The sequence below is a fragment of the Urocitellus parryii genome, chromosome 6, assembly GCF_045843805.1.
Source record: "Urocitellus parryii isolate mUroPar1 chromosome 6, mUroPar1.hap1, whole genome shotgun sequence".
Classification (NCBI taxonomy): Eukaryota; Metazoa; Chordata; class Mammalia; order Rodentia; family Sciuridae; genus Urocitellus; species Urocitellus parryii.
Window position 1 is genome coordinate 1191788 of NC_135536.1, and position 72089 is coordinate 1263876.

Genomic DNA, 72089 nt, shown 5'->3' on the forward strand with positions numbered 1-72089 from the left:
AAAAAGAAAATATCACCACAGACACTACAGAAAGAAAGAAGATAATTTGAAATTATTTTGAAAGCTTGTACTCCAATAAAATAGAAGATATCAAAGTCACTGACAAATTTCTAGAGACATATGATTTACCCAAATTGAATCAGGATGCTATACACACTTTAAACAGATCAATTTCAAGTGAAAACAAGATTTCACCAGAAGCCATCCAAGAAAAAAAATCCCAGAACCAGAAAGATACAGAACTGTGTTCTACAAGACCTTTAAAAAGTACTTATATTAATACTCTTCAAATTATTTCATAAATGAGAAAAAGAGGAGCACTTCCAAACTTATTCTATGAGGCCAATATCACCCTGATTCCAAAGCCAGACAAAGACACATCAAAGAAAGAAAATTTCAGACCAATATCTCTAATGAACATACATGCGAAAATTCTCAATAAAATTCTGGCAAATCAAATATAAAAGCATATCAAAAAGATAGTACACTACAACCAAGTGGGGTGCATCCCAGGAATGTAAGGATGGTTCAATATATGGAAATCAATAAATGTAATTAATCACATCAATAGACTTAAAGATAAGAATCATTTGATCATCTCAATAGATGCAGAAAAATCATTTGGCAAAATACAGCACCTCTTCATGTTCAAAACATTAGAAAAACTAGGGATAACAGGAACATTTCCTCACAAAAGCTATCTATGGTAACCCCAGGCCAACATCATTCTAAATGGAGAAAAACTGAAAGATTTCTCTCTAAAAACTGGAAAAAGAGAGGGATGCTCTCTTTCACCACTTCTATATACCATAGTTCTTGAAACACTGGCCAGAACAATTAGACAGAGAAAGGAAATTAAAGGAACATGGATAGGAAAAGAACTCAAAGTAGCACTCTTTACTTGGGATATGATTCTATACCTAGAAGACTCAAAAAATTCCAATAGAAAACTTTTAGAACTAGTGCTGGAATTCAGCAAAGTAGCAAAATATAGAATCAACATCCATAAGTCAAAGGCATTTTGGTGTATTAGTGCAAATCCTCTGAAAGAGAAACAAGGAAAACTAACACCATTTACAACAGACTCAAAAACTAAAAAAATAAAAACACTTGTGTATCAGCTGAATTAAAGAGGTGAAAGACCTCTACAACAGACACTACAGAATGCTAAAGAACGAAATTAAAGTAGATTTTAGAAAATGGAATGATCTCCCTTGTCCTTGGATAGGTAGAATTAATATTGTCAAAATGGCCATAATACCAAAGCGCTATACTGATTTGATAATGCAATTCCAATTAAAATCCCAATGACATTCCTCATAGAAATAGAAAAAGCAGTCCTGAAAATCATCTATAAAAATATAAGATCCAGAATAGCTAAAGCAATCCTTAGCAAGAAGAGTGAAGCAGGTGACAGCAGTACACCAGACCTTAAACCCTATTGCAGAGCAATAGTAACAAAAACAACATTGTTACCAAAATGGACCTGTAGATCAATGGTACAGAACAAAGGATACAGAGAATAACCCACATAATTAGAGTTATCTAATATTAGACAATTGTCTGAGACCAGCTCCAACAGGGGGTCTCAGAAGACGAACGAATGGTGAGGAGTCGGTGAAAGGAGGGTGGAGAAACAACACAGACACCAAAGTGAAGGTGTTGATCCCAATCTTTACTTGTGAAGTTGATCATATATAGTTTTCATTTTGGCAGGCTCACAGTATTTTGTGGTTACAAAACAGGAATCATTATTCAAAGAAACAAAATATTACGTAGCTACAATTAGAATAGAAGAATGTATCTTGGCTTATGCATAAGCAAGCATTTGTACTTTCAGTTCACGTTTTGCTTTGAGCTGTTTCTGCTTAGTTAACTTTTAATAATAGTTAGAAATGACCCAAACTATTGGCCTACACCTTGACTATTCTTTCTTGACTTACTGACTGGAACCAGTGCCATGGTTACAGCAAGTGGTTGACTTGTTATAAATTTTAATCAAACAAGAGTAAGAGCACAAACCATTGTGCACAGGAACAAGAACAAGTTGCCCAGTACTAAGCACTAATCTGTCTTCTTAACATTATTTTTTCTTCTCTAGATTTTAATTTAATTTCTCAAAAACTTCCTTGACAGGAATACAGGGAGTTTTTCATTAGACATTAACAATTTACACTTCACAGCTGAATCATTGCATTTAGAGCAAACAGATCTATTCTTTAGAAGTAGTTGCATTAATTGGGAAAGTCATGTTTTTTCCTTCATACTTAATGGTCATATGAGAAGTCACAACTATACTTATTAAAGGAATACAAAAACAAGTCATCCCATTCCCAGAAACATACTGTGCTTCTCCAGAGGATGGACACCTTGCACCATCCACCTCAGTAGGGCCTTGCCATTGCCTGAGTCAGGGGAGGGGTGCAACAGACAATGGCACAGAAACATACATTGGAGAAAAGATAGTATATTATACAAATGGTGTTGGGAAAACTGGAAAACACTATGCAACAAAATGAAATTAAACCCCTATCTCTCACTATTCACAAACTCCACTCAAAGTGTAACAAAGACCTAGGAATTAAACCAGAGACACTGCATCTAATAAAAGAAAAAGTAGGCCAAGTCTCCATCATGTCTGATTAGGCCACAACGTCCTTAATAAGACTCCTATAATGCAAGAATTAAAATCAAGAATCAATAAATGGGGTGGATTCAAACTAAAAATCTCCTTCCTACCAAAAGAAACAATCAGTGCAGGCAATAGAGAGCCTACATTTTGGGAGCAAATTTTTACCACACACACATCAGATAGATTGCTAATCTCTAGGATATATGAAGAACCAAAGATCTAAACACCAAAGAAACAAATAACCCAATCAATAAAGGGGCTCAGGAACTCAACAGAGATTTCTCAGGAGAGGACATACAATCAATCAACAAACATGAAAAAATGTTCCACATCTCTAACTAGTAGAGAAATGTAAATCAAAACTACTCTAAGATTTCATCTCACTCCAGTCAGAATGGCAGTTATCAAGAATACAAACAGCAATAAGTGTTGGGGAGCATGTGGGGAAAAGGCACACTCATACATTGCTGGTGGGACTGCAAATTGGTGCAGCCAATATGGAAAGCAGTATGGAGATTTCTTGGAAATCTGGGAATGGAACCACCATTTGACACAGCTATCAATCTCCTCGGACTATACCCAAAGGATTTAAAAATGGCATACTACAGAGATACAGCCCCATCATTGTTTATAGTAGCACAATTCACAAGAGCTAAATGGTGGAATCAATCTAGATACCCTTCAATATGTGAATGGAAAAAGAAAATATAATATATATACTCAATAGAATATTATTCAGCAATAAAAAAGAATAGAATCATAGCATTTGCAGGTAAATAGATGGAGTTGGAGAATACAATGTTACATGAAGTTAGCCTATCCAAAAATACCAAAAGCTGAATGTTTTCAGTGATATAATGATGCTGATTTATAATTGCATTGGGGATAGTGGAGCATGGGAGGGACTCTAGATAGGGCAAATAGATGGGAGGGGAAGTGAGGCATACGGAGGTAGAAAAGGCAGTGGTATGAGATGGACATCATTATCCTAAGTACATGCATAAAGACATGAATGGTGTGACTGTACTTTGTGTTCAACCAGAAATATGATAAACTTGTGTTATCTATCAGTAATATAAATTGTCATGCATATTGCTGTCATATATAGCAAATTAGAAGAAAAAATAAATAAAAGGTTTTCAATTGTCAAATCTCTGAATTTAATTCATATAACTAAGTCCAAATATTGTACTCATAGAAGCAGGCATATGCAGGGTGCAATGACACACACCTGTATCTTATTGGCTCAGGAGGCTCAGGCAGGAGAATTGTAGATTCAAAGCCAGCCTCAGAAAAGGCAAGGCACTAAGAAACTCAAAAAGTTCCTAACTCTAAATAACATACAAAAGAGTGGGGGATGTGGCTCAGTGCTCAAGAACTCCCGAAACCCACCCCTAACAATAAAGCTGGCCTAAGCAATCAAATACAGGCTGTGGGCAAGTGAGGGCCATCATGTTAGGGAAAGTGGATGGTCCTGGGGGCCATTTGCAGAGCAAATGCTGGAATCACTCAGTCTGGAACTTAATTGCCCTCAAGACTGGAAAGACCTAGCCAGAGCGGCTCTTGAGCCCATGACACTTTTGAAGTGGAAGGCATTCTTCTATGATGATGTGAACAGCAGAAGGATCCTAAGCACACCACAAATGTTAACCTCCCAGCTGAATGCTTGCAGGGAGAGGGAATCTACAGTTTCCCTGGGGTACAGGCCACAGGCCCATCAAAGTATTTCAATCAGTTGTGGCTCTGTGATCTGAGAGCCTGGGGAAGTCACCAGCTGGGGCAGGTACTGTCTCTATACAGGGCTTAAGGTAGAGAGCCAGGGAGGACTTGCCAGTTTATTGAGAGAGTAAACAAGGTGTAGAAGGGAAGGAGTCTCATGAAGGACCTAGGGCAGCACTAGCCAAGGAGTTGATCTGGGATGGACTAAAGGAACACAGAGCAGGAGTGGCACCAGTATGCAATGGCACACTGGATGAGTTAATTTTGGCCACCCAGGATACAGGGACACAAGCAGCTCAAGCCTCTCTGCAGGCCTCAGCCATGGCAGTTACATGAAAGCAGGACTAAGGAGGCTTGCAGACAGCTAGTCAGAGACTGCAAAAAATGTGCACCTTTCTCCCCATTGGCCTTTACAACCTGCTGGTGTGAATCCCTGAGGGTTAACATATAGTGCATTATGGCAAATGGATGTCTCTCATTTATGCACCTTTGAAAATTTAAAATATATTTGTATAATCATTGATATCTATTCAGGCTGTGTAATGGCCACAGCCTCCACAGGAGAAACCAAAAAAAAGGGGGTCATCACCCATCTACTTCAATGTTTTGGAATCATAAACGTTCCCATTTCTATTAAAGCTGACAATGGGCCAGCCTGTACTAGCAAGGCATTTCATGCAGTTTGCAGTGATTGACATATACAGCACTTAACTGGGATCCCAACAACCCTTAGGCTCAAGGCAACATAGAAAGAACACACAAGGAATTAAAGATCATGCTACAAAACAGAGGGGGAACTATACCAAGTCCCTCATGATGCCTTGAAAAGAACCTTACTTGCTTCAAATTTTCTTTCAATTTCAAAATGTTCTACAACACAGCAGCCTATAAACATGGGCCCCCCTCATGAGGCCCTCCCTCTACCTATGGTCTCATGGAGGGATCCCATAACAAGTGCATGGGATGGTCTGGGGTCCCTCCTAACCACGGGTAGAGGGTTTGCATATGTTAACAGGAGCCTCACCCCAGCTGGTGCCTGCCAGAAAGTTAAGCCCTGGACCCCCAGAACCACCCACCAAGGAGATGAAGGAACTAACTCTGGAGGAAAATCCTCACAGGCAAAGACCTCAACAACAGAAACAGACCTCACGTAAAGTAACTGGGGTGACCTTAAAGGTCTTGTTGACCAAGCCACCAGATTGGCCCCTTTGCCTGGTGGCAACCACATCCCTGAGCCTATGATGGTGGTCCAACTGTGTGCAATGCTCCCTGCTAACACTGAAGCCCCGGTTAGGTAAATTGGGCCCTAACCACTAGACCAGCCCTTCTGGCTATTGCTAATTGGGACAGGATATACCCAAGCTCTTTTCGAATAATTCCAACCTTATTGATCCTAATTTATCCATCCAGGAGGTAACTGTACCCTACAATATCAGCATTTCTATACCCACTGTGCCTACTTGTTTCTCCATAGTAGATAATGAAATCTATAATCTAGACAGTCCCTCTGTTTTGCTCTTGCCAATGAAACTATTGTAGATAACTATAATAAGTCATATGTTGGGTTGTCTCTCACTGACCTTAGAGGTATAGTTAATACTGCCTATAGCCACAGACTCCCCCATGACAAATGCAAGAAATCCTTGTAACCAACATGACCAACAATGCTTTTTGGAAAGCACCCCTCAGATAATGATATCATCCCATGGAATAATGTGTCACTGTCATTCCTTACCTCCTTGATAAGAGGAATTTCTCTGGGGAAGAATAACACCTATGTGCCTAGGTGGGCGCAGCTTCCTGGAATATGACTGCTGTGCCCCAAAAACATGGGCCACTGCACTACCTGCTACACAGGACAAGCCATTACCAACCCCTTTGCAGGAAATCAGTATGGATGGTGGATATCACGCCGATATTGCTGGTGGCTAGGTCCACAAATGGGCAGTAGATGGCTGGATGAATGGGTGAATATTGAGTTCAGACCCTGACCATGGTTTTGCCCTTGTCCCTAATTATGCCCATACCCACTAGGCACAAGTTTATGTTACGCCACCCTTTGCCATGCTAATAATCAACGATACTGATGGCATAAACAGCACTCATACAGAGGTCCCTTGAGCAGTCACCACATCCTGCTGACTCACAAATTGTCTAACCCCTGATATGAAAGCTAAATGTATTTTTTACCCTTAAACTGCCCCCAGCAATCTGGCTTCCAGTGATCGTGTCCAGAGAGTGGAAGAGACCTTGGGACAGGGAGATGAAGAGTCTTGTGAATGACATCCTGCACCAGACAAGGTGTGCAATTAGCCTCATCATTGCTGGAATTATTGACCTGGTAGCCACCATCACCACCACAGCCACTGCCACTGCTTCATTCACTGAGAGTATCCAGACTTCTCATACTGTGAATAATGTGTCTACTGTTACATCAGAAGCCTGTGTAACTCAAAATGACTTAAGTGAAATGTCCGGAGATGCTATTTTAGTCATTAAGCAAGAAACAGACCTCCACCAGGAACAACTAGATATTCTGTTTATGTGCAAGGCTCACTGTGACCCTGAGTTTCATAGTATTTGTGTCACCCAATATGCTGTATCTTAAAATGTAACATTACATTTCTCCAGTTTTTCTCAGTATATTAAGGACACGTGGGAGGCTAACTGTGTTATGGCTATGCAAAACCTTACTAAGACCTTGTCAAAATCAGTGAGACTAAGGTGTCTATTTTGATCACCTCTTCTTTCTTCCAGGGGTTAATTGAACATTGGAAAAACCTGACCACCAAATAACTAATCCTTATAATGCTATTACCCTGGCCCTACTGTTTATAATAGTGATAATTTTTTCTTGTGTTTTGAAATGTTTATGTAACCATGTAAGAGCAACCAAATGAAAAACATCAATGCTGGCTGAAGTACTTGCAGAACAGTCAGAGGGGGGAGATGTGGGGACAGGTGCATGGAATACTATATACATGGCGTATGTTAAGGGTGTCTGAGTGGCAGGCCACTCCCCTTGTGCTAGGCATGTGGCAGCAGGCCGCTTACTCCATAGACACAGCCCGGGGCTTGAGACCATGTAGGCAGTCCCTGTGCTGGTTCCATGGCCCACTCCTTGATTGGTCACTGCAAGGACAGTTAGCAGAAACTGCATTGGTGGCTGCCTGTAATCTGCTAAGGTGCTGCCTGAGTATATATACACAGTAACTGCACAATAAAATCAGACCTTCTTCATTCTTGGTGTCCTGAGGTCTTAATTAGTGACTCTGCAGATGCACTCTCCTCTACCCCGGTCCATGGACCTCCTGGCTGGAGAAAGAAAGCCCACACAATCAGACACACAGCTGGCCATTCCAACTGTACTTCCATACTTTCAGTGAAACGTACATGTTCTGCAGCAGAGGACAGCACCCTGACACAGGGGTGCCAGGCACCGTGATGGATCCCAGTCTGTGCACACCCAGCTGTCCATCATCTGTCCCTCCTGGGTGTGGGGAGCCCCCCAGCTGTTCTGCCCCAGTCACTGTGAAGCACAGCCTGGCTGTGGGCCACAGGTGCCCTGTGAGCTGCAGAGCCCCAGGACAAGGCCCTCTCTGCACGTGGCCCTCACCGCCCACCCTCACCCTCGCCCTCCCTGAACCTTCCCATCCCCAGGGCCACAGTCCTCTCTCTTTCCAGGACCTGCTGCAGTAGCTTCCCCACATGAGGGATGGTGTGGTGATGGTCTCCCTCTGCCTGACCCATTTCACCTAGGTCCATGTGCTCCAGGGCCATGCCCAGGGCCAGCAGGGACAGGATGCCATTCTTGTTCGCTAACTTTATTCTTCCCCTGTGGACAGCATATTTTCCAAATCTCCTTTAAAGGACAACGTGGTGATCGTGAAATGGTCCTCAACACTCATGGAACTCTAGTTAAGGACAGGACTCATGAACTCCACTTCCTAACTGATGTGCACACTGGGCAGAGGTCCTGTCCCCAAGCCTCAGGCTGTCCCACACAATGTCTCTGCTGACCTCAGGCCACACTGCACCTGGTGGGCTCCCTGACTGCTGCTCTCCACACTGGCCTTGCAGCTGGCAGACCATCACTGCTGGGCCTTAAAGGTCATGCTCCCAGGCTCCACTAGCATGGCGTATGGGGACTGTAGACGCCAAACCTTACAAAGCTCTGCCTGAACTGAGGCCTACCCATGGCACCCCCTGGAAGGCAGGTGGAGATGATCCACCTCCACACTCTGGCACCTGTGTGCCTACTGAGTGAGATTCATGGGTGCTGCCAGGTTGGCTCCTTGTGACTACTCCAGCTCCCAAATGAGAATTGGCACAGACCAACCCTTGACCCAGTCCCAGGGCTGTGTCCACCTCTTTAGATGCTCACTATGACCACCTCAGGCCCCAACACCAATGAGGCTGAGTCCAGTCTGTGCTGCTCTGAGCAGCTCCTGAGGCTGAGGTTTCACAAGGAGAGAGCTGTGCTGCAGCAGGTTCTGGAGACCAGGGTGCAAACACCCAGGTGCTGCTCCTGACCAGGGCCCTGAGGCTGCAGCACCACATGGCAGGAGGCAGGAGGCGGAGAGAGGAGATGGGGCTGGACCCCTGAGTGGTGCTGGGGTCCCACTGGGGCTCAGGGTGCCAGGAAGGCTCTATCAGCCCTGGGGGAATCCAGGTGGCCAGGACCAGGGTGTCAGCTGTCCTCTACATCCTGGGACCATGTGGACATGTGAAGAGTGACAGGGCACCAGTACTGAGGGCATGTGGCTGTGCCTCCAGGAGGATTGCAAGACACTTAATCCAGACAGAGAGTCCCTGCTTCCCCCAGGTCTTCAGGACAAAGGAGGAGGATGGGAGGTCTAGATGACAGGTGATAGATTAGATAGATTGATAGATAGATACCACATAAATATTGAAATAGAATATATTAGTTCTGACCTTTGACACACCACCAAGCCCATGGGGATGGTGGCTGGTCCTTCTCCCAGGCCCCTTACAAGAGGTGGATACATGTGGCCCCCTGTGGACTCAGCCCATTACAGCTGAAAGTGAGGACAGAGCCTGGGTTTCTCTCTCCCCACACTAGGGCCCTGTGCCCACCACAGATGGCAGCAGCATGTGCACCTGAGGGCTCTGGGCCAACTGGATGCTCCTGACCTGAAGGAGGCCCTCACAGGGAGGCACAGCCTTCCCCCTGCAGGGAGCCTCTGAGGCCCTCAGCTGGACGCCTCCCTGGAGAGCAGGTGGCAGCAGAGGGGAGAAGACACACAGCACATTTCCATTGCAGGACGGTTCTGAGGACCTCACCTGGTGTGTGCACCTGGGAGCTAGAGGAGGGTCAGGGCAGCAGTCGTGTCCAGGGTGAGAGCAAAGACCAGGTAACCAGTCACTCTTGCCACACAGGAGCTGTTGGACACATGCTTCTGTGTAAATTTACATCTGCACCAGGGAGTTAGCACAGACACCTCCATCATATGATTATGTGTTTATATTAAATAAATTAAGATTATAAAAAATAAGATTGAATTAGAAGAAATTCTAACTTCTTTAATGCTCCTCTGTCCACCATGCTGCCCGTGACACTCCCATCTGTCCGCAGAGCTGCTCTACCTGGGCCTCCACCCAGAGCTGCTATATAGCAGGAGGACATGCAAATAGGGCCTCCCTCTGCTCATGAAAACCAGCCCACCTGACCCTGCAGCTCTGCACAGGAGCCCAGCCCTGGACTCCCATCTCAGCCCACTCAGTGATCAGGACTGACCACAGCTGCTCACCATGGAGAGTGTGTTCAGCTGGGTTTTCCTGGTGGCTGTTTTCAAAGGTCATGAATGGAGAACAGAGATCCTGAGTGTGTGAGTGGACAGGAGTGAGAGAGAGAGTGGGTGAGTGCCAGTGTCCTGACCAGGCTGCCTCTGTGTTTGCAGGTGTCCAATGTGAGGTGCAGCTGGTGGAGTCTGGGGGAGGCTTGGCGCAGCCTGGGGGTACCTGCGAGTCTCCCTTCAGCTTTTATATTGACCTTTAGTGACTACTGGATGCACTGGGTCACCAGCTCAGGAAGGGGCTGGAGAGGATCTCAAATGTTACTAGTAGTAGTGGTGGTAGCACCTATTACCCAGATACCATAAATGGCTGATTTACCATCTCCAGAGACAATGCCATTTGCTGTACCAACCTAGATGCCCTTCAATAGATGAATGGATTAAAAAAATGTGGCATCTATACACAATGGAGTATTATGCAGCACTAAGAAATGACAAAATAATAGAATTTGGAGGGAAATGGATGGCATTAGAGCAGATTATGCTAAGTGAAGCTAGCCAAGCCCTAAAAAACAAATGCCAAATGTCTTCTTTGATATAAAGAGAGCAACTAAGAACAGAACAGGAAGGAAGAGCATGAGGAAAAGACTAACAGTAAACAAAGACGAATGGGGGGAGAGAAAGGGAGAGAGAAGGGAAGGCATATGGAAATGGTAGGAGACCTTCAATGATACACAAAATTATAAGAGGTTATGAGGGGCAAGGGGGAGGGAAAATAAGGGAGAGAATTGAACAACAGCAGAGGAGGTAGAGAGGGAAGATGGGAGGGGAGGGGAGGGGAGGGGGGATAGTAGGGGATAGGAAAGGTAGCAGAATACAACAGTCAGTAATATGCCATTATGTAAAAAAGTGAGTATGTAACAGATGTGATTCTGCAATCTGTATTTGGGGTAAAAATGGGAGTTGAAAACCCAATTGAGTCAAATGTATGAAAGATGATATATCATGAGCTCTGTAATGTTTTGAACAATCAATATAAAGGAAAAAAAAAAGCAGGTGCAGAGAGAGTTTGAAGCTGGTTCTGTCCACACTGCTGGAGCTTTGTCTTCACCCATAGATCCCCAGTGGACCCTTTCCAGATAGAGATCCCTGGTCCTCTGCTCCACTTTTAAATTGGTACATAACCACTGCAACAGAGCAGAGATTCACCCTGTACAAGCTCAGGGTGAGGCCACACCTGCTCCTGTGAGTGACATCACAGTGAGCCACATGGTCTCCTGAGCCCTCTTCAGATTTGAGGACAACACCTGCTGGGACACACAATCAGTTGCAGAGTGACTTGCTCCTCTGGACTCAGAGTCAGACAATATGGACAGTGGGTTGGGACACAGCTGACTCTAGGACACACAGAGTTCACAGTCCAGGTACATCACCAGTGGCCACCAAGGGAGGGACTTATTCCATATCCTGTCCCTGAGGCCAACCTGTAATCAGAATTTCTTCTGTCATAAGGTCACAGAGACTCAGGAGGGCTCCACAGTCCAGCACAGGGCAGTGTGGCCCCATCACAAGTGTGCACAGGCAGAGCTCATGGAGCCTGGTCCCTCCAGAGAGAAGAGCCCTTTAGCAGAAAGAGCAAGAGGAGAAGGTCCCCAGAGGTATGGGGGCTCATGTGCCCTGTCCTGCCCTAAGCCCTGTGTTAAGACCTTCCTGCAGATCAGGAGGGACTTCTCATGACATTCCACTGTGACGTCCAGTCTGGGGACCATCCACAGACACAGAGAATCTGAGGGACCCTTTGAGTTCCCCCAGTGATGTGCACAGAGATGTGGGTGGGTGCAGCAGAAGTCAGCTGACCTGGGGGAGCAGGGGAGAGAGCTGAGTCAGTGTCAGGGCTCTGCAGGGAAAGCTCCACCTGGAAGCTTAACATTAGCCAGCACCAGAGGAAGAGGCACCCAGGGGCTTTCTCAGCACTGAGCTAAGAAATGGGACCAGAGGAGGTGGGCTAGGGGTGTGGGCTCAGCAGCATGTCCCAGGTCATAAATGCCCAGGTGATGAAGGCTCAATAAAATTAATCCAAACTAATTAGTGAATGTGGCATTGGCTGTCCTCCAATAATTGGTACAATCTTCCTGTGAAGCATCTGAACTTGGTCTTGTCTTTCCTGGGATTTGACATATGATGTGACCTGTGTCTGTCACTGCTCTGCTCAGGGTGCCTGCTGCTCCTAGTCTCAGCTGGGCAGGGTGCACACTTTTGGAAATGCATCTGCTCCTGCATGTCCTCCTGTGGCTGGGGAAATACATACAGGTGGCCTCATGAATAGTTGTATTCCTATGGGCTCAGAAACACCTGGTTGAGCAGGTATTATGTCTTTCATTCTCTCCTCTCTGTGTCACCCATAATATAAATAATTCTTTCCTAAATGGTGGCTGAAGAGTCCCACGGGCTCCTTGTTCTTTCCACCTGAGGAGTGCATTCACTGCACCTTGGTCAGGTGTTCCTGGAGCAGCTGGGCCTCCCAGTCCTGGGGGCTGCATGGTGCTGGGGCCACTCTGGCAGCCTGGACAGCTGAGAGGCTGCTGGCAGAGCAGCAGAGGTGCAGCTCATCTGTTCCCAAGGGCTGCCTGGGGTGGCCCTGCAGCAAGCCCAGGTCAGCAGTGCAGCAGGCCCCATGAGTGGAGAGGTGGCTGTCAGATTAGAGGACAGCACAGGGCAGGCAGCACCTGGGGACAAGGGTGAGATGCTCTCAGCACCCAGGGCTGGCTTTGCACCTTCACAGGGACTCTGTGCAGTGGCTGCTCAGGGCCTGCTCAGCTGCCCTGGGGACCATATTAGGGGTTACAGGTTCCTGCAATGCCATCTGGGGTCCTGGGAAAGGTGTGTGGTCCTTACAGCTGGCCCTGCTCTCAGCGTGCCCTGCCACTCAGGGAGGGCCCAGGGTTCTTCCCTCCTTTGTACAAGTGTGGACTTATGGCCAGCTGCGTCCTGTGTCTGCAGGTGGATGGACAGTTCCTCTCTGACCAGCACAAAGCTGGGTAGGGAGGCTGAAGGGAGCAGCCAGCCAGCTGCTTCCCAGGACCCTGGGTGGGGACCCTGCATGGCTCTGTGCAGTGGAGCCTGGTGTGGGGCCCAGGCTGGCTCTGCTCTGTCCCCACCACTGCTGGGGCCTATTTCCCAGAAGGTCCCAAACTGTGCTGAGGGCTGTGGGGCTCAGTGGCTCCAGTAGCACAGGTGCCCCCTGTCAGGGGTGAAGGATGATTGACAGCTGCATGTGTGGCAGGGCCTTGTCAGACACAGTGCTGCTGCTGGACAGCAAGAGCCTGGACATGCCTTGCCCCTACCTGCACATGAGCCTCTCACACAGTTGGTCATTTCCCTGGGATCTTTATGTCAATATGAAATGAGGTGATTAAATCCCCTGGAAACTGACCAGGTGGAAGGATTACCAGGACCAGGAATTTGCTGTCATGGTTCACATATGAGGTGGCCCACAAGCTCACATGTGAGACAAAGGAGAGAGGACTAGATTACCAGAGCTCAAACCTACAGTGGATTAATCCACTAACATGGATTGACTTGCAGCAACTGTAGGCAGGTGGGGGTGGCTGGAATACTTGGGTAACTGGGGTGTGCCTTTGAGGGACACTCTGAGTCCCTGTTGGATGGAGCTCACCTGCTTCCTGGTGGCCATGTCCTGAGCTGCTTTCCTCCTCCACGCCCTTCTGCCATGGTGTTCTCCCTCCCTGGCCAGAGCTAAGGACTTGTCACCATGCACTCCAACCTCCTAAGTCATGACCGAAGGGAAGCTTGTCCTCCTCTGTGTTCTCAGAAGTTTGGTCAAGTGACAAAACAACGTAAAATTTTGATATGATTTTAGGAGGGTTTTATGGCCACATCATATTTCCAGAAACTTTTCTGATTTCCACCAACACATTTTGTGAATGATGAGAAAAAAACTGAAGCCCTGGCACAGATGGGAGAGGTGAAGTGGGGAAGACTGTCACACCAAGGGCTCCATGATCCCCAGGTCAGAGATGGGATCATCTGAAGGTGTCTGCTGTTTGTTATGCCTAGAAAACCTACCAGGTTATGTGGTCTGCCTAGAAGAACAGCTTTCTAATCAGATGATTTGCTAGGACATGGAAACTTCACACAGTGGCTCACCTGGATTTGCAGGTGGTGAAGACATGGAGACCAGCAGGTCTTACCTGAGCCATCCCAGGACCAGGAGGTGGGGGCTGCAGGCTCAGTGTTTGCAGGGAGTTCATGGTCCACACCACAGGGAACAAGGAGAGGAAAATGTCTTATTTGTGGACTGTGCTCACTCAGTTAGGCAGGACATCAATTTCTGAACCTCATCAGGAGGTCAGCAACTACACCTGCCCTCTCAGTGACCCCACCTCACCACAGACAGTGTCCACTGTTCTCTCCAAATGCTGGGCTGGGGACAAGGCAGGTCTCACTGCAGGGATGCTGCACAGGGAAGGGACCTGGCCTCCTCCCTCACCCAGCCTGCCCTGCATGCTGTCCCCTCTGCTGTCAGCCTGGCTCTGCTGCTCTGGGGGACTCAGGGGCTCTCAGCCTCAGGCTGCAGCTGAGAGTTGCCTCTGCCCCCAGGACTCCCACCTGGCCCAGCACCTCCATCCTGTCCTCTCCTGGTGGAGACCAGAGGGCAGGACAGGTGAGGGGAAGAGCTCAGGGCAGATTCCCACCCACTGCTGTCCACAGGCATTGGCTGGACAGTCAGGAGGACAAGCAGGGCAGAGGGTGGGGAGGGCAGTGGGCACACAGCAGGAAGCCCCTGCCCTCCTGAGACCCTGCTACCTCCTCTCCTGCTCAGTCTGTATCCCCCAAATCTCACAGAGATGAAAGAGAAGAACTAGTCTTGAGAACAAAGGGGGCTCTTCTCCTGGATGTGGGGAACCCCATTCTCAGCCCTGGGCTCTCTTCAGTCATCACTGAGGGCTTCTCCTTCAGGGCTGGGAGGTGAACCTGGGCCTCTTGCATGCTGGGCACGTTCCTGCCACTCTGAGACCCTCCCAGGTGCAGGGAGGAAGCGCTTGGAGGAGGCAGGGCTGGGCTCAGGAGGGTGGGCTCCCCCTCTGACAGCCTTCCAGCTCCCCTGAAACCACCTGCTCTCCTCTCACAGGTAAAGCTCCACTTGGGCTCAAGACAGGGACACATCTCAGGAGCACAGAGGACCTGGGCAGCCTGACCTCAGCCTCTCCAGATATCAGAGGAGCCTCACCCACATGCAAATTCCTCCTCCTGCTCTGGGTTCAAATGCCCTCTGGGCTGTGGGAGCTCCCAGCTCTCTGCTCAGAGAGGACTGAGGTCTCTGGGAAGGCAGGTGTGGTCTAGAAGATGAGGCTGCTGGGTCTTGTCCTGTGCCTGGTCACAGCTCTCCAAGGTGAGTGTCCCCAATGTCAGACCTGGGTCCATAGGGAGGTTGTGACTGCAGGTGACTGACAGGGTGTGACTGTTCTTGTCCCCAGGTGTCCTGTGCCAGGTGCAGCTGCAGGAGTCAGGACCTGGCCTGGTGAATCCCTCACAGACCCTGTCCCTCACCTGTGCTGTCTCTGGTTACTCCATCACCAGTAATTACTACTGGAGCTGGATCCGTCAGCCACCAGGGAAGGGGCTGGAGTACATAGGGTACATAAGTTATGGTGGTAGCACTAACTACAACCCATCCCTCAAGAGCCGAGTGTCCATCTCGAGAGACACGTCCAAGAACCAGTTCTCCCTGCAGCTGAGCTCCCTGACCACTGAGGACACAGCCACCTATTACTGTGCCAGAGCCACAGTGAGGGGACCTCAGTGTGAGCCCAGACACAAACCTCCCTGCTGCTCACCCAGGGCCAGCAGGGGGCGCTCTGCACACAGGAGTCAGGTCAGCCCAGGAGCAGCTGCAGATGTGAGTTGGGGCAGGGTTCCTCCATCTGGAGGCCTGTCCATGTACCAGCTTCCCAGGGAACCTCTGTGGCCTTGGGGTCTCTACTTATCTCTGATGTGTCTGAAGATAATCATTCTGTTTTTGTCATGTTCTTTTTCTTTTGAAATAGTGCATCTTACCTATATTTATTATAGGTTTTCACTTTGACATAGTCACATACATTCATTGTCTATAAAACCTCTGTTGCTCTCACAGCTCCTCCTTTTAAATTTTCCTCCTACTCCCCATTATTTATCTGACCTTTCTTCCACGAGTTTCTAATTTTCATTAAATTTGCACTGTGTGTGTGTGTGTGTGTGTTTGTGTGAAACTCACAGTGGTTCACTCCACAGGTGCAGGACTCCCACGTGGGCAGAATTGACCAATAATATCTGCTCAGCTCACTCCTGGCCCCTCCCTTCTCCTGTCCCTCCTCCCTCTCCCTTAGTCACCTCCTGATCCCCACTGATCTATGCTCTTGGGGTTCCCCTTCCTTTATCTTCCTTATTTTTGGCAGCTCCCACAGAGGACAGCCAACACTCACCTGACTCCCTGAGCCTCTCTCATTCCCCTTCCCTAATGTCCTCCAGCTCCGTCCACTCACCATCATCTCACTCCTCCTATTGGCTGAGCAGAGCTGCAGTGTTGGTACTGTTGTAGTTAAAGCTTTGTCCCAGGGTTTCATAAACTGACTTCCAGACCACTCACATATAATCGAATCATGCCTTTATTGAAGCACACCGGTGGCGGCTGACCAGAACATAAAGCTGTTCCCCTGATCAGCCCCGAACAATTGCAAGGGCACTCCTTATAAGCCTGAAAACCGCAAAAGGGATGTTCAGGGGGTCTAGCCAATGCAAGCAAGCCAGGTTACAGAAGCGGGACAGTGCAGTCAAGCAGAAGGAAGCCTAACCAATCATCGTTAGCCCAGTGACCCCAGTTACAGAAACAATACCCCATTAGGTAGTTTCGTGTTCTTAAAGGTTTCTATAGCAAAAGGAAAAGAACATCTTGCTGCAGTCATGACTCTTCTACTTGGCATAGTTGTTTTACAGAATGAAGTTATCAAACAAAATGGAGTCACATTTGCTACTACTACCACAGTACATGACCCACATTTCCTTTATCCATCCACTAGTGAAGGGCACCTGGGCTGGTTGCATAACCTGGTCTTGGGAATTGCACTGTATAAGCCCTGCAGTGGCCATGTCCCTGCACTGTGCTGACTTGGGTCTTTGGGGTAAATACCAAGCAGAAGGAGAGCTGGGTCCCACTGTGGCTTCCTCCCTGTTGTTCTGAAGTGTTTCCACCCTGCTCTCCTCAGGGTGGTTCTCTTCTGCTGTCCCACCAACAAGGTGTGAGGGTCCTCTCCCCAGGTTTTCTCCAGCACCTGTCATTACTTGTATTCTTGATAAGTGTCATTCTGGTGAAGTGAGAAGGAACCTCATTGTCATTGTCATTGGCATTTCCCTAATTGTTAGTGATATGAGCTTTTATTCACATATTGGTTGTTCATTTGTTTTTCTTCTATTGAGAAGTGTCTGGTTAGTTCTTTATCATCTAATAAGTGGATCACTTGTTTGGGGAGGTGAAGGTTTTGGAGCTCTTTATTTATTCTGGGTACTACTCCCTGCCTAAGAAGTGGGGCAGAGGGTTTCCCCAATCTCTAGGCTCTCTCCCTGCACTTACTTGTCTCCTGTGCTGTGCAGAACCTTCTGCAGGCCCTGCCTTCCCACTGACATCCTTGATCTTTATCTTGTTGGTTTATTCTCTCATGTTCTGACTCTGCATGTTCAGATCATGCACCAACAGCCATGGGTAATTTCATCCTTCCTGACTTGGATGACATTCTCCAACATTCTTATTGGCTAAGCCCCTGGCTAGGTTCCAGCCCTTTGTGGAAGAGGAAGGCTGAGGGTCCTTCCATGCCCAGGTCCAGGCCTCAGGGAAGAGCACTCAGGATCTCCCACTGAAGTGGATTTGCTGTGTGTTTTTCACAAATGACCTTCACTGTGCTGTTCTTCCTCTGAGTAACTTGCTGGTGACTTTCATCATGGAAAGTGCTGGATTTCACCCAGTGGTATGCTCTAGGTTAGTTGAGATGCTCTTGTGACATTGGCCTCTGCTGTGCTGAGGAGGGATCCACAGTGGGCTGAACCTTTAGCTGTCCCTGCACCCCAGGCAGGTGGCCCCTGTCAAGGTGTGGCTCTCTCACTGTGCCCTGCCCTTCAGCTCCAGCCTGCCAGGACTTCTCTGCAGAGTTCCAGCCCCTAGTTCATCATGGCTGTTGGATTGCAGTTGGCCTCACTGTGGTCATCTGGGTTTTGGACCAGCCTGTGTCTGGCCTCCTAAGGTGGTTTCCCATCAGTTCTCTTCTCATGTGTTGTAGGACCATCCCGAGGTCCCCTGCCCTGGCTCTGCTTCTTCATTCATTGTTAGTCACCATCAGTCCATCCTGCCATGTCTCTGTGCCTGCTGCTTACTTCTCCCAGGTGCAGTCTTGGCAGACCTGGTTGAATCTGGGCCATCCCCCTGTCCTAAAGCCTCAACAATGCCCAACAGCAGCTGCCTTAGTCATTCACAAGAACTTTGGATTATGAGTAAAGGATTCTCATACAAGAGGGCAGCATTGCCAGCTGCTGTGCTGAGCAGGAATTAAAAGGCATTTCTAGTGAGTTCCAAGCATGGTCTTGGAGACACAGATATGCACAGACTATCAGAGTTACAGGAGCCACTCTGTCCTCTGCCAGGACTGTTTCCACAGTTCCCAGGACATGACAGGTGACAACATCACATCCTGGGCCATGGGTTCTGCTCTATTGAAGCGTCTCCCTAAGGAGCTTCTATATAGTAAGATTGTGGCTCACAGATTTTACCATAAACCACTGAAGGCAAAGACGAACCCATAGGATGTTAGACTAATGAAGGGCCTTAGAAAGTAAACTTCAGCCCCTTGTTGTACAGGTGAGGAAACCGACTTGAAAGGTATTTGCTCAGAGTTACTTGGTTTCAGGCAGAGCTGGGATGAGGACCCCTGGATTCTAATTTTCAATTCTGAAAGTCATCTGCTGAGAATTCCGGTTTCTAGATATGTGATCATGCCATTAGCACCACACCAAATTTGGCTTCTTCTTTTCTTATCTGTAAATCTTAGTTTATTTCTCTTGTGTTAATTCTCTTGTTAGAATTTCAAGAACTCCATGCCTAGGAATGGTGAGGTTGGCTTTCCTTGTCTTGTTTTTGATTCTAGAGGAAACACTGTCCGTTTTTCTCCATTCACTGTGAAGTTGCTTTGTTATGTGAAGTATTTTGATATTGGAAACATTCCTTCTACCCATTTCTCCAACTGTCTAAACCTGAATGGGTGCTGGGTTTCCCAAAGGTTTCACTTCATCTATGCAGATAATTATAAGATTCTTGTCCTTAATTCTATTTTAATGATAAACCACACTTATTGATTTATATATTTTCAGTCAATACTTCATCCTTGGCATGAAACAAAATTGATAATAGTGCACAGTCCTCTTAACTCCATTTTGATCATTAGTTGCTATTTTATTGAGAATTTCTACACTTATGTTCACTGGGGTTATTGGTCTGCAATTTTTGTTAATTTGTGTGTATTTTCCTGGATTCAGTGTAAGGAAGCGGGTGGTATTTGCTTTATGAATAAATTTTGGAGTTTTCTCTCCAGTTCTATTTCCAAGGAACAATTTCAGAGGATTGGCTTTAGGTGTTGTTTGAGTTTCTGGTAAAACTCAGCTGAAAATCCAACTGGTCCAGGGATCTTCTTTTCTGGAAGCCTGTTACTTGAGCTTCAGTGTGTTGATTGACATTTTGTGTTACATTTTACACACCCTCTTGGTTCAAACTGGGTGGATCATATGTGACATGTCATTTTTCATTGCATTCTAGATTTTCCAACTTATTGGGATATAAGATTCAAAGTCATACTGGATTATCATCTGGATTTCAGAGATGTCTGTGATGATATCTCCTTTATATTCTCTAATTTTGTTCTTTTTAGTCTACTTCCTTTTACTTTTAATTAGTTTGACTATGGAGTGATCATCCTTCTCTATTTTTTCATGAACTGCTTCTTTGAATCACTGAATTTTTTTCTTATTTCATTCAAATTTTTCTAATATTATCTATTTCCTATCTTCCACTTTTTTGGAAATGACTTTGTTACTGCTTTGCAAGGTTCTTAGATAAAATATTAGATTGTTACTTGGTTTTTTTTTCTTTTGTTATGCACTCATTTATCTCTGTGCATTGTTTTTTATGACAATTCTTGTTAGTGCTCGAAAGATACTGGTATGCTGTCTTAAGATATATATATATATATATATATATATATATATATATATATATATATCTTCTCCTTTCTACTATTATTCAATCCACATTCTAGAGTATTGTTTAGTTAATCTCCATGTATAAATTAGTTGTCTTTGAATGTTGCTGTTGATTCCTAATTTCTTTGCATTGTGATACCATATAATGCAAGGAATTCACTGTGCAGGCAACACTGCATGGCCATGTAAATCTAAAAAGAATGATTAAAAAGTACTATACTGGAATGGATGACATTAATAATTTTTGTTTTTGCTAAGACTTGGGTTATGACCTAAAATAACATCTATTATAAATATACTTCCATGAACAGCTCAGAAGAAAAGAAATGCAAATATTCTCATATGAAATACTCTATGGATACCTGTAAGATCCGTGTGATATACATAACCATTTTGCTCAAAAGAGTCTTCATTATTTTGCGTCTGGGTGTTAAGTCTGTTGGTGAAGCACATGTTTTGAAATTACTCATTAATATGTATTGTATTCTGAGTATCACTTCAGTAAATGCTTCATTCATGTAATTAGGTGCATCAATACTTAGAGTATAAATTATTACTAATTATATATCTTGGTCTTGGACTGCTCCATTTGCTGGTAGGTAGGACCCTCCTTGGTTATTCTGCTTTATTTGTACTGGATGCCACTTGGTGGGTGTGAATATAGAAACTCTTGCTTCTGTTTTGACTTCATTTGTAGGAACCTAGTTTTTCCTTTTTTACTACAGCCTGTAGATCTCTCCTTATGATCCTCTCACAGACAGCATAGGGTTGGTCTTCTGTCTAAGTCCCTGCCAGTCTGTGTCATCTCACAGGAGAGCTCAGAGCATTGACATCCAGAGTTGTCACAGAGAGGGGTTCCCTATTATATTCTGACATTTTGAATTGTTTCATGTGTTTAATTAGCTCTTAATTTTCCAGTGGTTTCTTCAGTTGCCGTCTCTGGGGTTTGTATCCTTCTGTGTGTGGAGTCCTTGCAGTGTTTTTATGCACTGGCCATAAATTATTTTACTTTGTGCTAATCTTGGAAAGTTTTTATTTCCAGTTTGATTCTGAATCCTGGCTCTCCTGGGTATAGCAGTCATGGTGGAAATTGCTCTCTTTCAGAATTTGGCTTATCCCTTCCAAGCCCTCCCGGATGACAGAGTCTCAGCTGAAGACAGAAATTGGCCTTCCTTGTTTACCTCTCAATATGTCTTGGGATATTTCTCCTGTGGCTATAAATATTCTGTCCCTTTTCCTTGGGCATTTTGATTGTGATGTGACCTGGATGGGCACTTTTGGTTCTTGTTTATTTGGGTTTTTGTCTTCCTCCTAAATGTGGGTGAGCATCTCTTCTGAACGTCTGTAAATTGTTCCATATTATGTCATTGAAATCATTCTTACTGCAATTGCACTGTACCTGATTCCTTTTCAATTCCACTGAGTAGGTTGCTCTCTTCAGAGTCAGTGGAGGTGAAAAAGGAATGGAGGTTCAGGGCCACTCTGAAGGGGGTTGTTTCAGAGTTCTAGTGTAAGCTGGTCATGGTCTTTTTCTTCCTTACTGCTCACTAAATCTTCAAGTCATATATCCTGTCTTCAATGCCTGACATTCAGTTTTGTGTAATTGAAATTGTTTCTGATAGCTTCAATTGCATTCAACATGAAGTATGGCATCTTTCTTTTCCAAAGTTCTCAGGGGGTTCCTCCCAGAATCCCTAGCTCTGTTCTGAATAAGATTTTATCTATTGTATGTTAGTAGTGCATTCCTCAGATCTTCTTTCACTCCACTAATCATCTTGGTAATCAAATTTATAAGTCATTCCCTGGAATTTTTTTCCCTTTTACTATATATGTTTTCTTTGTTGAGGGATTGTTGATTTGGGGGGAACTTGTTTGTCTGTTTCCTTATGTTTTCACAGGTCTTCAATTTGTGCATCTGCTAGTTGGATTCCCTTTTCTCTTTGTGAAGGGACCTTTTAGTCACATGCTGTCACTTTATCTTAGCTTCATAACATGGCTTAGCCAAATCCGACTGTTAACCTCAATCTCCAGGCTTTTTAGAAAAGAATGTGCTGCAAGTAACAGTGTTCATTAGAGGTAAGGCAGACACCAGTAAGTACTGTCAATGAGCTACTTCTCATCTAATTCTATGAGCCCAGGCTCAGTGTGGGTGAGGAGAAGGCAATACTGACTCAAGAGTTCACACAGGAATGATCAGAACTCACTTTAACCAAAACATGCAATAAAGTGTGGGGAAGGTGAGGTGTGGGTGATGATGGGAAGACTGAAGTGGGGGCAAAGACAGGGTGGGTGGGCTGGATGTGTGTTGGAGAGACACCTGATTAGCAAATGCCATTTGGATAATGAACAAATTTTTCCCTCAGACATTCAGATTAATTTGTGCTAGCAGGACCTGGGGCAGTAGGCCTGGGAGAGGCTGGTCAGAGTGGAGCTCACTTCTGATAAGCAGGAGGAGAACCTCCAGGACAGCGGCTCAGCAGGAGGCTCTGGTGAGTCACCACCTACTGTGCACCTGCAGCAGTGCTGAGAGAGCAGGCTTTGATTTCTCACCATGGAATGGTGGAAGTCAGAGCTGCAGCACCTGCTAATACCTGGATCAGCCTTTCCACCAAGGGTGCCCATCGGGAACCTTCATCCTAGGTAAAGGGTCTCCAGGGCCCTGCTCTGCCCTCTGTGGGCTTGATTAGAATTACATTTAAATAGTGATGGCAGCAGACACTGAGACCCAGAGGTTCAGTGCCCTCCTTGTTTGCAGAGTTCTCTTTGGAGCATGGTGAATGCGTTAACTCAGAGAACACGGCCATGACCTCAGTTCAGAAGATTGAGCTTCATAAGACTGTGGAGTTAATAGTTGACAGAAGGAGGCACATGAGGTCCATTAGCATGATGTGCTTCTCCCACCTGTTCAAGTGGAGCACTGAAGTGTCCCTGCTGCTGTGCAGACAGTGTGGGCACAGAGGGCCTGGGCCAAGGAGCTGTCCAGGCCACCCCTCCGCAGGGCTCTGACATGGCCCTCAAGGTCATGACTCACAGTGTCCTAGTAATACAGTCAGGAAGCACTGAGGTGGGGCCTGGGTTGTGGGGCGCTGCGGGAACTGATGAGGGGAACAGACTCAGCACCTCAGGGTCCTGGTTCACTCTCTGCAATGAGCACATGAGGTCTGGTTTCCCTTGATGGCCCCTGACCTCACAGCACCTGGGGCTCAGAACAGGACAGGCCCAAGGTGGGTGCTCACTTGCAGGAGGACCCTACTCAGGTAGCACACTGAGCTCTGCCCAGGAACGGGCTGGGCACCAGGAGCATCGCTCATGCTGCTCAGGAAAGGACCCCACAGGTACCATGGAGATGTGCATAGATAAGGCAAGGACTGGGCACTGCGGCTGGTCAGACGTTTCCTTACTCCAAAGAGCAGGGTCTTCTCCTAAGCCCACTGCTGAGAGGGACCCTCGGTTTTGTTGGCAGCATTTTGACAGCTCAGCTGTGCACCCCATCTTCCCTGGGCAGGAGTGTCACCACATTCCCTCCACCCTCCCTCCTGAGGATGATGGAGAATGGGCACTGCTCCTGGGACCAGAGCAGGGCTGGCCCCTGGGTCTGCAGACACATTTCCCAGTGAGACGTGTGGGGAGGATGGGGCTGGAACCTGACAGGCAGGTGGCGTCACTGCTGAGGGTTCAGACAGCAGCATCCTGGGCCTGGGCTGCTCTTCATTGCCACCCCCATCCAGCACAGGCAGCTGAGCTGAAGTCACTGTGTGAATTTGGGGTGACACAAAGTACCACACAGACACAGAATACCTTCTATAAGCTTCATGATGGCTTTTTCCATCTCCCAGCCTCAGGATCTGGGCCTTTCCATTTATTTGTAAGGGGATCGTGCCACATTACAGGTGGGCGAACAGAATTGGACGAGGGATGCCAGTGTCTGTCTGCGGCCGAATGGCCTTCACTGTCTAGGGTAAGAAAATTAAGGGCAAATAATGCATGGTTAAGGCGATCCCTTGGAGTGGTAAATACAAGGGCAGAAGCCTTAAGGCGGGTTAGCCAAGTCTTTAAGGTAAGGTGGGCACGTTCCACAATGCCTTGGCCCTGAGGGTTGTATGGAATTCCGGTAGTATGATAAATTTGTAAGGTAGCACAAAACTGTTTAAACTTGGCACTGGTATATTCAGGACCATTATCTGTTTTAATATGTATTGGTTTACCCATTATGGAAAAGGCTGAAACAAGATGAGAAAGGACATCTTTGGTAGCCTCTCCAGAATGTGGTGATGCAAAAATAAAGCCACTGAAGGTATCTATAGAAACGTGTATATATTTGGTTTTTCCAAATTCAGGAAAATGAGTAACATCCATTTGCCAAACCTGATTGGGCAGTAATCCTCGGGGGTTAACTCCCAAGTGTTGAATGGGGAGGGAGACAGTGCAAGCAGGACATGCTTTTACTATTTCTCTTGCCTGCTGCCTGGTAATTTTACAAAGTAATCGAAGGCTCTGGGAATTTAAATGGTGAAGATTGTGTAACTCAGTGGCCTTTTGAACAGAGCCAACAAAAATTGGAAAGATGGAACGAGTCGCTGCATCAGCCTGGGCATTGCCTTGTGTTGGAGGGCCAGGAAGATTAGAGTGTGCCCTGATGTGTCCTAAGAAAAATGGGTGTTGTCTGGCCTGAATCAGCTGCTGAAGCTGGTGAAACAGAAAGGCCACATTGGAAGAAGCCTTAATGGCGGGTGAAATCTCCAGCAGGGGCACAGAGTGAGCCATGTAGGCACTGTCTGTATACATAGTAACAGGCTTATCGAAAAATGTTATAAAAACTTGTGTTATGGTAAACAATTCCACGAGCTGTGCTGACTGATAGACAGTATCAAAGGTGGTAGGCTGGTTATTGACAACAAAGACTGCACGGCCGTTACTGGAGCCGTCTGTAAAGACAGTAAGGGCTTGGGGAATGGGAGCCTTTTGAGTAATTTTGGGAAAAATAAATGGATGTAATTGGGCAAAATGTAAAAAGGGGTCATTGGGGAGGTGGTTATCTATTGTTCCCAAGAAGCCTGATAGGGCAATACCCCATTCATCCCCTGTCTGCAGTAAAAATTGGGTTTGGTCCTAGTATATGGAATTAAAATATTATCAGGGTCTTTGCCAAAATGTTGTCGAGAAAGCAAGCGACCTTTGATAATAATAGAAGCTACCTGAGCAGGATAAACAGTAATAACCTTGGAGGATGTGGTGGGTAAATGGACCCAAAGCAAGGGGCAGCCTTTATTTTTAAAATGTGGATCCCGCTGCCAAAATATTCCTGTAGGTGTATGAGGAGTGTGTAAAATAACCAGAACCAGAGGAAGGTTATAAGAAATTTGTGTAACAAACTGTTGGGCAATGGCTTCTGTGACTTGGTTTAATGCCTGTCGTGCCTTGGGAGTAAGCTTTCGAGGGGAGGAGGGGTGGGAATCACCTCTCAAAATATCATTAAGGGGCAAAAGTACACAAGTGGGTAATTTTAAATATGGTCTTAGCCATTGAATATCTCCCAGTAATTTTTGGAAATCATTAAGGGTGTGAAGATGGTCCACACGTAGTTGTATTTTAGGAATTTGGATCTGATTATCTTGAAGTTTAAGGCCCAAATAGGTATAAGGGTCCTGTGTTTGAACCTTGTCAGGAGCTATCTGTAGTCCCAACGTAGTGAGGGCTTTGTAAAGGTCCAAGTAACAATTATTAAGGTCATGGGTATTAGGTGCAGCAATTAACAAATCATCCATATAATGTGAAATATAAATTTGTGGCCACCACTCTCTCACAGGGTCTACTGCTTGAGCCACATATTTTTGGCAAAGACTAGGGCTGTTGGCCATACCTTGGGGAAGAACCTTCCATTGAAATCTCTGCATAGGGCCCTGAAAATTAATGCGAGGGAGACTAAAGGCAAAATAGGGTCTATCCTCAGGATGTAAAGGAATGGTAAAAAAGCAATCTTTTAAGTCAATAACCATTTTACAATATTTTTTGGGAATAGCCACTGGTGTGGGAATGCCTGGCTGTAGTGCTCCCATCGGGCACATAACTTTATTAATGGCGCGCAAATCTTGTAAAAGGCGCCACTTGCCTGAATTTTCTTGATAACAAAAATAGGAGTATTCCATGGTGAGGTTGAGGGCTCTACATAGCCAGCTGCCAGCTGTTCCTGCACTAACATGGAGAGAGCCTCCAATTTTTCTTGGGTAAGGGGCCACTGATCCACCCACATAGGAGCCTGAGTCTCCCAAATAATCTTATCTGCGTGGGGTACAGGAGGGTCAGGGACTGACACTAAAAATCCGAATACCCAAGTCCATATGTATCTGTTTTTGTATGGGTTGTATGGGCTCAACCAGTCCTTGTCTCAGTCTCCCAAGACCTGTACCAGGAACAAAATTCATATGAAGCATTTGATGAGTCACCATGGAATTGAGACTGGCAAGAATAACTTCCATTTGACTCAAAATATCTCGGCCCCATAGGTTAACAGGGAGGTCAGGAACAACAAAAGGAGTGACAGTTCCCTTATTACCCTCTTTATCAGTCCAGCTAAGAGCCCTAGAGCTGACCAGAGGATTTTTTGACTGTCCTATCTCTTTAAGGTCAGTCAAGGATGGGGTGAGGGGCCAACCTGATGGCCAGTATTTTTGAGAGATAATTGTGGCATCAGCCCCAGTATCTAGGATTCCTTGGAAGTCCTTTCCTTCAATGAGTAAGGTAAGGGTGGGTCTATTGTGAGAAATGGGCTGAACCCAATACACATCAGAGGAGCCCAAGGAGGCAGTCCCCCGAGGTAGGGTTTGGGCGGTGGAAGTGCCTCCTGAATCTAAGGGAAGGAGTATTAATTGTGCAAGTCTTGTTCCTGCTGGGATGGCCGCAACTCCATAAATAGCTGTGGCCAGTATTTTTATTTCTCCAGTGAAATCATTATCAATAATGCCAGGGAAGACCTGAACACCTTGTAAGGTAGTAGAGGCTCTTCCAAGAATAAGGGCACACGTATGAGATGGAGGGGGACCCATAATTCCAGTGGGTATTATCTGGGGCCCTTGCATGGAGTCTAATATTGTATCGGTGGTGGCACAGAGGTCGAATCCTGCACTGCCTGGGGTGGCTCCTTGGAGGGAGGTAATCATGGAGAAGGATTTTGAGGTAGGACGGGAGTTTGGGAGGGAACAAACCTTATTGCCCCTGGGTTTGTCCTGGGGGAGGTCGGGGCCAGGGGCTGGCCCCTCAGGGAGTTTCCTGGGAAGCAGGAAGAAGTAGGCTGTCCAAGGGCATTTGTCTTAGATCTACACTCACTGGCCCAGTGATGACCTTTGCCACATCTAGGGCAAAGGGTGGCTGGGGGCAGTTTAGCCCCGGTTTGAGGATATCCTATCCATAGGCTTTGTTTGCCTATAGTACACTCACGTGCAAAATGGCCAGGTTGTTTACAAGTAAAGCAAGTATGTGAGCCAGGATTGTGAAAGACCTTGGTAAAGGCAGCACCTATGACCAGACCCATGGCATGGGCTGCACCCACCCCGGCAGAGTCTAATAAAGTCAGAAAGTTCCCCTTTGTCCTTATGTGGTCGAAGAACATCCTGACATGCGGGGTTGGAATTTTCAAAGGCAAGATGTTTTACAAAGGTGCTTTCGCTTTTGCTTGGTCCAAGCAGGCGTTCCGCGGCTAGGTTAAGCCGGGCAACAAACTCACTATAAGGCTCATCAGGCCCTTATCGGATTTTTGCCAGGGAAGTGGTAGCCAAGCCCTTTTGAGGGAGGCGTCTCCAAGCATGTAAGGCAGCCATCTGAATCTGCACCAAAAGTCCAGCAGGGAAACGCGCCTGTTTAGGGTTTGTGTCAAAGGGCGCATTGCCCACTAGCTTAACATACGTCCAGGATTTAGAGGAGGCCTTAGTTAAATTTTTTTGAGCAGTTTCCGACAGTGCTCTTTGAAATCTGCATTCCATAACAGGAAGTCTCCGGCACTGAGGGTAGCTCAGGCTAAAAATTTCCAGTCATTAGGAGTAAGCCATTGTGCGCTGTGACTCTCTAGTAAAGCCAATGTGTAGGGCGCAGTGGGACCATAGTGAGCACAAGCCTTTTTAAGTTTTTCAAGAAAGCGCAGGCTTAATTTTTTGTAGACACTCTGTGTTCCTTCCTGCCTAGGGGTGAACTCCTCATCCTCTGAGCCCTGATCTTCCTCTTGCCCTTCCCCCGCTTCGTCCCCTTGATCCATTTCTGCCACTTCCTCCACTAGATCCTCCTCTGAGTCCTCAGCCTGGGTGGGCTTATCTGACTGACTGCGGGTGACTGGGAAGGCAAGAACAGGCTGATGGCTCGGCTTAGCCTTTGTATTAGACCGCCTTGGGCCAGCTCGGGTTGACTCCATGCCTAAGGCTAATGAGTGAAGCTCAGAGTCAAGGGATCTTAATTCTTTTAAGAGTTGGATCTGTTCTGTCTATGTTGGAGAGACTCTAGCAAGGGAGCCAGGTTAGGCAGGGGAAGTGGGGAAAAAATACCTGAGGGGGCAGTTGGCCCCTGAAGGGCCGGAGCACAAAAGGCAGGAGGGATATAGGAGGGAGGTGCATGTGTGAGTCCTATAGGCTGTGGCAGGGTCCTGAGAGGTGGCGGGTCTTCTGAATGGTAGGGAGCTGCGTCCTTCTCCAAGGTAGCCTCCTCCCCAGGGGTCAGTGTGTCTCCAGGATTTAAAACTGGATAAAGGTGGGTGGTAACCATTGGAGCCTTATTTATTAGGGTGGGGTTTTGAGCGGGACCAGGAAGGTTCCCAGGGTCCTGGGGAGACTGAGAAGGGTCTGTGTCTATACTAACTGAAGGGCATGCCGAGGGGGGACGAGAGGTCTTTTGCATAGCCTCTTCCCCAATCCTGACAAGTTTTAAGGTACCATTGTCAAAGGGTGAACTTTTAAGAAGTTAATTAATTAAGTTCCAGTAAGAAAAGGTGGGAACAGGCACCTTTTCTGGGCCAAAGGATTCATAATAATCTTTTAAACAGTCTCCTACTCTAAGCCATCTTTTACCATCAATGGTCCCTTCAAGGGGAAACCATGGACACAATTCTTCTACTTATGAAAAGAATAATTTTAAGTCCTTTTTCTTAACACGCGCCCCCCCGTGTCTTGAGGGCCTCCTTGAGGCCTCACAAAAACAACTCATGTGACAAAACTGCTTGTCCCATGGTGTGTCACTCACCTTGCATCGTCCTCGCTCTCCTCCCAGATCTTTCTCTTGGTCATGTCTGCCGAGGCGATCTCACGCTCCCGCTTGGCCAAGTATTCCCGGAGGATGGTGTTCCTTCTCAGTCAAAGGCTCGAGCCCCACATTGGGCGCCAAATGTCCCATCCGGCAGGACACATCAACGTGGGCAGTGAACCTAGATGGGGAGGAATGAAGGGACAAGAGACATGAAAGATGACAGCAAGACAAAAGTTCTGATCAAGCTGCAAACTTTTATTGTTCACACAGGGGTATTCATATGCTGGGGATGGGGAAGCTCTTTGCAATTGCTGGATGTGGGTGGGTAAAACTGCCAGCTGCAAGATGTCTGATGATCCTGATAACCGCAGGGTGTTCCAGGGAGATAGGTAGCTGCAGGATGCCTTCAGGGCAGCATGTCTCCCAGGGGGCTGTCAGGCTAATCTTTGAAAGACAATTTCCTTCTAGTTCCCGACAAACAGGTGAGTGTGATTCAACCCCAGCAGGTGACACCTACTCCTGGAGCCACACCCTGGTATCCCAGCTGGGGGAGCACCCAAGTTACTGGACCTGGCACTACCCTGCCCGACTGAATGCAGTAACTGTTCAGAACCTGGAGCATCAGGACTTAAGGAGGTTCATGGAGGGCGGCTTCCCTCACTAATGGCTCTCCTCACCTGGGACCTGCACTGAGCTGATCCCTTAGAATCCAGGGAAACCTCTGCAGATGAAGAGGGAGCTGGACATAGAGAGGAAGTCACATGTCAGTGCACAGCTCCTCTGGGGACAGCCACTTAGACAGTCTGTCTCCTCCTCTTCCCAAATGGTCTCCATCACGTGTTGCATCCAGTCTCCCTGCTGGTGCTGATGTGTCCTGTATTACAGGACCTTTAGAAGATGAGGAAGGCTACACCTATGTCACACAACCAATATGACAGTGTCACATGTTCTCCAGGAACAGAAGGACCATGTCACAGTAGCAGACAGTGGGAGAGAAAGCAGTGTGCTGGACTCAGAACTGAGCACTCAGCACCCAGAGCCTGAGAGGGTGTGGTGATGGAGACTGGGCACCAGGAGGGGAGCAGGGTCCTGAGGAAGGTGCTGGGCTCAGGAGGGTGGGCTCCCCCTCTGACAGCCTTCCAGCTCCCCTGAAACCACCTGCTCTCCTCTCACAGGTAAAGCTCCACTTGGGTTCAAGACAGGGACACATCTCAGGAGCACAGAGGACCTGGGCAGCCTGACCTCAGCCTCTCCAGATATCAGAAGAGCCTCACCCACATGCAAATCCCTCCTCCTGCTCTGGGTTCAAAGGCCCTCTGGGCTGTGGGAGCTCCCAGCTCTCTGCTCAGACAGGGCTGAGGTCTCTGGGAAGGCAGGTGTGGTCTAGAAGATGAGGCTGCTGGGTCTTGTCCTGTGCCTGGTCACAGCTCCCCAAGGTGAGTGTCTGACCCATTGTCAGACCTGGGTCCATGGGGAGGCTGTGACTGAAAGTGACTGATAGTGTATGCCTCTTCTTGTCCCCAGGTGTCCTGTGCCAGGTGCAGCTGCAGGAGTTGGGACCTGGCGAGGTGAAGCCCTCACAGACCCTTTCCCTCACCTGTTATGTGTCTGGATTCTCCATCACAACCAGTGGTTACTTCTGGGAGTGTATCCTTCAGCCCCCAGGGAAGGGGCAGGAGTGGATAGGGGACATATGTTATAATGGTAACACTTACTACAACCCATCCCTCAAGGGCCAAGTGTCCATCTCCAGAGACACGTCCAATAACCAGTTCTCCCTGCAGCTGAGCTCCCTGACCACTGAGGACACGGCCACGTATTACTGTGCCAGAGCCACAGTGAGGGTACCTCAGTGTGAGCCCAGACACAAACCTCCTGCAGGGCACCCAGGGCCAGCAGGGGGCGCTCAGCACACAGGGAGCCCTGGTCAGCCTGGAGCAGGTGCAGAGGGAGGAGAGATCAGTACACCTCAGGCCCTGAGGTTCCTGCCCATTTAACACCTACCCTGACTCTACCTTGCATGGAGATTCTCTAGATCTTTCTTTTCTCAGAATTTCAGAGCCTTTTCCTTCTCTAGATCAGGCTTGTCTGAAATTCCCTTACTCAGCACAGGCTGCTCACCAATCTTTCCTGAAGAACATTAATTTTTAATGGTATTTCCTGCCTGGTATTTGTAATGTGAACCTTATCTGTTCAGTACCAGGGATGGATACGAGGGGGCCCTACCCCTGAGCTCCATCCCAGCCCTCTTTGAGTCTTAATTTAACTGCATGGGCTGTGGGAGCTGCAGGTCATAGTCTCCCTAAGAAGTTCAGGCTGGCCTTGAGCTAGTTGTCCTCCTACCTCAGCATCCTGAGTACTGGAGGTTACAGGTGAGCTCCACCTCGCCCAGGTGAACTCTGTAAACATTTGATACCATGTCTCATCCCCTCCATGCTCACTGGGGTCCTGGGTCCTCTTCTTATGACTCCTTCCCATTCCCAACCTGCTCAGCGTGCTTCCTGTCAAGCCTCAGGTCATAGAACACACTAGACAATTGAGCCCACATAGTGCCCAGAACCTTCCAGCCCTGGGGACCTTTGACAATGTCTGGAGTATGTTTTATTTTCTCTTATGTTAGGAAAGGGATTTTGCAAGACAGCCAGTTGTTAGACACCATTGTAGCTGCCAAACCTCCAGCCATCACACAACATCACCCATAGCAAGGAATTAACTGAACCAAATGTCCACAGACTGAACTGAGAGCAGTGACAGAAAGACCTGAACCTGGACAAAATGCACAGAAATATGCATATTCAGAGTGAACCTTGGTGTAAGTGAGCTATCTGTCCCTCATGATGAGGCTCTGTGACACCCCCACCCCACCCTCATGGCTCCAAGCTGTGTGTGGCATGTAAACAGGGGGGATCAAGGTCTTTGAGAGAAAGGAGCTCCCTGGCAAAGACCCAGGAGGAAGGGTGGTCAGCTCTGCATGGGCTGTGGGAGCTGCAGGTCAGCTCTGTCCCTGGCCTCAGGCCCCAGAAGAAATACTGTGCCCAAGACCACTCTGACCCCATCTCTATGAGGTGACCCCAAGGCTGAGAAGCCCCAGGACAGCTGGCTGCTAGGGAGAGGGAGCTTGGAGCCTGCCTGGGTTTCCAGCCACTGTGGCTGGGTTTCAGGATCTCAGACAGGGACACCCTGGTCTCTGTCCCTGCTCACATCAGTGCCCACTCTGGGCTGAGAGTCCAGCTCCAGTCTGGGTGAGGAAGAGCAGCAGCAATTTTTATATCCCAGATTGTCTAAGATACTCCTAAAGGAGTATTTTGGTAAGGTTATAACACTGATTTTGTAGAAGAACCTCGTAAGTCGCTAAGTTAGAGTTTTATATTTTATATCAATGAAGGCCACTGCTGTTTCAATCTATAATACTTTCATATTTCTATTTTTTTTCAAGTTTAATGTATTTTATTTTCATACTTTGATGTGCTTGTTTTCTCATTAAATCAGATATAACAAAAAATGTGAAGTCTTCCATTCATATATGCCAGATAACACCATTTTTATTGCCCTACAAAACATTTAAGAAATGAACTTTAAAACATTGACAAAAGAGACTTAAAAACTGGTCACGAAGCTTGGGTGGATTTTCCACAAGTTACAAGTACCCCAAATCAAATGGTTGCCCTGTGTTCTCCTGAGTACAGAAAAGTTTTCACAGATCATATATTCAAACTTTTTGAAAATATATAAAATCCCTGGCCTTGAAAAAGTGTATTTTTTCTCTCTCTGTTTTTTTTTGAGATATCATATATTTGATTCAAATGGGATATGAATTCTTATTTTTCCACATTTACAGGTTGCAGGATCACATTGGTTATACACCACGTTTATAGATACAGCCATACTAATGTCTGTTGTATTCTGCTGCCCTTCCTATCCCCCCTCCCTTCCCCTCCCCTCCCATCACCTCTCTCTACCCAATATACTGTGACACATTTCTCTCTTTCTCTCTCTTTTTTCTTCACCCCTCACACCATCTTATGTGTAATTTTGTATAACAATGAGAGTCTCCTTCCATCTTCCTTGCAATTTGTCTTCTCTCTCCTTTACCCTCCCACCTCTCATCCCTGTTTAGTGGTAATCTTCTTCTCATGCTCTTCCTCCCTGCTCTGTTTTGAGTAACCCCCTTCTATCAAAGAAGACATTTGGCATTTGTTTTTGGGGATTGGCTAACTTCACTTAGCATAATCTGCTCTAATGCCATCCATTTCGCTGCAAATGCCATGATTTTGTTATTTTTTAATGCTGAGTAACATTACATTGTGTATAAATGCCAATTTTTTAACCATTCATCTATTGAAGGGCATCTAGGTTGGTTCCACAGTTCAGCTATTGTGAATTGTGCTTCTATGAACATTGATGTAGTTTTGTCCCTGTAGTATACTGGTTTTAGGTCTTTTGGGTATAGTCTGAGAAGGGGAATAGCTGGGTCAAATTGTGGTTCCATTCCCAGGTTTTCAAGGAATCTCCATACTGATTTCCAAATTGGCTGCCCCAATTTACAGTCCCACCAGCAATGTACAAGTGTACCTTTTTCCCCACATCCTCGCCAGCACTTGTTATTGTTTGACTTCATAATGGCTGCCATTCTTACTGGAGTGAGATGATATCTTAGAGTGGTTTAAATTTGCATTTCCCTGATTGCTAGGGATGGTGAGCATCTTTTCATGTATTTGTTGATTGAGTTTATATCCTCCTCTGAGAAGTGTCTGTTCAGATCCTTGGCCCATTTGTTGATTGGGTTATTTGTTTTCTTGTTTAATTTTTTGAGTTCTTCATATACTCTGGAGATTAGAGCTCTATCTGAAGTGTGAGGGGTAAAAAATTGTGACCAGGATGTAGGCTCCCTATTTACCTCACTGATTGTTTCTCTTGCTGAGAAAAAACTGTTTAGTTTGAATACGTCCCATTTGTTGATTCTTGATGTTAACTCTTGTGCTATGGGTGTCCTATTAAGGAATTTAGAGCCTGACCGCACGAGATGGAGATTAGGACCAACTTTATCTTCTGTTAGATGCAGAATCTCTGGTTTGATTCCTAGCTCCTTGATCCATTTTGAGTTAGCTTTTATGCATGGTGAGAGAAAGGGATTCAATTTCATTTTGTTGCAGATGGATTTCCAGTTCTCCCAGCACCATTTCTTGAAGATGCTATCATTTCTCCATTGCATGCTTTTAGCACTTTTGTCTAATATAAGGTAGTTTCAATTTTGTAGATTGGTCATGAGCATCTGCCCACTCTTGGGGTTTGTGCTACAGGCAAGAGAGGACTGAGACTCTGAGCTGTGACCACACACCCAGATCCTGGATCTTCGGGACAATGGGTGTCAGCTCATACCCTGAGTCAGCTTAGGTCACTGTCATGAACAGACCTGACAGAAAAACTTGAGCACAAAACCTTCTGTGCTTCTCCTTCCTTTTGCTCGAGGCTCCCAGATGTGAGGTCTCGGACTCAGGGAGGAAGACCTGGGGCAGCTGCATCTGAGCTCAAGACTCACTCTGCTTCTCTGTCCCCAGGGTCCTCTCCCAGGTGCAGCTGAAAGAGTCTGGGCCTGGGTGATGAAGCACCTGTCTCCAGTCTCCCTGGAGGAATGTGGCCCTGGGCTGGAGGACCCACCATGACACAGGCTGACCTGCTCCTTCTCTGGGTCCTCACTGGGCTCTCCTAACAGGGACTGGGCTGGGTGTGTCACCCAGGGAAGGCCCTGCAGTGGCTGGCCAGTGTTTGGTCCACCCAGCCCTGAAGAGCTGGATCACAAACTCCTAGGACCCCTACAACAACAAGGAGGTAGGTCTTCACCTTGACCATCCTGGACCCTGAAGACACAGCCCTCAAGACGGTGACCACCCTAGAACCTCCAGACTCAGCCCCCATGACTGTGACAACCCTGGACCCTGGAGACACAGCCCCCATGACTGTGACCAGCCTGGACCCTGCAGACACAGTCCTCATGACTGGACCAGCCTGGATCCTGCAGATGCAGCCCCCATGACTGTGACCAGCCTGGACCCTGCAGATGCAGCCCCCATGACTGTGACCACCCTGGACCCTGGAGATGCAGCCCCCATGACTGTGACCACCCTGGACCCTGGAGACGCAGCCCCCATGACTGTGACCAGCCTGGACCCTGGAGACGCAGCCCCCATGACTGTGACCAGCCTGGACCCTGCAAACACAGCCCCCATGACAGTGACCAGCCTGGACCCTGAAGACGCAGCCCCCATGACTGTGACCAGCCTGGACCTTGCAGATTCAGCACCTATGACTGTGCTCGGGTGCAAAAGGCACAGCCTGGGGCTTCCTGCATAAGGGCTCAGGCTGGTCTGAGCTCTGACCTGCCCCTCTGGCTATGGGGACAGTGTGGAGAAAGGGCCTTCCTGGCAGCCTCTGTGACTCCCTCTCCACCCAGAGCCTCAGAGCCCTGGAATCCTCTTCCTTCTCTAATTCTCTGGCCACGTCCTTTGGGCTGTACAAGCAGGTGCCCTATTGTGCTCTGCTTCATGAAGGACATCATGTAGGGTGCCTGGCCCCTGGCCACACAGATGCACAGGCCACCTGCTACAGGGGCTCCAATCTCACCCAGTGGCAGAACATCACTGACCACCAGCTGTGCCTTCATTAACTGCTGTGTAGGAGCTGCAGTGGCATTGGGGGTCAGAGCCCATGCAAGAAGGCAGTACAGACACCATTTCCTGCGGTGAAGAAGAGACACATGTGTCCCTAGGGCCACTGAGGACATAACCCATGAGGTGGTGGCAGATCCAAGTTCTTCCCACTGTAAAGGTAAAATTTCTAAGCTGATTCTAAGCCGCAGAGCCTGAGTTAAAGTGTAAAAGACCAGGCATCCTAAAGTTTCCAAAGTGCAGGGATTGGGTTAAAAAGTAAAAGACTAGGTATTGTTAGAGTCCCTCTGCTACCCCCAAAACCTGTAATCCCTGTAGCTGTTAGGACAATACTGGAACTGCCCAGTAAATATTTCCACTGACTTTCTGGTTGTTTAATAGCTAAGGGTTCCGAGTTGCTTGGCACGTAGGCATTGCAGGACCTAAACCAATCAGTTTAAATGTGTACCCCACTTAGGAGCACCAATCACCCCTGTCCAATCTGTTCCCACCAATGTATGCACTAATCCTGACTCAGGGTTGTTGATCAATTTTCCCGTACCTCATGATGATTTGTTCTGATGTATGCAAAGCCCACCGCCCTCTCCAAGAAGTGTACTTAAGCTCCACCTGACCTCTGCTCTGGGCTCTGAGCGGCTCTCCCTTCTTGAGTGGGCACAGAGTCCCAGCGCGCTGGAACGGATCCCTAATAAATTTCCCCCCTGCGATTGCATGAAATGAGTCTCTTGTGTGGTCTCTCCATCCGATGCTCCGCTGCACCCCAACACCACTGTGCAGTCCTGGTGCAGGCACTGTGCAAACCCGACTCTAGGGATCCCTGGGATTGGCTCCTGATGGTCCTCATGGCCAGGAGACAAGTGGGTGCTCAGAGAAGGGGACAGCCTGAGAGCTGAAGCAGAATGTGTGTGCTCCATGTCAGACGCACATCGAACCAGTTGAATTAGCAAGTTATAAACAACTTAATAAAAAAGAAACTGAAACACTAGCTAATTGTCAAAGAGTTAATAAAGTCCTCCAGTTGTGGCTCAGTGATAGAGTGCTTGCGAAGCATGTTGTAGGCCCTGGGTTTGATCCTCAGCACCACATGAAAATAAATGAATAAAATAAAGGTGTTGTATCCATCTACAACTAAAATAATAATAATATTATAAATATTATATTTAAATAGAAAGTTACTAAAGCAGGAATGTGGAAACACATTACGAGAATCTCTAGGTTGAAATTTAAGCATGAAAACAGAATTGCCCACAACCTTAGGAGAACCTTCCTGCCATTCCACAGTGGGCTGGTTCAGAGAGTGACCAGGTCAGCATGAGGAGGGACCAGGTAAATCAAGGTGTGTATGTGGATTGTGGCACCAGGAAATTATTACCAGGAGCCAGAGGTCATCAAAAGGTACCTTCTGGTCAGGAGAAGAGAGGATCCCAGTGGTCCACCAAGTTGGAAACCACCTGACCCCACGTGGCTGTGAAGAAGTCAGACTCTGGAAACATCTGCATCACACACCAACAGCCCGTGCAGGGCAGGGGTAGGGCCTCACCACTGAGCAGCAGAAGAGGTTCACACCTGCACATGCTGGGGGAGAGTGCCCAAGAGGACACTGCAGCTCCTGAGCAGAAGCTCTCCTTCATCTGCCCCCAGGACAGTCCAAATCCACACCCCATGAGATTCCTCCCAGGGTGGAATTGCTCAAAGCCCCAGGAAAACCTGACAGAGAGGTGCTGGTGAGGCAGGGCCTGGAGCTAGGGGGAGCCGTGGGAGGGCAGAGTGGACTGCACCTCTCCTCCAACGGTGACCTTCACTCAGGCCTGGGAGCTGCCCTCCTGGGCACTTGCTGTGGATGAGGGAGACCCCAGGCTCACAGGACATCCTGCAGATGGCAGCCACCTGTGTGTCCTAAGAAGAAGCAGCCCACAGCCCTCCACTGTGGAAAGGACAGGTGGACTTGGAAATACCACGGAGGAGCACATGTCAGCAAGAAAACCAACCAGGGACACCTGACTGTAGGGACCCCAGGGCCCTGGGAGTTCCCAGCTCCATGGCCACAGGCCCTCACCTGGGCCTCACACTCACTCTGGTGACAGGACCTGAGCTGGAGCTGGCTCTCCAGACAGGCCCAGGTGAGAAGCTCCACATCATAAAGACAGAACGTCCTCTGCTCAGCAGTGCTCTCCTGAGGGACCTGGGCACAGCTGGACCCCAGGGGAAGCTCACTGAGGGGGTCTGACATCTGCCACCACCTGCAGTTTGTCCTTCAGGCCCAGCCTCTTCTCCTAACATAGTACCTAAAACTCTGCTCCTCAGCTTTGCATCCCTGAAGCAGGTACCTGAGACCATCAGCACATAAACAGGATCTTTATTATGGATAAAAGCTTTAAAGCTCCAGTCCATGCTCTGCTGAGTCCTTTGCATTTACACCTTTCCTAGATGTTCGAGGGGCAATGCAGAGAGCCCCCTGTGGGGACATCACTCTCCATTTTGCTAGGAATCAAAAGGAGGGAGGAAGACAGGGGGTCTGACAATCCCCTTGCGTGGAATGTCCTCAGTGATTGACATAAATTCCCCTAGTCCACATGTCCTAAGGGATCCCCCTCTGCCCAAGGAGCTCAGAACAACCTTATCACATGGAATTTTGTGAGGACAATGATGCACACTAATCATTCTATCCCTGAACACAGAGCTTTCATGTCCATCTCATAATGCAGAACACAGTCATTCCTCATCCTTGAGAACCTAAAGGCATAAATGCTTCAGCAGAGCTCAGAAGTGCAGTGCAAAGACTCCAAAAGATTCAGGGAAATCCACTCTGTGTCTTAAAATCAAAGAGGGGTTCCATACTCCTAAGCTCTATGGAAGGAGTGAATATTCCTATTTCAAAAGAAAAAAAAACAGAGGGACTTCAGCAGGACTGCTGAAGCTCAGAATTGGACTGCTCCAATTATTTTCTCAGGGTCACTGTAGTGAGAGAGTGGTGAGGGCTCTGGTCAGGCCCAGCACACAGCCCAGGTGGACACAGTCCCCTGGTCTCACTTTCAGTGAGCTTGGCCTACAGCCTGAAGCCTCCTGGGCAAGGGCTGCTCACTGCTGGCTCCTCTGTTCCTGGGGTCTCCACAGCAGCCCTGGCCTCATGTCACAGCTCCATGCATCACCTTCCAGGGCTGCCAGCAGGGACTCTGATCCCTGACCCTCCATCTGACCTCCCAGCCCTTCCTTTCAAGTATCCATGTAACCATCCCTGATGCTGTAGCTCTCACAGTCTGCCACCTGCAAAGCCAGCATGGTGTGGCTGAGGACAAGGTCACCCTCAGCAGGGAGCAGGTCCTGGCCTCCCTTGAACCAGGGCTGGGAACCTCTGAGCCCCTTGCTGGCTGAACAGGGGAAACCATGCCCTGGGCAGTCCTGGGTCAGGAGCCCAGAGCTCTCTCCCTCAGGCCCTGCCCTGGAGGGTCTTTCAGATCTTCATCTCTGCCTCTGAGCTGGGGAAGCTGGGCCTTGTTGATCCCTGGGATCCTGAAACACCCTCCATCCTCAGGGTGCAAAGCCCTGGACTGCTCCCAGTGGAGCTGCTGGCCTCACCCTCCTGGCCACAGCTCCTGGGCAGCACCACAAGTGTGCTGCTCTCCTGGCCAAACTGCAAAGCACCAGCTCTGCCTGCACTGCCCCTCTCTGCCCCTCCCTGTCCTGCACATGGCCTGACATCAGTCAGGGGGTCACACGCCAGGGCCTCACCTGTGCCCTTGAGATTGTCCAGCCCACAGTCTGCTCCAGCCTGAGTGAGCCCAGCTCCCACCAAGTGTGAGGTATCCACAAAACAGGTTCTAAGGACATCATGATGTGTGTCCACCTGTGAGTTGTAGGAAGTTCAGGGGACCACACCTATCCAGGGTAAGAGCAGAAGCCTAAATGTTCAACTTCCTCTTGACAGATATGAGCTGTTGGGCACAGTGTATCACCACTCTAGCTTCTGTGTGATTTCAGAACTGCATCATGGAATTGACCCTTATCCCTCTGTCATGATTATGTAGATGTGGAAAACACATTAATGCATGATGTAGGCAGAACAGAAAAATACACAAAAGCAGTTTTACTTTCCTGAATGCTGCTGTGTGCTCCTATCTGCACCTGATACACACCTCTACTCTAAATGCTCCTCTAGGAGGCCTCCACCCAGAGCTGCTATATAGCAGGAGGACATGCAAATAGGGCCTCCCTCTGCTCATGAAAACCAGCCCACCTGACCCTGCAGCTCTGCACAGGAGCCCAGCCCTGGACTCCCAGCTCAACCCACTCAGTGATCAGGACTGAACACAGTTGCTCACCATGGAGAGTGTGCTCAGCTGGGTTTTCCTGGTGGCTGTTTTCAAAGGTAATGAATGGAGAAGCAGAGATCCTGAGTGTGTGAGTGGACAGGAGTGAGAGGAAGAGTGGATGAGTGCCAGTGTCCTGACCAGGCTGCCTCTGTGTTTGCAGGTGCCCAGTGTGAGGTGCAGCTGGTGGAGTCTGGGGGAGGCCTGGTGCAGCCTGGGGCTTCCCTGCGACTCTCCTGTGAAGCCTCTGGATTCACCTTCAGTAATTACTGGATGAGCTGGGTCCGCCAGGCTCCAGGGAAGGGGCTGGAATGGGTTGGTCTTATAAAACACAAAGCTGATAGTTACAGCACAGTATATGCTGCATCTGTAAAAGACCGATTCACCATCTCCAGATAGGATGCCAAGAACACCCTGTACCTGCAAATGAGCAATCTGAGAACTGAGGACACAGCCACCTATTATTGTAGTACAGACACAGTGAGCCGACCTCAGTGTGAGCCCAGACACAAACCTCCCTGCAGGGTGCCCAGGGCCAGCAGGGGGCGCTCAGCACACAGGGAGGTCAGGGTCACCCAGGAGCAGGTACAGAGGGGGTGGGGCTGATTTCCTTCATCTGGGGCCTCTCCTCTCCATGTACCAGCTTTCTAGGAGAGCTCTCTGGACATATTTTCCAAACTAATCTCTTATGTCCCTGAAGATAAAAATTTGGGTTTTTAATTTACACTTACTTTTTTCATTGTTGCACCATAATTATAAATAATATTGCATTTCAATTGGACACAGGTACACAATCATGGGATATAATTTCTCCACTTCCGTCCCCTGCCATCTCGCTTGCCCTCCCTCCTCTCTACCCCTCTCTCCTGACTCTTTTTCACTTTCTTTTCTTGACAGGTCTTTTCTATAATTTGGTTCATTAGTGCCTCTTAGAGCACATAAAGGGGACATCCACTGTGCCATCCTCACACAGGACACAGGAATGCTTTGTCAGTGTCATTCCACTGCTTGTCCCATTTCTGTTCCCCTCCCTCACCCTTGATCCCCTTCCTCTCCTCCTGTTCCCTCTTCTGTTTCCAGGGGACTCCTCCCAGGACTTTTCCCCTTTTGTGATCTGTGATTTGCATTTGAGATTAAACACTTGACATTTCTCCCTCTGAATCTGGCTGAATAAACTTGATATTCTCCAGATCCATCCATTGACCAGGAAATTGCCATATTTTCCCTCTTCCCTGTGGCTGAGTGAAACACTGTTCTGTGTATACAGCACCTTCCCTTTATCCACTCATCTGTTGATGGACATCTGGGAAAGTTATGTAATATGGCTGTTTTCAGGCCCACTGGTGTAAACACTGATGTGGCTAGATAGCTGTGCTGTGCTGATCTGGGGTCTTTTGGATAAACACCAAGGCGGGTAGCTGGGTCACATCGTGGCTCCATTCCTGGTCTTCATGAAATGTCCATTCCGCTTTTTAGAATGGCAGCACTAATTTGAAGTCCCAGCAATAACACATCCATACACCTCTTTCCCACATCTTTGCTGACATTTGTTATTATCTGTGTTCTTGATGGTCGCCTTCTAATTGGACTGAGATAAATTCTCAATGCAGTTTCAATTTGCATTTCCTGATTTCTAGGATTATTGAGAATGTTTTCTTATATTTGTTGGCCACTTAGATTTCCTCTTTTGAGGAATGTCCATTTAGGTCTTTCCCATTTATTTATTGTTGTATTTGGTCTGGTTATTAAGTGTTTGGGGTTCTCTCTATAATCTGGGTATTTGTGCCCTATCTGGGGAGCAGGTGACAATGATGGCCAATTCCCCAGGCTCTCTCCTCACACTGTGGCTGGATCCCATTGCTGTGCTGAAGGCTTTAATTTGATACTGTCCCACTTACTGATTCCTGGTTTTGATCCTTGCACTTTAGTGACCTGGTTGAGGAAGTCGGTGTCTGTGTCAGTACAGAGGAGGGTTGGAGCAATATTTGATTCTAGCCCTTGCAGAGTGTCTAGTCTAATTCTTCAATTTCTGATCAACTTTGAGTTGACTTTTGTAGGGTGAAAGATAGTGATCTATTGTATCCTTTTTCATATTGGGATATTCAATTTTCTCAGCTCAGTTGATTGAAAACACTGTCATGTCTCCCACAGGATTTTGGAAACTCTGTCAAGTGCCAAATAACTGCACTTATGTTGCCTTGTCTCTTTACCTTCTATTCCATTGGTCTTCATGCCTGCTTTGGGGTCAGGGCCTGCTGGTTTTGTTACTGCAGCTCTGTCAAATCATTTGAGGTCAGATATTTTCACAACTTCAGGTTCAATCTTCCTGCTTAGAGTTACTTTGGCTATTTTTAATTTCTCCACACAAATATCAGGATTCTTTTTTTCTGGTTGTTTGAAGAATGTCTTTGGTATTTGTTGGAGATTTCATTGAATCTCTGTGATATCCCCGTGCTGGTAAGTCCACAGTATATGACATCTGACCTGTTACCCCATGCTGGCCTGTACCCAGTGGATATGATCTGAACACTTACTCCTTCCCCACACTGCCCCTGTCCACAGTGGATACTATCTGGCCTCATAACCCATCTACACACTGGCCCTGTCCCCCGTGGATACTATCTGATGTATTACCGATCCCCAAGCTTGCCTTTCTACAGTGGGTAATGCCTGATCTGTTACAGCATCCCCATGTGGCCTTTCCCAGTGGATCAGTGGATAACAACTGTATGAATAAAACTAACCCTACCTAATTCAGCTAGTGTGGCATTGGCTGTCCTTAATCATCCATATGCTCCTCTGGTGAAGCCATCTGCCCTTGGCCTTGTCTTTCCTGGGTTTGTGACCTGTGTGTCTGCCCCTGCTCTGCTCAGGCTGTCTGTGCTCCTTGGCTCAGCTGGGCAGGGTGAACAGTTCTGGAAATACATGCATCTGCTCCTGCATATCATCGGGGAAGTATAAACAGGTGGCCTAATGACCACTTGTATTCCTAAAAGGTCATAAACACCGGGTTGAGCAGGTATTATGTCTTTCATTCTTTCCCCTCTGTCTCACCCATAATATAAATAATTCTTTCCTAAATGGTGGCTGAAGAGTCCCATGGGCTCCTTGTTCTTTCCTCCTGAGGAGTGCATTCGCTGCACCTTGGACAGGTGTTCTTGGAGCAGCTGGGCCTCCCTGTCCTGGGGGCTGCATTGTGCTGGGGCCACTCTGGCAGCCTGGACAGCTGAGGGGCTGCTGGCAGAGCAGCAGAGGTGCAGCCCATCTGTTCCCAAGGGCTGCCTGGGGTGACCGTCCAGGAGTCACAGGTCAGCAGTGCAGCAGGCCTCATGAGTGCAGAGGTGGCTGTCAGATTAGAGGACAGCACAGGGCAGGCAGCACCTGGGGACAAGGGCAAGATGCTCTCTGCACCCAGCGCTGGCTTTGCACCTCCAGAGGGACTCTGTGCAGTGGCTGCTCAGGGCCTGCTCAGCTGCCCTGGGACCTTGTTAGGGGTTACAGGTTCCTGCAATGCCACCTGGGGTCCTGGGAATGGTGTGTGGCCCTTACAGCTGGCCCTGCTCTCAGCATGCCCTGCCACTCAGGGAGGGCCCAGGGCTCTTCCCCCCTTTGTACAAGTGTGGACTTATGGCCAGCTGCATCCTGTGTCTGCAGGTGGATGGACAGTCCCTCCCTGACCAGCACAGAGCTGGGTAGGGAGGCTGAGGGGAACAGCCAGCCAGCTGCTTCCCAGGACCCTGGTGGGGTCCCTGCATGGCTCTGTGCAGTGGAGCCTGGTGTGGGGCCCAGGCTGGCTCTGCTCTGTCCCCACCACTGCTGGGGCCTGTTTCCCAGAAGTTCCCAAACTGTGCTGAGGGCTGGGGGCTCAGTGGCTCCAGCAGCACAGGTGCCCCCTGTCAGGGGTGAAAGATGATTGACAGCTGTGTGTGTGGCAGGGGCAGAGGCAGCACCTGCACAAGGGGCCCCACTGAGGGTGGCTTCCCCAGAGGTCCTGCCTGTCACCCATGTGCTCTGTGTGGTGGGGCAGGATGAGCCCTCCCTCCCTCCTCAGTGCTCTCTCCTGCACCAGTGGCCATAGACTGACCCAGGCCTATGGGAATGGAGAAGAGCAGGGGCCTCTGAAGCTCCCTCATCCACTAAGGCAGGCTCCAGGGACCTGGCCATGTAAACTAAAGTGCAAATTTCACATGTGCTAAGTGTGTGGACGTTTTTGGTTCAAGAAGATGCAAACACACAGAAAGCATCCTTTGTAAACATCTTGAAAGTAACTGGATTACAGGTTTACATTTGAAGCACAAGTCCACAGCTTTTCAGATAAAAATAAATAAATTTTTGATGGTTCAGTCTGACAGTGAATTTTCAGGTGTATGTCAAGATACAAAGAATGGGTCCCTGAAATTAATGTCTAACCTGCCGGAGCTTGGGCCACTCAGAGGCGAGGGAGAAGGTGGATGCCCTGGTTCTCCCAGTGGGCACTGGGTGCTCAGGTCATGGCCTGTCCACAGCTCTGTGCTTCATAGCACCAAGGTGAGCCCAGCCAGTGTGCCTGCTCCCCTGCCATAGGGCTTGTCCCCTTGGTCCTGGCCACAGGCAAGGCTTCTCCTGCAGTCCTGAGCTTAGGACTTGGAGAGGCTCTTCTGCAGACTCTGATGTTTACCTCACAGGGCAGTATGACTGGGCACAGTGTGCATGACACCAACCACTGTCATGGGAGACCCTCACCTACCACAGGACCTTGGTGTTGGCTCTTACTTGCCACAGATGACTGGTTTTATTATGTAGTCACAGCACCTGTGGCTCAGTGTGTCCAGGGGCAGTGGGGGCCTCTGTGGCTGCCCCTACAGAGGTCCAGTGCATGCATAGAGATGGTGTCCATGTGCTTCTCACAGTGACAGGGCCAGAGTCCAAGATCTGTGGGGCATGGCAGCATGACACAGTCCTCAGAAATCACAGAAACCCCAAGGACAGGAGAGGAGCCCTGCAGGAGGGAGTCCCTGCAGAGGACTCCACAAGGTCATCCTCAAAGGACTGAGGCCCTAGGGACACTGCAGTGCCCCCAAGGAGGACTGCACAATGCAGCCAAGGACATGGCCAACTCCTACTGTGCAGAGTCACTCAGGGGACCTCAGTGTGAGCCCAGACACAAACCTCCCTCAGGAGGCACCGGTGGCCGGCAGGGGGCGTGCAAGAGCAAGGAGTTGCTGATTGACTACTAGATTCTTTTCTAGTTGTGGTTTTCATTTTTCTGTAAACATGACACACTTCCTGAGAAAGGCCTCCACAGTTATGCCTCTGGGCCTTCAATAGATGTTCATCAATTTAAAAAATAATGATTAACTGGTTGATGGTGTCATCCTGAATTTCTTGGTCCTAAAATGAATGTTCAGAGAGCAATATCTTCGTGTCTAGTGTTCTAAATTCTAAATTTATAAAGGTCCCTGAACATACAATATACTTCCTCAAAGAGTAATTTGAAATCATTAAGGCACAATTATTGGCATTTATAGCCAGAGATTAATTGATGGGCCAGAACATCTGGACCACTTTGCACAACCACACAGAGACCCACAGTTTCATGTGCAAGCTCTGAGTCTCCGGCGACCTGTTCCTGGGTAATTCTTCTCCCACCTGACACATCAACATGGTCCTGCCCGAGACATTTTCCCATCCTCTGTGCCCTGCATCTGTGTGGACACAGGAGGTGCATTCTGCACGCTCCACATGAGACCACAGGCTTGGCAGACACGGTGCTGGTGCTGGACAGCAACAGCCTGGACACGCCTCACCCCTCCCTGAACATGAGCCTCTCACACAGTCGGTCATTTCCCTGGGATCTTTATGTCAATGTGAAATGAGGTGATTAAGTCCCCTGGAAACTGACCAGGTGGAAGGATTACCAGGACCAGGCATTTGCTGTCATGGTTCACATATGAGGTGGCCCACAAGCTCACTTGTGAGACAAAGGAGAGAGGACTAGATTACCAGAGCTCAAACCTAAAGTGGAATAATCCACTAACATGGATTGACTTTCAGCCACTGTAGGCAGGTGGGGGTGGCTGGAATACTTGGATCACTGGGGTGTGCCTTTGGGGGACACTCTGTGGAGCTCACCTGCTTCCTTGTGGCCATGTCCTGAGCTGCTTTCCTCCTCCACGCCCTTCTGCCATGGTGTTCTCCCTCCCTGGCCAGAGCTAAGGACTTGCCACCATGCACTCCAACCTCCTAAGTCATGATCCAAGGGAAGCTTGTCCTCCTCTGTGTTCTCAGAATTTTGGTCAAGTGACAAAACAATGTCAAAATTTAGATATATTTTCAGTAGGTTTCCTTATGGCCACATCTTACCTCCACTAAGTTTTTCTTTTTTTCATGAACACGTTGTGCTGAATGTTGAAAGCAAACTGAGGCCCTGGCACAGCTGAGGTGTTGAAGACCCCACACCTGGCACATGTGAAGAGGGGAAGACTGTCACATGGGGGGCTCCAGGATCCCCAGGTCAGGAGGTGGAATCATCTTAGGATGCCTCCTACTTAGATGCCTGGATGAACAGCTTTCTAATCAGATGATTTTCTAGGACTTGGAAACTTTACTCAGGGACTCACCTGGATTTGCAGGTGGCGAAAACATGGAGACCAGCAGGTCTTACCTGAGCCACCCCAAGACCAGGAGGTGGGTGCTGCAGGCTCAGTGTTTGCAGGGAGTTCATGGTCAACACCACAGGGAACAAGGAGAGGAGCCACATGTCTTATTAGTGTGCTGTGCTCACTCAGTTAGGCAGGAGGTCAATTCCTGAACCTCATCAGGAGGTCAGCAACTACACCTGCCCTCTCAGTGACCCCACCTCACTAAAGACAGTGTCCACTGTTCTCTCCAAATGCTGGGCTGTGGGCAAGGCAGGTCTCACTGCAGTGATGCTGCACAGGGAAGGGGACAGGGCCTCCTCCCTACCCAGCCTGCCCTGCATGCCATCCTGTCTGCTGTCAGCCTGGCTCTGCTGCTCTGGGGGACTCAGGGGCTCTCAGCCTCAGGCTGCAGCTGAGAGCTGCCTGTGCTCCCAGGACTCTCCCCTGGCCCAGCACCTCCATCCTGTCCTCTCCTGGTGGAGACCAGAGGGCAGGACAGGTGAGGGGAAGAGCTCAGGGCAGATTCCCACCCACTGCTGTCCACAGGCATTGGCTGGACAGTCAGGAGGACAAGAAGGAAAGAGGGTGGGGCAGGGCAGTGGGCACACAGCAGGAAGCCCCTGCCCTCCTGAGACCCTGCTCCCTCCTCTCCTGCTCAGTCTGTAGCCCCCAAATCTCACAGAGATGAAAGAGAAGAACTAGTCCTGAGAACAAAGGGGGGCTCTTCTCCTGGATGTGGGGAACCCCATCCTCAGCCCTGGGCTCTGTTCAGTCATCACTGAGGGCTTCTCCTTCAGGGCTGGGAGGTGAACCTGGAGGAGCCTCTTGCATGCTGGGCACGTTCCTGCCACTCTGAGACCATCCCAGGTGCAGGGAGGAAGGGCTTGGAGGAGGCAGGGCTGGGCTCAGGAGGGTGGGCTCCCCCTCTGACAGCCTTCCAGCCCCCTGAAACCACCTGCTCTCCTCTCACAGGTAAAGCTCCACTTGGGCTCAAGACAGGGACACATCTCAGGAGCACAGAGGACCTGGGCAGCCTGACCTCAGCCTCTCCAGATATCAGAAGAGCCTCCCCCACATGCAAATTCCTCCTCCTGCTCTGGGTTCAAAGGCCCTCTGGGCTTTGGGAGCTCCCAGCTCTCTGCTCAGACAGGGCTGAGGTCTCTGGGAAGGCAGGTGTGGTCTAGAAGATGAGGCTGCTGGTTCTTGTCCTGTGCCTGGTCACAGCTCCCCAAGGTGAGTGTCCCCAGTGTCAGACCTAGGTCCATGGGAAGGTTGTGACTACAGGTGACTGACAGGGTGTGACTGTCCTTGTCCCCAGGTGTCCTTTGCCAGGTGCAGCTGCAGGAGTCAGGACCTGGCCTTGTGAAGCCCTCGCAGACCCTGTCCCTCACATGTGCTGTCTCTGGTTACTCCATCACAACCAGTGGTTATAGCTGGAGCTGGATCCGTCAGCCCCCAGGGAAGGGGCTGGAGTGGATAGGACGTATACGGTATGATGGTGATACTAACTACAACCCATCCCTCAAGAGCCGAGTGTCCATCTCCAGAGACACATCCCGGAACCAGTTCTCCCTGCAGCTGAGCTCTCTGACCACCCAGGACACAGCCACCTATTACTGTGCCAGACACACAGTGAGGGGACCTCAGTGTGAGCCCAGACACAAACCTCCTGCAGGCTGCCCAGGGCCAGCAGGGGGCGCTCAGCACACAGGAGCTCAGGTGGCACCTTCAGTGCAGCAGAGGAGAGTGGATGGTTTCTCTCCAGGTGATCATTGTCTCCCTGGATCCCATCATGGAGAATCTGGAGGTCTCTTCTGCCTCAGATCATCCCATGCTCTTCTCTTATGGAGTCAGGAGTGTCTCTCTCCACCTGTCTCAGGTAAGGGGGCACAGTACACATGTGAGTCTGTGTGTCCTTGTGTATATATGTGTGTAGGTTATGTCTTTGTGTGTGTGCAGGAGTGTTGTGTGTGTGTGTGTGTGTGTGTGTGTGTGTGTGTGTGTGACTCTGTATGGGTGAGACCCCTGGAAGGCAGACTCTGCTACCTTGTCACATTGCTTTCCCTGAGCTCCAGGCCTGTCCCCTGCTCCAGCAGCCAGTCCCTGGGCACCTGCAGAGGACTCACCTGGGGAAGGCTCAGCAGGCTCTCAGACACCTCCACCCATCACAGCCATGAACCTGACCCTGCCAGGTGCTCTTTACACACTGACCTGGGCTCACACTCCCCAGGGCAGGCAGCTGTCAGTTCACACCAAGGCTGCAGCCTTCTCTTCCAGACCAAAGCACGGGATCCCAGAGTCCTCAGCCCATGGGCACACACACACACACACACACACACACACAAACACACACTCACACACACACACACACACACACACACACACACACATGTGCACTGGAGACCTGTGTCTGCTACTCATCCTACCACACAGTGTCCTGAGTTGTCATCATAGAAACATCCTTTGACACAGTGGTTCTCATGGTGACTGCACACTGCCCTCCACCCTTGGCCACATCTCCTCCTCATCTCTCCCTGGTGACCTCTCCCACCCTGGCTCATGGGTTGCCTGAGCCTTTCCCTGGGCAGGTGGCGTCCTGCATGAGGATGTGGTGTCCACGGGTCCTGCTGCTGCTGGGCTCCACCCCAGGGACAATGGCAGTGTCTGCAGTCAGTCTGGGTGTCTGCAGGGCAGTGGGCCTCTCCTGGCCCTGGGTGGTAGAGAGCTCCCTGCTGCCTCCCACTACACCGTCCCAGAGCCCAAATGCCAGCTCTGCCAGGCTCAGGAACCTGTGCCCACCTTAAGCCTCATCTCAGTTCACCCCACAAAGTGACTTGGCTGTGACTCACTGACCTGGACACTCAGCTCACCTGGTCTCAGTGTGCACTGAGGGCTCTGGCTCCATGGACCTAGGAAGAAGCTGCTGTCAGAATTTCCCATGAAGTCTGACTTACACCTTAAGTTGTCTTCGTCCTGCGTCCTCAGACTGCTCCTCATTATCTCCTACAACCAGTTCTGAGGCCTTGGGATCTCATGGACAAGGTTGTCACAGACAGACCCTCTCTTGGTGCTAATTGCTGTGACAGTCCTCTTTCCCTCCCTGTGAGAACGGCCCCTGAGAACACCCATGTAGAGGAAGTAGATGTTGTTTCATCTCTGGGTTGTACAAGTTCAGTCACTGGTTGGCCCACTCCATGGCTCTGGGCCTGAGGGAGGCAGAGCGTCATGGAGGAAGGACACCAATGGAAAGAAGGGGCTCAGCTCATGGAGGCCACGACAGAGGGGAAGTGACAGTTTACAGTGTAGAGGAAACTCCCCAGGACACACCCCAGTGCCTCCCCTCCTCCAGCCAAGCCCCACCTGCATGAAATCACCCCCATCTAGTCCATCAAACTAGGGTGGATGCACACATCAGGTTAAGATCTCATCATCCAATCATTCCCCTCTGACTCCTTCTGCCCAAACACAGGAGCTTGGGGGACCGTCCACCTCCCACCTGCAACAGAAAGATGAGCAGAGTAGAGGAAGGGAACAGGAGGAGGGAGGGGAGGGACGTGGAAGGGCTGGGGACTGAACTGGAACCAGTTACAGTCCAAGCTTGTATAATAATGCCACGCACAGTGGTGCACGTCTGTAATCAATGCAGCCAGGGAGCCTGAGGCAGGAGGATCATGAGTTCAAAGCCAGCCTCAGCAAAAGCAAGTCACTAAGCAACTCAGTGAGACCCTGTCTGTAAATAAAATACAAAACAGGGCTGGGGATGTAGCTCAGTGGTCAAATGAGTTGAGTTCAATCCCCAGTACCAAAAAAAAAAAAAAAAAAAAAAAGAAAAAGAAAAAAAGAAAAAAAGAGAAAAAGAAAAAATATGAGTATTTATGATGAATTAATAAAAAATGAAATTTTAAAAACTGATTTAAATATTCAAGGTCTCTTTCTATTCAAAATATGTTGTAAAATAGTTTTTTTTTCTTCTGTATGAAAGTCTTTTGAGGTTTTAATAGGAATTGCACTAAAACCATAGATCTATTTGAGAATTAAAACATGTTCATGATTTTTGTTTTCTACCCCTGGGACACTGGGTTACCTTCAATTTCATTCTCATGTTTTTTTTTTTTTTTTTGGAATATTCCATGAATTTCAACATCTCTCTTTAAACAGATTAATTAAACACCTAAGTGCTTTGCACATTTATATATTTTTGATTCACAAATAATGTGGTTAGTCCTGTTCTTTTTCATGCCACCACCTCATGCTGCTCCCTGAAGGCAGGAAGGCCCTGGTCAGTGACAGGCTCCCCTGGTTCTGCAGGGAGGGGTCTGCTCTTCCCCTCCCTGTCCCCAGCAGCCCTCCCCTCTTCTCAGGTCCTAACAGGATGGTGCACAGTCACGCTGTCCTTCTGTGACATTCTGCTGCTTCTCATCCTACCACGTCCTGGAGGAAGGCAGCCTGATTGCTGTTTAAATCTCTCTGTAAATAGTGCTGGGTAGTGTTTGGGTCACCTTTTGCATTGCTGTCACCAATATGTGTGCCAAGAGCCATGTAAAGAGGAAACATTTATTCAGACTCACAGTTTCAGAGGTCTCAGTGCACAGTCAGCTGAGTGCACAGCTCTGGTCCTAGGTGAGGGAGACCATCAGGGCAGAAGGGTAACCAGCTCAGGATATGGTAACAAGGAGGCTTAGAGAGAGCTCTGCTCACCAGGGACAAAATCACAACTCCAAAAGAACCCCCAGTGACCTACCTCCACCAACACACAGGTGATCCACATCAGTGCACGAGTCCACTTATTAGGATCCAATGCTCAGGATCTAATCTTTCCACCTCTACAAATCGTTGCATTGCCACACACGATCTCTTGGGGACACTCCATTTCTAAACCTTAGTGTTCTTCCCCAGGCCCCTAATGTTCAGGCCCATCTCACATTTCAAAACTCACTGAGCCCATATTCAAGAGTCAGCACTGTCCTAATAGCCCCAGGGTCACCCAAAGTCCAGGTAGAGAATCTCTCCTGAGGCTCAAGGCAAACTCCTTTTCACTGTGGGAGTAAAGTTCAAAACCAAGTTACAGGTGTCTGATAACTAAAGGTGCAGAGTCAACATCTCCAATTTGAAGTTAGAAATGAGGCATAGAATAAAGGGATGGGATCAAAGTGAGACCAAAGTCCAGCTGGACAAGCAGGTCCTGTAGCTCCGTGTCCAGCACCTGGGGCACATGGCATCCTCTGCTTTACCCACAAGGCTGTGCTGCTCAGCTCCAGCGACCTTGCTGGGTGCAGCCTCATGGCCTCTCTCGGGGCTGGTCTCTGCTGGACTCATGCAGTTTCCTTGGCATAATTCCCATGTTGCTGGCATCTCTTATTGGGGACTGTGCCCCTGGAGTTTCACCTTTCTCCTCACATCTCCATGCACCGACCTCTCAGGGGCAGACCACAGGGACTGTGACCCTCCAATCTCTGGCCTTCCCCACCTTGCTTGGAGTCTTGTTGGAAGACCTGTCCCTACCTCCAGTGTCCAGCAATCCTGCAGAACCTGCACCACGGGGTTGGCTCCCAGGTCTGCCACCATCTCCAGCAGTGACCTGGCCTCCTGGGACCATGGCCACAGTGGCCGCTGTCTGCCTGGGTGGCTGAGAATGGTGAAATGACTTTCTACTCCCCCTGTGCAAGCAGGGTGTCCCCGTGGTCTCTTCTCACCTTCAGCCTGAGATGGGGGTGGTCCTGCCAATTTCTGAGGTGCAGCAAAGCCAGCTTTTATCTTGTTTCCAGGGAGAGTATTTAGCATTTCTCTAGAGACAGTGTTGTCTTGAACAATCCCAGTTTCTTTAGCCTCAGTTACACTCACACATTTCTAGCTGTACTGCAGGATTTCCACACCTTTCTGCTCTGCTCCTCCTCCTCATTATCACACTAAATGGCTAAAACCAGGCAGCCTTCTCCATGCCTCTGCCTGAAGGCTGTGCTGTCCTGAAAGTCCCTCTGCTATTTTAACAAGTCCATCCCTTTAAACCAGCTTCACAAGAGGAATCAGATCATGGGGGAAAGTATGCAATTCTGTGACAGAGTTATGGTCTCCTCAGCTCCCACCATAAGTCCCTCCCCCTATCGAACTCACATACAGTGCTCTGACACATTTCCAGTGAGTGTTTGTAAATCTTTCTATAATCTTCCACAAACATCAAAAAGCTCCAAAAGCTTCTGAACCACACAATCACGTTAGATGCAAAGACCCCCCATTTGCTTACCTGTTCCTATTTTAGTCAATATTTGCATTGTTGTGATCAAAACGCCTGTCATGAACACTGGGTGAGAAAAAGGTTCAGTCCACCACCATCTGACGCCATTACTTATGACACAGTTAATGCAGAACTTCATGTCAGGTGTTTGAAGAAGGAAAGCTGCTCAGCACAGTGTCATGAGAAATGAGAGAGAGAGAGAGGGAGAGAGGGAGAGAGAGAGAGAGAGAGAGAGAGAGAGAGAGAGAGAGAGAGAGAGAGAGAGAGAGACTGACTCCACTCATCAGGCACAAAAATAAACCCCAAAATATAAATGACAGGAGGAACCTGTATTCTACAGACACACCCTAACTGTCTATATTTACCAAACCCACTCACTCCCTGTTGTGCAATAATCCACGGATTTATCCCAACCTTCAGAATCTGATGCTGTCACCTCTGCAAATTCTTCCAATGTCTCACACAAGAGGGTTGGAGCACCTCACATCTACACTAAAGCTGATACTCACCTTCCAACATGGCTCTTTGAAAGAAGTGACAGGAAGGGATCTTCAGAGATTCCTGGACCTATATCAGTAGGTGCATGTGACAGGGCACAGGCTGGGGTTCTGTGCCCAAATGACAGCTGTGGCATGTCAGGGCAACAGCAGAGCAGGTGACCTTGTGGGCTCCATGATGAAGGTCAAAGAGACAATTTAAGTGTCCAAAAGAGAATCTTGGCACTAAAAGTAGATGACAATATGGTTTTCCTAAGGCCCCTGCTATAGAGATCACACACAGAGTTCCTGCTGCAATCCCCAATGTGTGCCTTTCCAGACTGGAGGTCACATGTGCAGTCCACCTCCTCAGGGTCTCATGGTGAGGAGGGCTGGGCTGGGCTCTGTGTGCCACACCACTCTCAGGAGATCTCACCACAATCCAGAACTCAGTGACACGTGGCCATGGAGGGCAAGTCACAGAGGGACTCTCCACCAAGGTCAGAATCCACAGGACCAGCTGCCCCTGCAGGACCTCGTCTCTCCACAGGAAAAGGCAGGAACCAGGCCTAAGTGCTTGGCCAGCAGTGCTAGGAGTGGACCCAGGTGAGCAGGGTCTACACCCCACTGAATCACAGTGTGTGCAGCTTGTGAGCACCAACCCTCCCAGGGACGTCCTTGTCACCACACAGTCCAGAGCAAGGTCCATGGAGAAATGTGGAGCTCAGTCATGAGTCACCCAAAGTCCTCCAGCACCTGATGAGCTTTGGGTCCAAGGGAATCTGCTCTGAATGACATAGATTGCAACATGCAGATGTTCCATCAAACTCTGGAACCCCAAAGCTGAACATGAGCTTATGGTGACTGCACATGTATTAGAATCATAATTCTGTATCTTAGGGTAAGATATAGGTGTGTATAGCCTGCACACTGTGATCTGTTCACACACACACACACACACACACACACACACACACACACACACACAGAGCCATTAGCCCTATGTCCTCTGGGAGGTGAGCCTGGTCACCAGTTTCCAAAGCCCTCTGTCTTGTGTTCCCTGGAAAGTGCCACCACATATCCCACCCTGGAATGAGGGCTCCTTGGGCCTGGTGACATGCATCCCAGGCAGGGGATGGACCTTCCTGAGGGCACAGCCAGCTGCCTCCCCCAGAGCAAGGTGTCTGCCCTCCCTCCACATCCTGGATACAGCCTCCCCACACCAGATGCACAATGAGGCTCCAGGTTGAACCACAGACCTGCTCACTCACATTCAGGGTCTTCTCCATCTAGAACTTGTTTTCTAGGATGAGAACCTGCTCTGGGGAACGTGGGGACATCCTGATCCTTCTCCCTTTTGCTGGAGGCTCCCAGATGTGGGGTCTCAAGGATTCAGGGAGGAAGACCTGGGGCAGCTGCATCTGAGTTCAAGACTCACTCTGCTTCTCTGTCCCAGGGTCCTCTCCCAGGTGCAGCTGAAGGAGTCACGACCCAGGTGGTGAAGCCCTAGCAGACATTGTCCCTAGTCTGTGACATCTCTGGATTCTCCATCACCAGTGGTTACTGACACAGGAGCACTTGTCTGGGTGAGGACAGACAAGTGCTCCTGTGTCAGCCATGGCCATGTGCCTCTTGTCTCAGCCCCTCCCTCTCCTGACCTTGCTCACCACCACAGCCGCTGTCCAGCTCTGCCCCTGTGAGGCCAGCTTCTTACATGGACAGGAGTCTGAGGCCAGGAAGAGGCTGTCCTTCAGGCCTGGCCTTTTCTCCTAGCACTGTGACCTAAACTGGGTCCTCAGCTGTGCACCCCTGTGGCAAGTGCCTGAGGACATCAACACATGAAGAGGAGCTTTCCTTTGGCTCCTGACTTCCAGTGCTCTAGTCCATGAAGAGAGGAGTCCACTGCATTTACACCTTTCCTGGGTGTGCCAGGGGCAATGCAGAGAGCCCACTGTGGGGACAGCCACTCACCTGGTTTGAAGGACTCCAGAGGGAGGGAAGCAGAGACGGGGTCTGACAGTCCCCTTGCAGAGCCTGTCCACAGTGATTGACAGATATCCCATGAGTCCCCATGTCCTAAGGGATCCCAATCCCCCAAAGCTCAAGGGGTTGCAGAACAACCTTAGTACATGGAATGTGACAGGACAATCATGCACACTAATAATTCTATCACTGGACACAAAGCTCTCATGCCCATCTCATAATGCAGGACACATTCAGTCCTCATCCTTGAGACCCTAAAGGCACAAATACTTCATCTTAGCTCAGAAGTCCAGTGAAAAGACTCCAAAAGATTCAGGGAAACCCCACTGTGTGCCTGAAAAATCAAAGAGGGCTTCCATACTCCTATGTTTTATGGGAGGGCTCTTGGCAGCAGGGACTCTGACCCTGACCCCCATCTCACCTCCCAGGCCTTCTTTCAAGTATTCATGTAAGCCTCCCTGACCCTGTAGCTCTCACAGCCTGCCCCCTGCAAAGCCAGCATGGTGTGGCTGAGGACAAGGTCACCCTCAGCAGGGAGCAGGTCCTGGCCTCCCTTGAACCAGGGCTGGGAACCTCTGGGCCCCTTGCTGGCTGAACAGGGGAAACCATGTCCTGGGCAGTCCTGGGTCAGGAGCCCAGAGCTCTCTCCCACAGGCCCTGCCATGGAGAGTCTTTCAGATCCTCATCTCTGCCTCTGAGCTGGGGCAGCTGGGCCTTGTTGATCCCTGGGGTCCTGAAACACCCTCCATCCTCTGGGTGCAAAGCCCTGGGCTGCTCCCAGTGAGCTGCTGGCCTCCCCCTCCTGGCCACAGCTCCTGGGCAGCACCACAAGTGTGCTGCTCTCCTGGCCAAACTGCAAAGCACCAGCTCTGGCTGCACTGCCCCTCTCTGCCCCTCCCTGTCCTGCACATGGCCTGACATCAGTCAGGGGGTCACACGCCAGGGCCTCACCTGTGCCCTTGAGATTGTCCAGCCCCCAGTCTGCTCCAGCCTGAGTGAGCCCAGCTCCCACCAAGTGTGGATCATCCACAAAACAGGTTCTGATAATGTAACTAAGTGTGTCCACCTTTGAGTTGTAGGAGGTTCAGGGGACCACACCTCTCCAGGGTAAGAGCAGAAGCCTAAATACTCAACGTGCTCTTGCCAGATATGAGCTGTTGGGCACAGTGGATCACCACTCAAGCTCCTGTGTGATTTTAGAACTGCATCATGGAATTCACCCTGATCTTCTTTCATGATTATGTACATGTGGAAAACACGTTAATGGATGATGTAGGCAGAAGAGAAAAATACACAAAATCAGTTTTACTTTCTTGAATGCTGGTGTGTGCTCCTAACTGCACCTGATGCTCACCTCTACTCTAAATGCTCCTCTAGGAAACCTCCACCCAGGGGTGCTATATAGCAGGAGGACATGCAAATAGGGCCTCCCTCTGCCCATGAAAACCAGCCCACCTGACCCTGTAGCTCTGCACAGGAGCCCAACCCTGGACTCCCAGCTCAGCCCACTCAGTGATCAGGACTGAACACAGCTGCTCACCATGGAGAGTGTGCTCAGCTGGGTTTTCCTGGTGGCTGTTTTCAAAGGTAATGAATGGAGAACCAGAGACCCTGAGTGTGTGAGTGGACAGGAGTGAGAGGAAGAGTGGGTGAGTGACAGTGTCCTGACCAGGCTGTCTCTGTGTTTGCAGGTGTCCAGTGTGAGGTGCAGCTGGTGGAGTCTGGGGGAGGCCTGGTGCAGCCTGGGGGTTCCCTGCGACTCTCTTTGCAGCCTCAGGATTTACCTTCAGTAACAACAATATGCACTGGGTCCGCCAGGCTCCAGGGAAGGGGCTGGAGTGGATCTCATTCATTAGTTATAACAGTGGTACCATAACCTATGTCGACTCTGTGAAGGGCCGATTCACCATCTCCAGAGACAACTCCAAGAACACCCTGTACCTGCAAATGAGCAGTCTGAGAATGGAGGACACAGCCACCTATTACTGTGCCAGAGACACAGTGAGGGGACCTCAGTGTGAGCCCAGACACAAACCTCCCTGCAGGGTGCCCATGGCCAGCAGGGGGCGCTCAGCACACAGGGAGCCCAGAGTCACCCAGGAGCAGGTGCAGAGGGAGGAGGGAGCAGCTCAGCTCAGGCCCTGAGGTCCCTGCCCACCCAGCACCTCCTGACTCCACCTTGCCTGGAGATTCTCGAGGTTCCTCCTCTGCCAGACCCGCTGTGAGGTGATTCTTCTCTAGGTCTTGCTTGTCTGGAATTTTCTCAGCATAGACCAGGCAATCTTATAGATGGAGATGAATTTTCAGGGATGTTTCCTGAACAGCACCTTTAAAGTGAACTGTATGGATTTTTCTTTTCCTCATTGGGGATTGAATCCAGGGTGCTCCACCTTGACGTCCATTGTAGGTTTTATGTGTCTTATTTGGAGACAGGTTCTCCCAAAGATGCCCAGGCTGACCTTGAAGTCATGATTCTCCTCCCTCAGCCCTAAGTGTCCCTGGGGCTACAGCTGAGCTCCCCACACCTGCTGAACTTTACACACTCCTGACACCATGTCTCACTCCCTGCCTGTTCAGGTGATTCCCAGTCCCCTTCCCATGACTCCTTCCCTTTCCCCCTCCACCCAGTGACCTTCCTGTGCTGGATCCGGTCACAGAACACAGTTCTCACTGGAGCCCACCTACTGCCAGAACTTTCCACCACTGGGGACCATTTGCAAAGTCTGGAGGGAGTTGTTTCCACATGTGAAGGAGGGATTTTCCCGGCTTCTCATTTTTATTGACCAATGAGGCTGCCACACCTCCAACCATCACAGGACAGCACCCAGAGTGAGAAATTATCTGACATGAATATCTATGGACTAAACAGGAAAAGGGTGACAGAAAACCATAAACTTTATTGAAATGTACAGAAATGTGTGTATTCAGAGTGAACCTTGGTGTGTATTGACTGTCTTTCCCTCATGATGAGGCTCTGTGACACCACACCCAGGGCTCCATATGGTGCACACACCCACTCCTCATGCAGCTGTGCAGGGCCTGTGGACAGGGGTGACCTAAGCAAGGTCTTCAAGAAAAAGTGGCACCCTGGGCAAGGACCCAGTGGGAAGGATGGGCAGCTATTCAGGTCAGCTCTGCCACTGGCCTCAGACCCCAGAAGACACGCTGTGCCCAGGACCACTCTGACCCCATCTCACTATGAGCTGAGCCTGAGCCTGAGAAGCCCCAGGACACCTGGCTGGTGGGAAGGTGCCCCTCCTCCTCTGAGGGAGGGCTTGTCCTCCCCGTGGTCCAGGCACCCCAGACCAGCTGCAGTCTGTCTCCTGAACCAACCTTTTTAATCTGGGAGCCAATGCTTTCAGCTTTCTCTGAACATCAGCTCACCAAGATGCCACCTGCCTTTCCTGTGGCCCTGCCTCAGTTCCTGCTGCTCAACTGCTGAGCTCCTTCTCTCCTGGGACCTGCTGCAGCACCGTGGGATCCCCTCAGCTGCCTTCTCCATTCCTGCTACCTCATTTTGAAGTCCAACTTATTTTCTGGGAAAGACTTAGTTCCCTGTTCTCTGTGTTTGCATTTTACAGAGGAGCTGTCCATATGATTAACTGACCATGTTCTCATCAACTGCTTCACACTAAAACATGGTGATTGACACCTACATAAGAAGGCCCTGGGAATTCCAAATTGTGTGCAGACCCTCCCTTTGTTACACGTGCAAGGAGAGTCCACAGCCTCCATGGATTAGTGAAACTGTGCAAAGGTAACATGAAGTCTAAGTACCAGTTTCAGATTTCTAATGCAATAGTGCCCAACCCTGGGTGAAGTAGTTCCTGATGCCACAGATTTGGGATTTGAAATTTCCATTCTGGCTCAGTATGGTGAGGAGAATGTAATACTGACTCCATAGTTCACATATGAATGACGGGTGAACTTGCTGATGCTCTTGGCACCCACACCCTGGGGTAGCTTGAGGCCTGGAGTGTGCAGAGCAAGCTGAGGTCACCCACTCCTCTCTCAGCTTTCTTCCTGCCCTTCGTGGGCAATTCAGTGTAGGAATTCCACATTTTTTCTACGTTGGCAAGTTGGCACTTACATTAGATCCAGGGATGTTGGTGTAGTGCCCTTTGTCCTTCCTCAGTGTTAGAAGGTGGGGACATTCTAAGAGGGTAAGTATGGGAGTAAAAGCGATTTTCTGGTATTGCATGTTGGCCATGAGCTCAGGGTGAATGAATCACAAATTTGATGTTACAGAAAGAGGCAGAGAAATCAGCTGATCTGAGCCTGAGGGTGCTCTGGGAACTGGTCACTGACCCTAACTGGGCATGTGACCCTGGTGACATCTGGACTGAGCAGATTATTGGATTCCTCCAGTGAAAATACAGAAGTGTCTCCAAAGGTGTCTCTTGGAGTTGAGGCTGAAGTGTGCATGGCCAGGCTGCTCAGGGTGAGGAGATGAGAAACCTGCCCTGGATGGAGCTGCTGGTCTCACACATGCCAGGAGGTGAGGCCGGTGGGATGGCTGAGCCTGGGGGTTGAGCACCTTCTGGGGACAGGAGAATGTGGCAGGATTTTCTCTAATTTATAGTAAGTGCTGCATAGGAGGTGGTAGGTGATGGAGCAGGTTGTGAGTTTACATGGAACTGACTAGTTTACAAGGACCACTATGACCCAAGGTCTCATTTCAGGGGAACAATGTGTGACCAGAGGCCAGCAGGAACCAGCCCTGTGTGTCCCTGGGAGCAGCAGGTTGGCACCCAGTAACTGAATGTCTGCAGTGGCCAGGATGATTGGAAGTCCCCACATAAGGGGGTGGACTGCACAGTGTTGTGGGTGTTACACTCACACAAGAGGCAGAAACCATCTCTGTCTTCCCTTCATTTTACCATGAAATACACACAGAACTTTATGGATCTCTCTCAGAACTCATGTGTCCCCATCCTGCTGATGGACAGCTCAGTGGTTTTCTCTCAAGGACATTTTCCTGGTGCCTGGGTGGACAACTCAGGATGCGTCCTCTCTTGCACTCATCTGTGGATGCACTAGTCAGGTGGACAAGCCACATCAGAGAGTGGAGGGAGGGCAGTGTGCACACAGCAGGCAGCTCTGTCCTCCTGAGGCCCCTGACTCTCCTCTCTGCTGTGTCATCCCAGGGCTTGCTGTGACCCCGACTCTCAGCAAGGTGAGCACCTGAGCTGTGCTTGAGAAACCATCAGTACTCACTGGTCCAGGATGTGATGGGCAAGGGCCTCAGCTCTGCCACCTGGTTCCATCATTGAGAGAAGCAATCCCGACCTCCACCCCATGATGAAGGCACCACTCTTCACCACAGCAGGATACAGCACCCACCTGTGCCCTCAGCAGGAGCAGGGGAGCCTGAGTAATCATGGAATACTACTCAGACAAGAACAATGGAGGGCTCTCATTTGGGACAACACAGGTGACCCAAGGTCACTGCACTCATTGACAAAAGCCAGGCACAGAAAGACAGGAACCATTGCCTCACTTAGAGCTCTGATATAAAGTTTCCCAGAGGTGCACAGAGGAGCAGGAGGCTAGCAAGGCCTAGGACAGTAGACCTGGGAGAGGTTGGTCAGAGTGCGGGTCACTTCTGATAAGCAGGAGGAGAACCTCCAAGACAGCGGCTCAGCAGAAGGCTCTGGTGAGTCACCACCTACTGTGCACCTGCAGCAGTGCTGAGAGAGCAGGCTTTGATTTCTCACCATGGAATGGTGGAAGTCAGAGCTGCAGCACCTGCTAATACCTGGATCAGCCTTCCCACCACGGGTGCCCATCGGGAACCTTCATCCTAGGTAAAGGGTCTCCAGGGCCCTGCTCTGCCCTCTGTGGGCTTTATTAGAATTACATTTAAACAGTGATGGCAGCAGACACTGAGACCCAGAGGTTTAGTGCCCTCCTTGTTTGCAGTGTTCTCTTTGGAGCATGGTGAATGTGTTAACTCAGAGAACACGGCCATGACCTCAGGTCAGAAGATTGAGCTTCATAAGACTGTGGAGTTAATAGTTGACAGAAGGAGGCACATGAGGTCCATTAGCATGATGGGCTTCTCCCACCTGTCAAGTGGAGCACTGAAGTGTCCCTGCTGCTGTGCAGACAGTGTGGGCACAGAGGGCCTGGGCTAAGGAGCTGTCCAGGCCACCCCTCCACAGGGCTCTGACATGGCCCTCAAGGTCATGACTCACAGTGTCCTAGTAATACAATCAGGAAGCACTGAGGTGGGGCCTGGGTTGTGGGGCGCTGGGGGAGCTGATGAGGGAACAGATGCAGCACCTCGGGGCCTGGCTCAGTCTCTGCACTGAGCACATGAGGTCTGGTTTCCCTTGATGGCCCCTGACCTCACAGGGGAGCCAACAGAGGGCAGCACCTGGGGCTCAGGAGAGGACAGGCCCCAGGTGGGTGCTCACCAGCAGGAGGACCCTCCTCAGGCAGCACACTGAGCTCTGCCCAGGAACGGGCTGGGCACCAGGAGCATGGCTCATGCTGCTCAGGAAAGGACCCCACAGGGACCATGGAGATGTGCAGAGATAAGGCAAGGACTGGGCACTGCAGCTGATCAGACGTTCCCTTACTCCAAAGAGCAGGGTCTTCTCCTAAGCCCACTGCTGAGAGGGTCCCTCGGTTTTGTTGGCAGCATTTTGACTGCTCAGCTGTGCACCCCATCTTCCCTGGGCAGGACTGTCCCCAACATTTCCTCCACCCTCCCTCCTGAGGATGATGGGGAATGGGCACTGCTCCTGGGACCAGAGCAGGGCTGGCCCCTGGGTCTGCAGACACATTTCCCAGTGAGACATGTGGGGAGGATGGGGCTGGAACCTGACAGGCAGGTGGCGTCACTGCTGAGGGTTCAGACAGCAGCATCCTGGGCCTGGGCTGCTCTACATTGCCACCCCCGTCCAGCACAGGCAGCTGAGCTGAAGTCACTGTGTGGATTTGGGGTGACACAAAGTACCACACAGACACAGAATACCTTTTATAAGCTTCATGATGGCTCTCTCCATCTCCCAGCCTCAGGCTGCCAAAAGGGGGACAAGAGAAGGTCAGAGAGGCTGACAGGAGAGAGGGGGCACATTCAGAAGTGGGCTTTTACTTTGGGTGATGAGGTTTCTTAGAATTTTCTATGTGAAAAAGGCAGAAGGGGCAGGATTACAAAGGAACAGGTGAGTGTGACTCAACCCCAGCAGGTGACACCTACTCCTTGAGCCACACCCTGGTGTCCCAGCTGGGGGAGCACCCAAGTTACTGGACCTGGCACTACCCTGCCCGACTGAATGCAGTAACTGTTCAGAACCTGGAGCATCAGGACTTAAGGAGGTTCATGGAGGGCGGCTTCCCTCACTAATGGCTCTCCTCACCTGGGACCTGCGCTGAGCTGATCCCTTGGAATCCAGGGAAACCTCTGCAGATGAAGAGGGAGCAGGACATAGAGAGGAAGTCACATGTCAGTGCACAGCTCCTCTGGGGACAGCCACTTAGACAGTCTGTCTCCTCCTCTTCCCAAATGCTCTCCATCACGTGTTGCATCCAGTCTCCCTGCTGGTGCTGATGTGTCCTGGATTACAGGACATTCAGAAGATGAGGAAGGCTACACCTATGTCATACAACCAACATGACAGTGTCACATGTTCTCCAGCATCAGAAGGACAATGTCACAGTAGCAGACAGTGGGAGACAAAACAGTGTGCTGGACTCAGAACTGAGCACTCAGCACCCAGAGCCTGAGAGGGTGTGGTGATGGAGACTGGGCACCAGGAAGGGAGCAGGGTCCTGAGGAAAGATCTGGGCTCAGGAGGGTGGGCTCCTCCTCTGACAGCCTTCCAGCCCCCTGAAACCACCTGCTCTCCTCTCACAGGTAAAGCTCCACCTGGGTTCAAGACAGGGACACATCTCAGGAGCACAGAGGACCTGGGCAGCCTGACCTCAGCGTCTCCAGATATCAGAAGAGCCTCACCCACATGCAAATCCCTCCTCCTGCTCTGGGTTCAAAGGCCCTCTGGGCTGTGGGAGCTCCCAGCTCTCTGCTCAGACAGGGCTGAGGTCTCTGGGAAGGCAGGTGTGCTCTAGAAGATGAGGTTGCTGGGTCTTGTCCTGTGCCTGGTCACAGCTCCCCAAGGTGAGTGTCCCCAGTGTCAGACCTGGGTCCATGGGGAGGTTGTGACTGCAGGTGACTGACAGGGTGTGACTGTCTTTGTCCCCAGGTGTCCTGTGCCAGGTGCAGCTGCAGGAGTCAGGACCTGGCCTGGTGAAGCCCTCGCAGACCCTGTCCCTCACCTGTGCTGTCTCTGGTTACTCCATCACCAGTGGTTACTGCTGGCACTGGATTCGCCAGCCCCCAGGGAAGGGGCTGGAGTGGATAGGACGTATATGTAGTGATGGTAGCACTAACTACAGCCCATCCCTCAAGAGCCGAGTGTCCATCTCCAGAGACACGTCCAAGAACCAGTTCTCCCTGCAGCTGAGCTCCCTGATCACCCAGGACATGGCCACCTATTACTGTGCCAGAGACACAGTGAGGGGACCTCAGTGTGAGCCCAGACACAAACCTCCTGCAGGGTTCCCAGGGCCAGCAGGGGGCGCTCTGCACACAGGAGCTCAGGTCAGCCCAGGAGCAGGTGCAGAGGAAGAGAGAACTTGACCCCAGTCCTGATCCTCCTCACCAAGCAGCTCCTCCTGAGAGCACCAGCTATGGGGGTCCTAGAGAAGCCTCCTCCCCTTGGACACCCCTCATTTCTCTCCAGGTGAGGTGTGTCAGGAGTGCTCCTCTTCAATAGCGGCTGCACAGTCTCCTCTCTAGCTGAGGCTTTCTGTGCAATGACAGGCACTGCCCAGGTCCATCACGTGAGCTGTGTGGACACTTCATGGCTTGGTGAACTCCCTCCACTCTCAGAAGGGCCTGGATGTTCTCCTGCCCAGTGTCCCTCCCAATCCAGTGTTCCCTGTGACCTTCCTGTGACTGATCTGTGCACTTGGCACATGTAGAGGTCATAGCCCACGTTGTTCCTGAGCCTTCCAGCCACAGGGACCTTTGACAATGACAAGGCACAGTCTCTCTTGTCACAGGTTAATGAACAGATGGTCGTGCCACCATGTAGGTGATAGAGACCATGGATGCAGCTGATAGTCTAAAGCCACTCTCAGCAGGCACAACAAGCTGTCCTCTGTCCCCAAACATAAGCAGGACTGAGCTGAGGGATGCCGACAGGAAGCCCCAAACCTGGTCTAAATGCACAGAACCTGTGTATTCAGAGTGAACTTTGGTGTATGTGAGCTCTAACCTCATGATGAGGCTCTGTGACACCAAAACCCAACCCATGGCCCCAAAGGGCAGAGGTGCCCACTCCTCATGCAGCTGTGTGGCCTGTGGACGGGGGTGACCTGAGGAAGGTCTTGCAGGGAAAGGGGCTCCCTTGGCACAGACCCAGGAGGGAGGGTGGTCAGCTCTTCATGGACTGAGGCAGCTGCAGGTTGGCTCTGCCACTGGCCTCAGGACCATGAGACATGCTGTGCCCAGGACCACTCTGACCCCAACTTGGTTTTGAGCTGACCCTGAACCTGAGAATCCCCAGGACACCTGGCTGCTTGGGGGAGGCAACCTGGAGCCTGGTTACTGCTGGAGCTGGATCCATCAGCCCACAGGGAAGTGGTTTCCAGCCACTGTGCCTGGACTGCAGGATCACAGACAGGGACACCCTGGGCTCTGTCCCTGCTCACGTCAGTGCCCACCCTGTCCTAGAGCCCAGCTCCAGTCTGGGTGAGGATGACCATAGGCAATGTTTACATCCCAGATTGTCTTAAGCTTGTCCTGGAACATGCCATGAAATAGAATCACTTTATGTATTTTCAAATTATGTTTTGAGAGCTAGAGCACAGATTTTATATAAAACATTTATAATTTTCTAAGTTAAAGTTTTATGTTCTGTATTACCATAAGCCTCTTTGGTTTTTATTAATAATAAATCCAAGTTTTAGTCACTTTTAATATTTTATTTGAGTATCATAATCATAAAAAATGGGTGCTTCATTATCACATGTTGATAGAGGATATACAGATGGTGAAGAGGAAATGCTTCTGTGTATTCTGTGTGTCTCACATCTCTGTATGTGGCTTACTCCTTTCAATTCATTATCTTTCTTTACACAAAATATAAATACAATTATTTGCCTTTGTTTTTAAGTCCTTTGTAGCCTTACAATTAACTCACTATAATCATAATTCTACACTTTTTTTTTGTTTTTTAGCAAAGAAAAATAATATTGCATTTTAATTAAGAGAGACTTTCCACAGTGTTGTAGGTTCTGTCTCTCAGGACTTGCTCTGGGGGATCACTAGGCTTCTCCCTGAGCCCTGGTAGTTGCTGGCAGCACTTTTAACATACAAAACGCCCCTCAATAGCAAAGATTCTGTATTTGATTGCTTAAGCCTGTTTTTATGAGTATAATATATTCACTTAGATACATAAACTAGACTTATGGATTTCACATTGGAATATATTTTAAATTCATGAATAAGCAATGAGGTGTTGTATGCTGTGGTCTTTCTTATGTGAGGGTGTTTCATCATCCACATCACTAAGAATGTCAGCATGTCTCCATCAGACAACAGCTGGCCATTCCAGCTGTATTTTCACACTTACACTGAAACCTAGCCCTAGTGAGGCAGAGGACAGCACCCTGACACAGGGGTGCCAGGCGCCATGATGGGTCCCAGGCTGTGCACACCCAGCTGTCCATCACCTGTCCCTCCTGGGTGTGGGGAGCCACCAGCTGCTCTGCCCCACTCACTGTGAAGCACAGCCTGGCTGTGGGGCACAGGTGCCCTGTGAGCTGCAGAGCCCCAGGACAAGGCCCTCTCTGCACGTGGCCCTCACCACCCACCCTCACCCTCACCCTCCCTGCACCTTCCCATCTCCAGGGGCCACTGTCCTCTCTCTTTTGACCTGCTGCAGTAGCTTCCCCACATGAGGGATGGTGTGGTGATGGTCTCCCTCTGCCTGACCCATTCTTGGTAGGTCCATGTGCTCCAGAGCCATGCTCAGTGCCAGGAGGGAGAGCTTGCCACTGTTTGGGGCTATATGATATTTCCTAGTCTATGAACAATACATGTTCTTCATCTAGCTATCCCTGATGGACTCATTGGTTGATTGTGAAAGGTTCTTCAATAATCAAGGGTATGCAAATACTTTCTTGACATACAGATCCTATCTCCTATGGACAATTACTCAGTCCCTGGGTGGCTACATCATGGGAAGTCCTGATTTCATTTTTCAGGAAGCTGCACAGTATTCTCCATGCAGTTGTGGCGTCTGCATTCCCAGCAGTCAACCAGAGCTCCCTACCCTCCCCTGTGAGCATCTGTCATCTGCTGCCCTGTACAGGGAGCCTTTCCACCAGGGAGGGTTTTAACCTTACTGTGGGTTTGTTGGATTTTTATGGATTCGTGGTATCAAGTATTTTATTTGATGCTGGGGATTGAACCCAGGGCCCTTTGCACACAAGGCACACTCTACCAACTGAGCTATCTCCCCAGCCCTCAAGCAGTTTAATGAATTCTTTCTTTTCATGTCTGTGTGCTCATTGAGGAATGCATATGCAGGTCACTTGTCCAAGAGCTGCCAACTGTCGGGTACTTGCTCTGGGTCATCTTTGGCTGTTGAGCTGCTGGCTTTTCCCACTTAATCAGCATAACTAATACCTGTTGGGGGAACAGGCTTCCAGATGCCTTTTCTGCTACTGTGTGGCTGTTCTCCTCCTCTGTAGCTTCCTTTGCTGTGGGGAACCCTGCTCCTTGGTGAATCCCAGTGTCCACTTTGACTCTATGGCCTTTGATTCCAGGTTCTGACCCACACTCTCCCCTGTATGAGCTCCATGCAGCGTCTCCCAGGCCTCCTTCCAGGGCTTTCTCATCTCAGGAGCTGTCTGTGAGGCCATCACTGATTTGGAGCTGAGGTCTGCACTGGTGAGAGTCAGGGTCCAGCTCCTCCTCCTGCCTGTGGTGGTCCAGTTTTCCCAGATCAGTTCAGTAAAGAGTTCACCTTCTTCCAATAAGTGCTTGTGGGGTGTTGGTCAAAACCCTGTGGACTGCATGTGTGGGCCACCCCTGTCCTCTAGTCCCCCTCTGGTCTGTGTGTGGGTTCAGTGCAGGGCCAGCTGTCTGGGCTGCTGTCACCTGTGGTGTGTGTTCTGTCCCACTTACTGATTCCTGATTTTGACCCTTGCACTTTAGTGACCTGGTTGAGGAAGCCGGTGTCTGTGTCAGTATAGACGAGTTTGGTGCAATATTTGATTCTAGCCCTTTCAGAGTGTCCAGGCTAATTAGTCAATATCTGATCAACTTTGAGGTGACATTTTACAGGGTGAGGGATAGTGACCTATTATATTCCTTTACATGTTGATATTCAGTTTTCCCTGCACTCTCTCTTGAAAAGCCTGTAATTTCTGCAACATGATTTTGGAAAATCTGTCAAGCACCAGATAAGCACACTTTGGTTGGTCTGTCTCTGTACCTCCTACTCTGTCCCCTTGGTCTTCATGTCTGCTTTGGTGACAGTGCCATGCTGGTTTAGTTACTGCAGCTCTGTCAAGTAATTAGAGGTCACATGTTGTCATGTCTCCAGGTTCACTCTTCCTGCCTAATCACTTTGCCTACTGTGTGTTTGTGACTTCTCCTCACAAATACTAGGACACTCTTCTGGTTCTTTTAAGAAGGTTGTTGGTATTTGTTGGAGATTTCCTTGAATCTGTGTGACATTTGATATTATTGATTCTGATGATAGCAGAACATGGGGGCCTTTCCATCTCTAAGTTCTTCAAAGTCTCCCTGAGTTATTCAGTATTTCCATTGTAGAGATCTTTCACCTCCCCAGGTGAATTTTTCCCCAAGTTTTTTTAAAGGTCATATAAAATGAGACCCTTTACTTGATTTCTTTCTCAGATGACTCATTTTGGAATATAGGAAAGTGGGTTATTTATCTATGCATGATCTATTTAGCTCTATTGCTACAGGTGTTTATGAGATCTAGAAGCCTTCAGGTGGAGATTTTGGTTTTCCTAGATATTGGATCCCATCATCAGCAAGCAGCATATTGAGACTTCTTTCTTTCATCTGTAACAGTTCAATTTCTTTGTCGTGCCTGAAGGCTCTGGGTAGAGGTTTTATGGACAATGGACACAAAACCAACTTTCAAATAAACTAAGAGATGTTTTTTAGAAAACATAAAGAAGATTGAAAATCCCATAACAAACTAAATAAAACAAAAAGAAAAAGATCCTATCAATAGAGATGAATCAGAAGATATTTCTACTGAAATCAAGAAATTAGAAATTATTTTTAAAAATATCCTCCAGTAAACTAGGAAAATGTAAAGAAATCGGCAAAATTCTAAATGCATGTAATCTAGACAAATTGAAGCACAAGAATCTACAAATCTCAAACAGGAAACTATGAAGCAATGAAGCTGAACAGCCATTAAAGACCTTCCACAAGAGGAGAGCCCAGAAGCAGAATGACATGCAGTTGATTCTAAGAGACTTTAACAAAGAGATGAGGCCAACCTCCTCATGTTGTTCCATGAAATGAAAAAGAAGGAAACACTGAAAAAAATCCTCCTGTAAAGTCAGTAACACCTGGAAACCAAAACCAGACATAGAGACATCCATAGAGAAGACTTCAGCCCAACATCACTGGTGAACACAGATGAGAGACTCCTTAATAAAATATTGGCACCTGCACTCAAGGACACACGAGAAGGTGGGGACCATGATCAGTGGGTTTCTCCACAGGGTCGGGAGGTTGGCTCAACATACAGATCCATAATGTCATATCCATCTGTGAGTCACCACATGAAAAGAGGTGGGGACAAGAGTCACACCATCACATCAACAGAGGCAGAAAAGGAATTTGACAAAGTCCAGTACCTCATTGTGTTTAAAAGACTGGAGAAACTAGAGGTACAAGGGCCTTTCCTCAACCTCTTCAAGGGCACATGTGACAAACCCAAGGCCAATACCATACTAAATGGAGATGACCTCAAAACAGTTCCTCCAAGCTCAGGACAGGACAAGGATGTCCGCTCTCCCACTCTGATTCTGTGGGGTCCCTGCACTGCACACTTTGACACAGGAGCATTGTCACAGGAACAACATGCAGAGCAGCATTATTGAGGCTCAAGTGACTACTCTGGGGTCACCAGGGTCAGAGGTGGGGAAGCTCAGAGGACCCTGGGGATCTTTTCCATCAACTCAGAGAGATTTCAGGGGGATTCACTGATTAGGACCACCCTCAGGATTCTGTGTAGAGCAAGCACAGAGATAGTCCAGGGTTCATACCATGGACACCGGGTGAACCCCAGGCCCATGGTCCTCCTGGCTCCCAAGGAGTCCCTGAGACACAGCACTGTCCTCTGGCACTTTTGCTGATGGTAAATACAAGGTGAGGGGCTGAGGATCAAGTGAGGTTCCTGCAGGGGGACAGGTAGTCCATCTAGGTCACCACAGCAGCTGAGCACTAGTGAGTGGCAGGGGAACCACTGACCAGCCTGCTCACTAGGCCCGGTCCTTGCCAAAGTCTGCCCACCCCAGACCTGGCACCTGAGAACAGGAGCCTGACTGCCCAGGTCCTGCCTGAGACTCCAGGTGGCCCTGCCCTGAATTGTCCACAGCAGCCCTCTGTGGGGCAGAAAGGAGGCCTCACGACATCCAGGGAGGAAGTGTGACGACCTTGTGCCTGGAGCTGCTGAGAGGGTGACCCAGATGTCCTCCACTGCTGCCCTGCTGGGCTCTGCCTTAGAAAACAGCCACCACCATGACCAGCACAGCCAAGAGCTCTCTGCTGTGGAAGCCCTCACCAGGACAATCAGGACACAGTCTAGGGGACTCCAGACCCCAGGGGCCATTAGGGCCAGTCTAGTCCTCTCCTTGGTCCTGTGGCCATAGTCTCCCTCTAATCAATCCTTCTCATTAAATTTGAAGTTGCTATTTGTACAACTGCCAGAGAAGTGAACAGGACCCACCTGCTTCCACACTCCATTGTCTTCCTGGCTGAAGACCCACTGTGCACAGACTCCAAGCTTTCTTCATCTATACCAGCCCCTGTAGGGTGCAGCCCATCAGAGCTTCTGCTGGAAAGTTGACCATTTCATCTTCTTCATGAAGAGCCAGTGTTGCTTCTCTCCTGGAAAATCCTTCAAGACCTTGTTTTCCCATGAGATCTTGGGTCCAGGAGATGCCAGCCCTGGCAGTTGTCCACAGACCTTCCCTAGACAAGGGCATAACCACCTGAACACTGCTAGGATGGTTCAGGGGATTCCCAGACAACTGCCCAATCCCTGCATTAAAAGATAATCTATTTCCATGTGGAACTTGTAACCAGGGAATAATATCTGACCACTTACTTCAAACCATGCCCTGTCAGCTGTGGACAGTATCTCACAAAATCCTATATGCCATGTGTTCCATGTCCCCAGGAGCCACCATTCAACCTGTTACCCCACCCCATACTTACTCCATCCCCAGTGGATAATATCTAACATGTCATTACATCCACATGATAATCCTGCCCACAGGGGATGATATCTGATCTCTTACCCCATCCCAGCACTGGCCGTCCACAGAGGATAATATCAGACATGTCACCACATCCCCATGCTCACTGTCCCCAGTGGACATCATGTGAACTGTTATTCCATCCTAATACTGTCCCTGTCCCTGTGGATAATATCTGACCTGTTACTCCATTCAGATGAGACTGTCCCCAGTGGATAATATCAGAACAGTTACTCCATCACCATGGTGGTCAGTGCACAGTAGGTAATATCTGACCTGTACCCAAGGGATATTAGCAGAGATATTATTCCATCCCCACTCTTACTACATTACCTAGGATGTGTCTCCTTGGTCCTGCCCACTGACAAGGATTTTCCTGGATTCCTGAGCTTCAGGACTTGGTGACATTCTCCATCAGACTTGGATGTTCACCTCACAGTGCAGTATGGCTGGGCAAAGTGTGCATGGCACTGACCACTGTTCATGGGAGACCATCACCTACAACAGGACCTTGTCATTGCCTTTTTCTTGCAATAGATAAAAAGCTTTATTATGCAGTCACAGCAGCTGTGACTCAGTGTGTCCAGGGGCAGTGTGGTCCTCAGTGGCTGTCCCTCCAGAGGGCCAGT

General features: G+C 49.2%; 1 gene segment (V, D, J or C); it reads left to right on the forward strand.

Moving 5' to 3' along the window:
* Window positions 1-15474: 15474 nt before the first annotated feature.
* On the forward strand, window positions 15475-35659 carry LOC144255317 (Ig heavy chain V region MOPC 141-like). The segment is given in 5 exon segments: window positions 15475-15520; window positions 15606-15932; window positions 19961-19978; window positions 31207-31479; window positions 35490-35659. Coding segments are annotated over 5 exon segments (834 nt in total).
* The last annotated feature ends 36430 nt before the right edge of the window (window positions 35660-72089 follow it).